At 37.3% G+C, this 72089-nt stretch overlaps 1 protein-coding gene and 2 long non-coding RNA genes across 5 annotated transcripts; 2 read left to right on the top strand and 1 right to left on the bottom strand.

Moving 5' to 3' along the window:
- Positions 1–26289: 26289 nt before the first annotated feature.
- LOC103443853 (uncharacterized) lies at positions 26290–65446 on the bottom strand. Of its 3 annotated transcripts, none has more exons than XM_070806923.1 (10): positions 65307–65446; positions 64198–64285; positions 63123–63220; positions 62706–62813; positions 54582–54639; positions 54253–54299; positions 53726–53749; positions 53432–53515; positions 41395–41468; positions 26290–26617 (listed from the first exon to the last, which is right to left on the bottom strand). In XM_070806923.1, the coding sequence occupies exons 5-10, from the start codon at positions 54627–54629 to the stop codon at positions 26580–26582; spliced, it is 315 nt and encodes a 104-aa protein (XP_070663024.1). In that variant the 5' UTR covers positions 54630–54639; positions 62706–62813; positions 63123–63220; positions 64198–64285; positions 65307–65446; the 3' UTR covers positions 26290–26579. The 3 variants fall into 3 exon arrangements, with proteins under 3 accessions (XP_070663024.1, XP_070663025.1, XP_070663023.1); XM_070806924.1 differs by having other exon boundaries at positions 65299–65438; XM_070806922.1 differs by lacking the exon at positions 65307–65446 and having other exon boundaries at positions 64198–65291.
- Positions 46622–47072, top strand: LOC139188459 (uncharacterized). Its single transcript, XR_011571884.1, has 3 exons — positions 46622–46775; positions 46887–46912; positions 46995–47072. It is a non-coding gene; the product is annotated as an uncharacterized lncRNA (long non-coding RNA).
- LOC108170654 (uncharacterized) lies at positions 65336–66671 on the top strand. Its single transcript, XR_001787085.3, has 2 exons — positions 65336–65670; positions 65780–66671. It is a non-coding gene; the product is annotated as an uncharacterized lncRNA (long non-coding RNA).
- The last annotated feature ends 5418 nt before the right edge of the window (positions 66672–72089 follow it).

The following is a 72089-nucleotide window of genomic DNA, read 5'->3' as shown; positions in this document are numbered from 1 at the left end:
AAAAAAAGATTCAAACTTTCAAAGAGATCTGACTTTTCCAAGTCCAATACTAACAACCCTAATTGGCTATCCCATTTCCCAATTCCACCCCCTTCCTCCACGACCAGGTCCATGGACAACCAGTCAGATGTTTTTTCTCCACCACCATTTAATCTCTTCATTTTTAAATTTAAGTAATTTTTTCATTTTAGTCTAAATTAATACGTAGAATGTTAAATTATAGTTATTGTTAATTTGTTATGATTTTTTGATACTGTTTGGATTATGTGTTGGTTAGTTCATTTATATTTTTTACTTCATCAATTGATATAGTTTTTTGTTTTGCTTAATTGATATGTGTTGAAATTAGGAGTATAAAACAATATTACAAGCGAAAACCATTAGAGTATAAAACCTCGTCATAGACAAATTTAGTCTTTATAACTTGTAATGGTTTTTTTTTTTTTTTTTGAGTGAAACGATAGCGTCAGTAAGTTAAATGTTAGATTAGCCACTGACGGGGTTTGAACCCATGTTGTCATGCAAAGGCACAACACATTTCCACCACTATGGTAAAGGGCCACTTACAAATGAATGAACAATTGTAATTTATCGTTTAATTTTTCAAAGTTATATTTCGTCTAATATTTTTGGGAGCTTTTTTATGGAAAAGGGGATCTTAGGGATCTTGTGATCGTGACCGTTCATTGTATATTGTGCAGTCAGAAATCATTTCAAATTTTAAAATTTAAAATTTAAAATTAAATATAAATAGTACCTAACGAAAACTGATCGCACGATGTACGATAAACGGTCACGATCACGGGATCCCAAGGATCTCTAGGGAAAGGATCGCTGGATCATTTTCCCATTTATATTGGGACCACCGAGTATTAAAATCTTGAATCCGCCACTGGGTGTAGGGTCCACTCCACATCGAATTTCAACTATCTAAACCGTCTATTTTATAAGTCTCGATTCATAGATTATCCCTACAAAAATTCAATTCAATCCGAAACCATTTGTCCATTTAATTATAAAGATCAAATTTCATTGTTTCTTATATAACAAAGTATTCGTTCATTTCTTTGAACCCAATTAGATGTCTTAAATATTTTCGATTTGGCAAATATTTTGCAAAGATGATTTATGAGATATAACTTAAAAAATAGACAGTTTGGATCGTTAAAGTTTGATATGGTGTGGACCCCATAACTAATCCTCATTTTTATAAAAAAAAATGGAGATTCCTTCCCTTAAATGCTTCCACATGTATATATATATATATAGTGAATATGATACTCAATGTGGACCTTTTTGACATTACACGGTTTAGAGAGCACATGTATATATGGAAGTGAACATGTATGAAACAGTTGTCTTACTAATTCATTGCTTGGTTGAAATTCCAAATTATTGTATGTGAAATTTGGGTTCTGCCATGCTCAAATATTGAATAATATAAGAGTGTTTGAAATAAATTGGATTAAGAATTTGATTATTGTAAGTTGAAAACATGTGTATAAACGTTTGGGTATGCCCTTAATTGAGAAAGGAAAAGAAAACATATGGAGAATTGGCCTTGGATGCTCGATTTCTGCACTAATTACCAATATGCAATGAGATTTTATTTTATACGACATATGTTATGTGCATGCACGATTTCGTTCCATAATTCATAATATATATATATTTGGCATTCATGCTGTGTTTTTTGTATTCGTGTCGTTTTCATGACATACCCGATATCTTAACTGGTTGTGTTGTGTAACACCCGTTAACGTAAACGGGTAATCCGTTAAAGTAAATGGGTAATCCGTTAATATTATCAGGTAACATGACTCGGCCCGTTACCTAGTAAAGAAAATATATTTTAAATTAATATATAATAAAAATTAAAAACATAATTTGACCAATAAAAAAAAAACATATGACTAAATCGGGTGTGCTATCTACACACCCATTTTTACTTCTCACACACCCCCTGTTAATTTCTATCTTTTGATCTTCTTCAATTCATCCAATCCGACGACCATAAATTAAAAGGGTGCGGGAGAAGTAAAAAGCGGTGTGTGGATAACATACCCCTACTAAATTAGTATTTGCATACGACATTATCACATAAATATTACTTCAAAACATAAAATTAAAAAAATTAAAAAAATATGTCTTTCAAGTTTATATACTCCAAATGCTTAAATTTTAAAATTGTCCCTGTATTTTAGTCGTTGGGTTGATTTAGTCTCTGTCATTTTCAATTTGACGAATTTGGTCCTAGTGTTTATCTTTGTTAACCAATTATGGACATTTCGATCTAGTTTCTGTAAAAAAAAAATCATAAATTATTATAAACTTCTTTATTTAATTTAAAATATATAAAATGAAATAAAAATTAAAAGAAAAATTATTCTCCTCCCATCTCTCCAACCTCCTCCTAACATTACCCTATCTATTTTCTATGTCACAACCTTAATATTTTTCAAATTGGAAGTTTTATTTCTTATATGTGTTATTTCTCAGTGATTTGCATTTTTCTGTAAAGAGAAAGGGTAATTATTTCTCATATGATTTTTCTTATTAAAAGAGATTGAATGAAATGTCCTTACTTGGCAAACATAGACAAACATGAGGACTATAAATTAGCCAAATCGGAAAACATGTGGACTAAATTGGCTATAACAAAGGGACCATTTTGACATTTAAGCCTATTCCAAAATAAGAGCCTAATGAAAAAACATTAGTACATTACTACAAAAAATATGAAGGGAGTTGCGTTTCAAGGTTGAGGAACCTTGCACATTTATATATGTGTTCACATTTTATAGACTTGTATAGTAATGATTATGAATTTTATTTATTTTGAACTCCCTTAAAAATACTATTCATGATTGTTGTATGGTTTTAAAAATTCAGACGATGATGTACCAATACTAAAAGCGTATAAAGGATGCGATCACAAGCGTTTGCATTTTTTTTTTCACATTTTTTGCACTTGTAAATTAATTATTATAATTTTTAATGTGTTTGGTATTTTTAAATTACTTGATCTTTTTTATTTTTAATGTATACTATAAAAATAAATAAATAAATTTTTAATTTTTAATTTTATATAGAATAATAATGCAATAATACATATTTAATATATAATATATACATATACACTGTGGCTATTGTATTTTATAATAAGTTTTTTTTAGTAGTTAAAAAATTAAAATCATCAAAATACCTCTTTTCTTAATGTGTTGAAAAGGGTACCCGCATGTCACGTACCTTCGTGTAAACCTGTTAAGGACTTGTTATTAACGGGTTCTTACCGTGTGATCAGATAACGGCCTGATTAGTTATTGTGTTGACTAGAAACCCGTTATTTTCGTGTCGTTTACATGTCATGTTAAGAGATTATGTAAGAAATTGCCAGATCTACATGTATATATGGAAGTGAACATGTATGGAACAATTGTCCTAATAATTCATTGCTTGGTGAAAATTTCAAATTATTGTATGTGGAATTTGGGTTCTTCCATGCTCCAATATTGAATTATATATGAATGTTTGAAATAAATTGTATTAAGAATTTGATTATTGTAAGTTGAAAACATGTGTATAAACTTTTGGTTATGTCTTGAATTGAGAAAAGAAAGGAAAAAAATATGGAGAATTGGCCTTGGATGCACGATTTCTGCACCAATAACCAATATGCAATGAGATTTTATTTTATACATATGTTATTGCATGCACGATTTCGTTCCATCATTTGTAAAATAGATGAAGCTTAATTACACACTATTTGTATGCAAATATAAAAGATTTAAAAAGAAAAAAATATTTGGAAGAGAGAATTTGGAGAGAAATGTGAAAGAGAAAAGAGAGGGAACGTGCAAGAATTTTTGTTTATATTTATTTGAAAAAAAAAAATTATGCATGAATGAGGCAATAGTATTTTTATTGATTTTTGGTTGTCAAATCCTGGTCAGTTGGTTGTTAAAAATAAATAAAAAAATCATAGTCAATTGTCCATATGGTTTTTCTTTGAGTCAAAATGAGGATTTCACGAATTGACATTTAATCACTCTGTTAATTGGGCCTAGCTATGAGTGTGGAGCAAAAAATAATTATAAAAATTATGGAGCTGACACGTGAATTATTTTTCAAGAAAGACACTACTGCCCCTATTAAATGAGTAAGGAGCAGTCTCCTTCACCATGCGCAGCTAAGGTAGAGCATGCAAAGATTAACGACTGCTCAAGGCATCCCTACCCGTAGGAAAAGTCAAAGGTATTTATAATAGAATAATCATTTTTTCTTATCATATATACATTCTTAATCAGAGAAGATCTCTTTCAAGTAAGTTATCCTAATTCCATTTATTTATGATATTTACCAAATTACTCCAAGATATTTATTTACACAAATATCTTGAAATATTCCCACTTAAGTACAAGCCTAGGGCCGGCCACCCCTAAACCCATAAGGTCAGCCCATCTCCTCATTTTCTCCTATAAATACTTCAGTTATCTCTAAAATTCAGAAAGCTTTAGCTACCCCTAAAGACGCTTTTTGCTTCCTACAAACACTCAAACACATTTTTTTACAGAATTTTAACTTTGGCATTGGATATTCTTTAGCCAAAGCCCCCCATTCATTATGGACACGTGAAGCTTTTGGCCTTAATCTTAGGTGAATATTTTGTAGGTGCAAATTTGTCAATCAAGAAAATGCGGAAATTTGCATCCACAATGAGCATTCTCTTATTCGCTAAACCCCCTAATTGATCAATGGATGTTGCTCATGGACATTTTTAAGTGTACATATTGAAGCTGCCATCTCTAGAAAGGAAAGTGATTTACACTCTTATTCTCTGTCTACACGCCTTTATTGATTTTTTTTATAGGTGAAACGATAGCAGTTTTATTAATAACTAAGAAGTACAATCTTCAAAGAGAGCATCCTGGATAATATCTGGATGATGATTGAACCAAACAAAATTAACTTCATGAATTAAAGACAACTTGGCTAGTCTGTGGGCCACAACATTGGCATTTCGACAAACATGAGTAATGCGAGAGCAAGGCAAAAAACTCAGAACACTTTTGATATCTTCAATCACTAGACTGCATGGAGAATTATGTACTGGAGGTTACCAATTGATTAGGATTTGGAGGGAAACACATTCCCAAATGATGTTGTGGAAAAGGTTAGCACGTGCTAACCTGGCCCCCTCCTTAACAACCATGATCTCTGCTAATAAAAGAGTGAATATTGGAAAGTTTACAAATAAAAGCACCAATAAACTCCCCAAAATGGTGTGGAAAACACCACCAATACCTTCCTCACAACCTGCTGCATTGAAGGCATCGTCGATACTAAGTTTTAACCATCTGAGATGAGGTTTAGACCAAATTGCAGGAGAGGAGAGAGGCTTGGGCAAGGATTTTGGCTATGTATGCAAGAACTCCTAAAGGCAGGGTGAAGCCATTTGAGCAACTTGGTTCGGGTCAGTCCACTTACCCTCCCAAAGTAAACTACTATGAGCACACCAAATACCCCCAAAAAGCATCATTAGGAGATCAAACTTCGCTTGGGACCAATCAGCCACCATACGACCAAGCCATTCACACAAGGATGTCGAAGAACTAGTAGACAACCTGAGTTTAAGAGTAGAGGAAAACAACAAAACTCTGGCAAATGAGGAGAAAATTATGAGCTAGACGCATGGAGGTCTCAGGCCGCTTTATAAGCACTTTTTACTGAAAACACACCCTTGGAATCGAGGTGCCAGATGAGACGCTCTAGTGGTAATCGAAAACTCAAAGGGATTGAGAGAGTAAGTGCTACATCCTCCGGCGGTCCAAACAAGGAATGGATAAACTCATAATTCCACCTTGCAGAGTCATAGTCAATTAGGGATGATACTATATTAGACTGAGCAAACTTTGGATAAAGGAGATAGGGTCGGAAGAGGTGAGGGTGAGGAAGCATCTGCTAGACCAAATTTGAATGGATGAACCATTACCGACAATCCATCAAGTCCCTCGTCCAAGAATTGGGCGGGCAGCAACTATACCTTTACAGCACGCTAAAGGCAATGATCCAAGTGGGGCATCTTAGAAGGAATTATGTGGAAAGTATTTCTCTTTTAAGAGCATGGACGCTAGCGAGACAATATTTTGCGAAGACAATAATAGGGGAACATGATCTAAATGCAAACACAAAGACAAGCCAAAGAGAGCCTTCCATGCAAGAGTAGCAACACATTAGTCAAGACGACACTTAATGGTAGAATTGGTCCATGTAAAAGGTTCCCCTACAAAGCCTAAGTCCATATGATTGCAGGCTGCCAGAGCATCATGGAATCCCTGCATTTGGGAAGTACCTAGTATTGGCCCTCCCTTTTTCTCATAAGACAATAGGATTTCATTAAAATCACCTTTGATTGACCAAGGAAGGTCGATAGTTTGGGAAAGGTTTCTTAGTAATGACCAAGATCAATGTCTTTCAAAGATAGCAGGGGCACTGTAGAAGCCCATAAATCATTAATGGAATTGGTCATCCATTACACCAATTTCCATATCAGTATGAGAGTTAGAATAATTGAGAATGTGGACAGTAAAATCCTCTTGCCATAAGACGCATAAACCACCAGAAACCCCTTGACTTGGAATCGAGAAGGAGTTATCAAACCCCAATTGTTGCCTAACATTATCAACTTGCTCACAATTACATTTTGTTTCACAAAAGAACACTGGATTGAGAACTTGTTGAGACATTAAGATTCTCAGAGCTTGAACTTTCCGGAGGTTCCCATGCCCCAGTATAAGATCAATATAAATAAAGTCAGCGGAATAGAATAATCACAGTACCAAAGTAACCACTAACTTCAAGAAGACATATCTTGGAAACCAGGGATCTTCTACAACTCACCTCAATTGGATGCAATCGCTCAATGAATGGGATCTGAGTATTCTTTTGTTTGCGTAATTGAGAGAGTGCAGGGACCCCTTGTTTTATATTGCATACGATGATGATTGATAAGGACTCTTCCCATTATACAATCCTAATCAATCTAACCTTATCACCGAGAAAACCTATCATTCACATTAAGTGTTTCAACACTATTGTGATTGTTTTAGCTGAAACCCCTATTATACAAATTCCTTATCAGCTTACAACCTTAGTCAAGTCCAATTTCTTGTATCCTCATATCTCCAAACTAAAGATGATCAAGTGTTCAGCTCTCATTAGAACTTACATTCTCCCACTAGAGCTAGCATTTGATTCAATAGTAGTTGGCCTTATGTGAAGCTATTCTTAAATGGCCACGAGATCAGCACCAACTTGAATCATGAATACAAGTTCAGGTCATTAATTAGTATTCATGAAGAACTAAAAGGTACCATGCTCAATTCGTCGAACAATATCCCCATAATTACATTCACAAAACTAACAAACACATTGAACTCTCACATTGAACTCCATTACGAATTAACAGATCAATTCATCTTAATGTTTCATATTGAAACTCTTGGTTGTTGTCTTACTAACAATCATAATATTGTCAAAACCATTATGCATAATAAATATACACATACTGTCATAACTAAAGTTGTGCATCTAGAGGGAAAACTTTGAAGAAAACTTTATTAATACTTATTCATAAACACCGGTCATGTGAACTAGTGACTGATAACAAAACACGTTCGAAGATTTACTTGCTCCCACTAATTAACATCATCAAAAACTAGCTAACAGACCCATCTTTGCAACATGCTTCTTGAAAACCACAACTGAAACTTCTTTGTTTAAAGGATCTGCAACCATAGAATCAATCTCCAAGTAATCAATCTTCACCAAACTAGCCATCACTTTCTCTCGAGCAATCAAATATTTGATATCTAAATTCATTGTTGCAGATGATCTTTTGTTGTTCTTGCTGAAGAAAATAGCTGCATTATTATCACAATAAATTTGAATTGGTCTCGAAATAAAATCCACTACACTAAGTCCTGCGATGAAAATTTTCAACCATATAGCTTGATTTATAGTTCACAACATGAGAGATATTCAGCCACCATGGTAGAGGTTGCCACTGTTGCCTGCTTCACACTTCTCCATGAAACTGCACCACATGCCATAGTGAAAATATAATCTGAAGTAGATTTAAGGTCATCTGGACATCTAGCAAAATCTGAATCACTATACCCTTTTAACACAAGCTCATCAGTTTTCCTGTAAATAAGCATATATTCCTTGGTTCTTTGAAGGTACCTTAATACCCTATTGACTGCATTCCAGTGAGCCTCCCCTGCGTCAGATTGAAACCTCCCAAGAACACCAATAGTGAAAGCAAAATCAGGTATTGTGCATACTTGTGCATACATCAAGCTTCCAACAAGAAAGGCATATGGTTTGCCTTCCATGTTTCTTCTTTCCAACTCACTCTTGGAACACTGCTCTTTGCTTAATTTGTCACCCTTTGAAATTGGCATTTCAGTGGTGCCACAAGAAGCCATGTTGAATCTTTTTAAAACCTTGCCGATGTAACCCTTTTGCGATAACCCCAGCAATCCATTCTTCCTATCTCTTTTAATTTCAATACCAAGAACATACGAAACTTCTCCAAGGTCTTTCATTTCAAAGTTTTCTTGCAGCAATTTCTTGGTTTCATCCAATAAGCTAGCTGTGTTCGTTGCAAATAGTATATCATCCACATAAAGGACCAATATTATAAAGCTACTCCCACTGATCCTCAAGTATATGCAGTTATCAGAAGGATTCTCAACAAAACCATTCTTTTTAACAACTCTATGAAACTTGAGATATCATTGTCTCGATGCTTGTTTTAACCCATATATTGACTTTTTCAATCTATAAACTTAATTTTCATTCCCTTATTCTATGAATCCCTTTGGTTGCTTCACGTAGATGCATTCTTCCAAGTCACCATTTAAGAATGTCGTCTTGACGTCCATTTGGTGCAAGATTAGATCAAAATGTGCAACGATAGCCATAATAACTCTAAATGCATCTTTTGTTGAAACAAGACTGAAGGTTTCTTTATAATCCACTCCCTCTCTCTAAGTAAACCTTTTTGCTAAAAGTCTCGCTTTGTGCCTCTCTATGTTTCCCTTCGAATTTCTTTTGGTCTTGAATACCCATTTGCATCCTATTGGCTTCAAATGTGGCTCCCACATTATTTCCTTGCTCATAATTCACGTTCCCTTCAACTTCATTTGTGTCATCATACATTTGCCTTGGAAATTCAATTGCCACTATTGGTGCCTTGAGAGAAGAAATCTTTGCATGTTCTATGGCAATGCCAATGTCTCTTTTCTCTTCAAACACAAAATCATTATCATTTGTCCCAAACTCATCGTCCAGACTGGGCTCCATAAATATTGCTTTCTTCGTCTCAACAATTTTAGGACCTTGATTGCTAGAACAGTAAAATCTAAACCATTTTGCTCTATCGGCATAACCATGAACTAACAACTAATTGTCTTTGGATCAAGTTTAACACTACTGGGATTGTAAATTTTGGCTTCTGCTTTACATCCCCAGATGTGTAAATGATTCAAGCTCGGTCTCTTTCCAGTCCATAATTCAAATGAAGTGTTTTCTATTGCTTTTGAAGGAACTCTATTCAACAAATAATTTGCAGTTTTTACTGCTTCTCCCCATAAATATTTAGGCAAGCGAACCCTACAAATCATGCTTCTTACCATATCCATTAGGATTCTATTCCTTCTCTCTGTGACCCCATTTTGCTTGGGTGTGCCTGGGGTGGTGTATTGAGCCACTATTCCATTGTCTTGTAAAAACAAGGCAAATGGTCCTCGATGCTTGCCATTTTGTGTATATCTACCATAATATTCTCCACCTCTATTAGACCTTAAGATTTTAATTTTCTTTTCCAATTGATTTTCAACTTCATTTTTATAATTTTTAAACACTTCCAAGGCTTTTGAATTTTCTGGGATCAAATATATGTTGCAATATCTAGAATAATCGTCAATGAAGGTAATAAAATATTTATTTCCTTCATTTGTTTGTGTAGGGAATGGACCACAAAAGTCTGTATGAATTATTTCAAGGAGCTGCTTACTCTTAGTTGAACCCTTTTTACTTTTATTAACCATTTTCCCCTTAACACATTCAATGCAAAACTCAAAATTATTGAAATTCAATGGAGGCAAGTTGTCATTTTTAACCAAAAGTTCAACTCTTTGTTTTGATATGTGGCCGAGTCTCCTATGCCAAAGATTTGAAGAAATTTTCAAATTTTTGACTTCTTTTCTAACATTAAAGACACTTTCAATCAAATTGGTTTTTGAATTTAAACATCCCATCACATAGAAATCCAGTGTCAATATGAGAACATTTATAAAAAAAAAAAAAGCATTGAAGCCAATATTATTTAAAGTAAAATAAAATCACAATAATACTAACTTAGAAACGGAAACCAATTTCCTTCTCACAAAAGGTACATAGACCACATTTTCTAGCTCCAAGCAAAAACCAAAATCTAATTTTAATCTAACAGTCCCTAGTGCCTTGACTTCAACTTTTCTTCCATTGCCAACTGAAACCTTGACTTCATCCTTATTTGGTGTTCTCTTTGTTATGAAGTCCTGCAATGAATTTGTAATGCGAATAGAAGAGCCAGAGTCAAGCCACTAAGCATTGCTAGGTATATCAATCAAATTGGACTCAAAACAAGCAAAAAATTTGAAAAATTATTTTTACCTTTCTTTGCCTCTTGTTTGGCAAGCCATGACTTGTATTTAGGACATTTTCTCTTCATACGGCCTGTCTTTTTGCAAAAATAACACTTACAAATTGATGAGTTATTAACTTTGAAGATCCTTTTAGAGGGAGGAATGTTTCTGGCAAAATTCCTTTTGGTAGTATCCGAGTTGTTGTTATTGGCATTCTTTGCATAACCCTGAAAAATAATTCACCGACTCACCCTTCCCTTTTTCAACCTTTTCCTTCTTAATCCTCACTTCTTCACCCACACATATAGATATTAATTCATTGACATCCCACTTTGCTTGCAATGCATTATAAGATACTTTCAACTGAGTATAAGAATTAGGCAAGGAATTCATGATAACATGGACCAAAAATGTTTCAGAAATGGGTACCTCGAGTGTTCTAAGCTTCCCAGCAATGTTGATAACCTTGAGAATGTATTCACAAACACTCCCTTCACCATCGTATCTAATGGTTATCAGTGAGTTCATCAAGTTCCCAATTTTTGTCTTTTCAGATTCTTTGTACTTCTCTTCGATCAGTTTCATGAACTCTTTTGCATTAGTTGCCTATGGGAAGCCTAAACGAACTACATCAGTCATGGACCTTTTGATTACCATGAGGGATATTCTGTTTGATTTCTCTCATTTTTCATGCTTGGATCTCTGGCTAGAAGTGCTTCCTTCATTTGACATTGGTGGTTCTTCAGTTCTTAGCGTCAAATCCATATCCATAACACCCAAAACTATCTCCAAATCCTGTTTCCACTTCTTATAGTTGACACCTGTGAGAGGTTCAACTATGTTGAGGTTCATGGAACTTGGGTTCATGGCTGTATTCATATAGAATGAAAATATTAATCTTTAATCCCCATCTTTATTTCACGGACTCAACAATTTTTTATTGACGAGTATGCGAGTAATTCTCTTAATCATACCACCTTCATATCCAACGCATGAGTTGTCTGTAGTCATGAATATAAACCTTTATGATTTATAAACTGACTTGATTCACACGTTGATATAGGAAGTGTTATGCCACTTCGAATCCAAGGCATAAAAAAATGAACTTCTTTAGATGATCAATGTGTATGTTTCAAATCCTAGTGCCACTACTAATGTATATATATTGGTATTGATAACACTTTTGTCAACACAAACAACTTCAGTTGTCATGTGTTTACAGACATCCTTCTATGTACAATATATATATATATATCAGTTCTTTAATCTGCAACACAAAACAATTCTTGATGCTTTCTTTTTAACGTTAATTGGTATGTGAAAGCTCTGATACCAAATGTAAGATCAATATAAATAAAGTCAGTGGAATAGAATAATCATAGTACCAAAGTAATCACTAACCTGAAGAAGACATCTCTTGGAAACTAGGGATCTTCTTCAGCTCTCCTCAACTAGATGCAATTGCTCAATGAATGGAATCTGAGTATTCTTTTGCTTGCGTAATTGACAGAGCGCATGGACTCTTTATTTTATACTGCATACGATGATGATTGATAAGGACTCTTCCCATTATACAATCCTAAGAAATCTAACCTTATCATCGAGAAAACCTATCATTCATATTCCATTATAAGTGTTTCAACACTATCGTGATTGTTTTAGCTAAAACCCCTATTATACAAATTCCTTATCATCTTACAACCTTAGTTAATTCCAATCTCTTATATCCTCACGTTTCCAAACTAAAGATGATCAAGTGTTCAGCTCTTGTTAGAACTTACATCCAATAGTTCTAGAATAAGTAATTCATTGTGAGTGGCAGGGCTGGTCCTGGCCAGCCGTTGTCGATGAGTTACAGGAAAAGAAAGATGACAAAACATGGTGAGGTCATTTCGAAATCAAACATGTCGTTACAAAGAGCATTTCTAGTGTTGGAAGGTCCCCCAGGGCAACTGCCTAGTGAATCCCCTCCATTGAATAGTAACTACTTTTAATGAACAGTAATTGTCTTTTGCATTTCCTCCCCTAGCTAAATAACCTAGAGATGGGCACTTGGAACCAAAAACCGAAATCGAAACCAAAACCAAAACACGAATTGAATCGAATCTCACCGAACAGTTTGGTTTTACAGTTTTGAAATGGTTTCAGTTTCGAAATTGAACCGCGTCAAAGAAAACGGTTTGGTTTCTGTTTTGGGTTTTCAAAACCGCACCGAAACCCAAACCGATACCACACCATATATTAAATAATAAATATTATGTTTTAAACTTTTAATTAATTAGTTCAACACTTCAACAAGTCAACTAGACAGTAGCCTTAGCCTATCATCCAATTTTGCACTTCGACTTCGAGTCCTGAAGAAAGAAACTCATCTTCATCTTCCTCTCAAAAGTCAAAACTTATCTTTAATCTCTTCCATAGTCAACATCAGTGCCCTGAACTCACTACTTGCATCTTTGCGTGTGACCTGCCTGGCTGCTTACATATCTGCGACCTCACTACTTGCATCCCCAGATCCCCTTCATTCACCTGTTCTTCGTTCCAGCTAATATGGTAAGAACTTAGAACTTGTATTAGTTAGTTTAGTTAATAATTTGTAATTAAATTAATTTTACAGTTAGGGTTCGTTTGAATCAAAGATTCAAAAGGGGAACTGGGTTAAGGTTTATAACTAATTTTAAGGATAGGGTATTAGGGTTTGTGAATCAAAAAGGGAACTAGATTAGGAGCATTGTTGCTGTGGTTGATTGTATTTGTATTGAAAGAAATTTGTTATTAGCAATTAAAAATTTGTTATTACAACAATTAGAACAAGTTGAGGATTTCGGTATTTGTTTCCAGTTAGAACAATTAGAACAATTAGAACAATTCAAGAATCTATTTTGTTTGGAAATCTTGGAGGCCACTATACCCTGCTCCAACGCAGTACCATATTGTGGACATGACAGCAACAACACATACCTGAATGGAATTTAGAACCTTAGAACTGTCCACACCACCAATGAAGATTAACAAGTAGCATTAATCAATATGTAATTAACATGGACAAAACATAAGGACAACATATATTGACCTCGTAACTGAGCAGAGCTAAGAAATTCTCACTTTTCGTGTTTCTTGAAATGTGCTCAGTTCTTAGCATATGGACACCAAAAAACACAGCATTTAAGAAGTTCAACACATCTCCAACTGGAAAAGGCTTTGTTTGTTACAATTTGACTAAGTAAACAAGTGAGAGAGATAATCAGGCCATGGAGATAGGGGAGACTTGCATTGTTTCCACACGTATAACATGCAAAAATAAAGATCTATCATCTTGCGATTTTATTCTACCTGTTTTGGTCAGGAAAGGCTCCACCTACACAAGGTGACTTTTTTGTGTGCTAAAAGCTTGTTTAAGATCAAAATAATGTTGTCTCTCTGTTTTAAATTAGTTTATTGTATCCTTAAGTGCTTGTGTTGGTGCTATTACAGTTAAGGTCAGTGCTTTAATTAATTTTTCCTCTCTTTCTTTCTTGTTTTGCTATTACTGATTTTCTGTCATAGAGGCTTTCTTTAGTGCTTGTGTTGGTGTTACTGTTGCATTTGGTCAGAGAGGCTCATCTTTTAATTTGTTTTCTTCTACAACATATGAGCATTTGATTCATTTTAATTGATTTTCTTCAGCAATATCTAAGATTTTGTGCATTCCATTCATTTAAGATCATGAGCATTCTGTATTTTATATCAATCAAGATATGAAGAATCCAGCAAGCATAGTGGGATTGGTCACTCTTCTACAGGGGACTCCCTTGAGAAGCTGGAGGACGAGGCAATACAAAGTGACTCAGAAAATGAATTAGACATTGAAGGTGACCCTGAAAATGACGGCGAAGAATCTGAGGGCGAAGATGAAAAAGTAAGTAACTTTGATTCAAGAAAACGTAACTGGGTTTGGGATCATTTTACAACATATTATGTGACAAAAAAATAGTCGAAAATCAATGAAAATGGGAGAAATATTTGGCCGAAGTAAAACTTAGGAGAGCTAAATGTAATTATTGCCCAAAACAGAGCAGTGTGGGTGACTATATAGCTGAACCGAGAGTTAATGGCACCACAAGCATGAGACACCACATTAAAAGATATTGTAAATTTTACCAAGGGAATAGAAGTAAAAAGCAAAAAGTTTTGGTTGGGGATAAAAGTAAAGGTAACAATCTGGTTGCTATTGGATTTTCACAAGATAGTGTGTTAGAAGCATGTGTCAAGATGGTAGTCATACATGAGATGCCATTTAGTACCGTTGATAAGATGGGGTTTCGGCTTTTTTGTGTTTTGGTATTCCATTGTTTAAAGTGCCTTCTAGAAGAACTCTTGTGACAACTTTTCTCAACATGTGTGATGAATCAAAGGCTTATTTGAAGAAAACCTTAAGTGCCCATAGAATTTGTCTCACTACCGATACTTAGACAAGCACACAAAACATCAATTATATGGTTCTTACTGCACATTTTATTGATCATGACTGGAATATGCACAAGAGGATCATAAACGTTTGTGTTATTCCTAACCACTATGGAACCATAATTGCAAAGTTCAATGAAAGTTGCTTGTTGGAATAGGGGATAGACAAAGTTATGACAATCACAGTGGACAATGCTTCTGCAAATAAAGTTGCTTTGGATCAACTTATGACGAAAATGAATAGGTGGGAAAATTCACAAGCTATTCTAGGTGACATGTATTTACATGTGAGATGCATCGCTCACATAACCAACATAATTGTGAGTCATGTGATGAAGAGGCTAAATAATGGTTTATTAGCTATAAGAAATTATGCGAGGTTCATTAGGAGCTCTCCACAAAGATTGGAGCTTTTTAGGCAAGCAGTGAATAGGATGAAATTGACGTGCAAAGCAATGATTTGCCTTGATTGCCCTACTCGGTGGAATTCTACATTTGTTATGTTTGATGTAGCCTTGAAATTTAAGAAGGTTTTTTCTACAATGGCGGAGGATGAAGCGAGTCCTTTATTGGCTTACTTTAAGGAAGTTGAAGATGAAAAAGATGAAGATGGTGTGATTATTGTTTGCCAAACCAAGGGGAGGAAAAGAGTTGGACCACCAACGAAAGACGATTGGTCCAATGCGAAGGTTTTTGTCAAGTTTTTACTGGTGTTCTATGATATGACTTTGAGGATGAGTGCTTTTACACATCCCACGATTCATACCGGCCTCCATGATGTCATAAAAGTGGAGACCGCCATCAATAACTTGGAATCTTGAGCCAACATGCAAGTGCGTTTACCGTCAGAGCAATTATTGAAGGCAATGGCATCCAATATGAGAACAAAATATGAAAAATATTTTGACTCATACCATGAATTAAACCCTCTTATTATGATTGGACTTGTTTTATATCCGCGGTTCAAGTTGAGGCATGTCACACAACTCTTTAGAAAGAAACTTTCCGACATTGAGGAATAATTGAAAACTGAAGAAATAAAAAATATATTGCGTGCCTTTTATGATGAATATGCTCCCAATGTTGAAGGTGGAAAATATATGAAGAAATCGGAAAATTTACAATCACAACCTTCTTCTACCTCATCTAATGTGGCTATGACGAAAGATGATCTAATTGATGAATGAATGCATTTTGTTGAAGATAGTGATGAGAAAGTGGTGGGAGATGAGGTGGATTCTTATTTGTTTGATCCCTTGGTACAAATTACAAAAGAAGAGTCCACAAAGTATTTTAACATTCTCCTATTGTGGAAGGTGAATGGTAACAAATAACCTATCTTGGCCACAATTGCAAAAGATATTCTTGTAATTCAAGTTTTGACGATGGCATCAGAAAGTGTTTTTAGCATCGATGGTCGAGTGATTTCGGATTTTAGGAGTTCTTTAACTCCTAAATCGGTGGAGGCTTTGAGAGCAAGTCCACCCCTAAGGAGTTTGTGCCAGCACCCAGCCCATTTATTCACTCCAGTTAACAGTAATATACTCCAATGAACAGTAATAGGCCAATGCATTTTCACCCCTAAAAAAATGCGCTGGCACCCAGTGAAAAAATGCGCTGGCATAAACGATCTCCACCCCTATAAAATGCGCTAGCACCCAGCCCATTTAAAATATTTTTAAATTTTTTCTAAAAGAATAAAAAAAATAAAATAGTTTTATTTTCGATAAGATTTTAAACCAATCACGTCATGCCACGTGTCATTATCCGAATGTACTATTTTGTGGATATATTTTCGATAACATCTTCAATGAGCTTCCACAAAGACATTTTTGTCTCTTACACTATGTTTGGATGAAGAAATTTAAGATTACTAAGGAATTTTAAAATGACGGAAATTGAAATGACAAGATTTTATTTTCAAGAATTTGTAAATTTTCTTGTTTGGTTAATCTAAAAGAACAATGAAATTGAATACTGAATTTGTTATTTTTAAACTCTAAATCATAGAAATTGGGAAATGACACATATTTACATGGAATTTGAACTTGGGAATTGAAGGTCCCAAATTCCAAGTTTTTTTCCCACTCGGAAATTCTAAATTTCTATGTTTATAAATCCAAACAAGAGAATTGGTACATGTTAATTTATAAATTCTGACTTTTACCAAAATTCCAAGTTTATTTCCCTCATCCAAACATAGTGTTAAAGTGTAGAAAATATTGAAATGTAGATAGTATAGAAAGTGTAGAAAATATTGAAATGTGGTGTAAGGTGGAAGATGAGTGTTAGGTATTTATAAAAAAAAATAACTTTTTAAAAATTTTACTGTATTTTTTTTATAATTTTTAATTAATTTTAATGTAGTTAATTAATCTGGACCGTTGGATTTGAAAAATATTCAAATCCAAGAGCCAAGGATCTGCCACGTGGCCAACAATCATAAATCTGACTGTTGGGTCCTTTTTTTTATATATTTTTTGGGGGAAAAAACGTGGACCGTTGATCTGTGATCGGACGGTCCAGTTTAAAAATAAAATTTAAATTTTTGTTACCGTAGGAAATCCAACGGTCTAGAAAAACTAGCCGTTGGAAATCCAACGGCTTTGAGCAAGCCACGTTGCTGCAGCACAAGTGGGCTGACAGCGCCTGCCCCTTTGTCCCCTACTCGTTGCCAAGCGCCAGTCCAGTACAAGCACCAACCAAATAGGGCGGCTCTTGGGTCTGTCAAAAAATGGGCTGGTTTGTTGCCTGGCTTGGGCTGGGTGCTAGGCAGCCCGACGGGCTGGAGTGAATTCCCTGACCCTCAGCTTGATATTTGGACTGGGTGCTGGGCAAAGTTCACTCCAGTGGACTTGCTCTGATATGCATGCAAAATTGGATGATGGGCGATAATAGTATTACTTTGGAGGATGATGCACCTTCACTTGACCACATTGAATTCTATGAAAGTATTAAATTGGGTAAGTATATCATTTGAAGTAAAAGAACTTTCTTCGTTTTCTTTTTTCAACTAAACAACAATTATATTTTTAATGTTTTGTATTGTGTAGAGTTGGCCAAATCGGCTTCAAGCATTGCCTTTCTTACCATTGATCCACAACCACAACAAGCTCCAAAGCAATCTCAAGGTTCTAATTCACAAAAACCTCCCCTTTTGCGTTTACAAGGTGCAAGGCCTTCACAAGCTCAAAGGCCTTCTAAACCTTCAAAGAATAAGTGTCCAAAAGGAAAAGGAAAGGCAAAGGTTTGAAACTTGAATGATGCAAAGTAAGTTGAAAACCAAGACTTTGTTGAATTCCATGAACCATTTTTTTTTTTTTTTGTACTAATGCCATAAGGCATTTTGACATTGAACTTTGTTTGAAACTTTGAAGTTTGAACTTTAGTTGTATTATATTATTATGGAAAACTTAACTTTTCAATTGGGTTGTAGTAACGTATTGTGATTGGTGATCAAGTTGAATTTTAGTAAATTGGATGCGTAAGGATTTAAAGTTTAAACCCACATTGATGCATTGAATGTTGTCTCAATTTTAGTAGTTGTCATTTGTTGCAGTTTTGTTACATGTTAACTACGGTTTTTTGGTGTAGTTTTTCACTGTAGTTTTGGTGCAATTTTTTCGCTGCAGTTTTGGTGCTATTTTTTGCTGCTATTTTTCTGTTGTTTTGCTGCATTTTTTATGCAGCTTTGTTGCGTTTTTTTATGCAGTTTTGCCGCTGTTTTTTCTGCATGTATTAATTCATATATGAGGAAAATAAGACTGTCTTATGCATAAATAGGTGTACATTTTAAATTGTACATTTTTTTCTCAAAAACCAAACCGAAACCGTTTGAAACCGCATCGAACCGAACCAAACGGTTTGGTTTCATTTCGGTTTTGGCTTCAAAACCACACCGCACCACAAAAGGTTTCGGTTTCTCGAAACCGCACCGAATCGCACCGCGCCCACCCCTAGAATAGCCATGGCTATAGACAATAAAATATTAGTATTTTTTATTTTATGAAATAATAAAAAAAAATTGTAATTTCGGGTAGGATTTTTAGTCAGTCTCGTTGTACCATGTGTCATTAAATAAGAAATTACAACCCAAAGTATTTAAGAAAATATAAATTGTGGTGTAAGTTGAAAGATAATGATAAGATATTTATAGAAATTTTTTTTTTTTTTAATTTTTAAAATTTTTTCATATTTTTATTTATTTTATTTATTTATTATTTATTACATTTTCATTGATTTTTTACATTTTTTTTTAATTTTATAACGTGGCTGATGTCAGTCTTGCATCAGCGGGTCTCAATCGCTCAAGCCGTGGGTTCCTGCGTCCCCTCTCTCACGGGCCCGTCCCTTAGCCCAATTGCCAGCATGGGCTGGAGCAAGGCAGGCTGGCGATTTGGGTTGCTGAGCAGCCGGTCCCCATGGCGTTTGACAACGCTGGACCTGCTGTAAGGCCTTGTACCCAGGGCTTTTGATGCCACTTGCCAGCTGACTTGCACTCACAGCAGGCCCACCAATGGTTAATGAGAGCTTGTTTTTCCTGAGCTTGCTGGATAATGGGAAGCAAATTAAAAGTAGGGGTGGAATTTTTTCCCGAAAATCCCGAACCGTCCCGATCCCGTCCCGAAATTAGCCCGAAAAATTCCCGAACCAAATTTCCCGAAACGTTCGGTACCCGAAACCGATCCCGAACCGAAAGTTTCGGTTTGGGAATTGGCCACAGATTTGAAAGCTTTCGGGAATCCCGAACCGAACCGAATATTATATATATATATATTTATTTATTTTTAATTTTTAATTAGCATTTACTTGAACCGTTGGATTTGTTAAAATCAAATCCAACCGTCCATAGTTAGGTCCTTTGTTTGTTAGGTTATTTCAGACTCTCTCAGTCGCTCTCGCTCTCTCACCTCACTGGCGCCGCTCACCTCACTCACTCTCACAGTCCCCCCGCTCCACTCCTCCGTCAAATCCACGCCGCTCCTCATCGTCCACCCCGCTTCTCTCGGATGACGATGAGAATCCACGCCGCTCCTCATCGTCATCCGCTAATCCTCATCGTCGAATCCACGCCGCTCCTCATCGTCATCCGTCCCGAAAAACCGAAAATATGGCAACCGCTCCATCTCCATCGTCATCCGCATCGTCAAAATCGTCAAAGGGATGGATAAACAGCATCTCAGCGATCGCCTCTCGTGTCTACTTCTTCCTCATCATTCTTCAGATCCCGCTTTTCAGGTACTCCAGTTCTCACTCCATTAATCCCTACACTCTCTGTATCCAAATCTGTGTACTTTTTTTCTAATTTTGATATAATCCCTAGTTGTTCAACTTGTTTGGCTATCTGGGTTTGCTTATTTTTGCTAATTTCCATGTTTTTGTATCTGGGTATTTGGTAATTTTTCGGTTTGTCGAATCTCGGTTGGTTAAAGTTTGAAACCCTCTGTGGGTTTATCTGGAATTTGGATGCACATTTTGAAGCTATTGGGACCGTATTGTTGATTTGGACTTCGATTTTACTGAAGGATTAAGTATATTATTTGTTTTAGATTGGTCGATTGAATTTTGTGATACACGGAGTTTGGCTTTTGGATCTGCAAAAAGGGATTTAGTTTAGCAGTTGAATTGATACACTTTCGGGAATCCCGAAGTTTCCCGAAAATCCCGAAACACTTTCGGGAATCCCGAATTTCGGGATTCCAATAGTTTTGGTTCGGTTTCGGGATATAAAATCCCATCCCGAAATGTTTTGGTTTGGGAATCGGGTTCGGGGTTTCGGTTCGGGATCCCGACCCGAACCAGCCCTAATTAAAAGGATCTGAGCTTGTGGTTTGTGCTTTCGCTGCAAGAAGGAATAAATTGGTTTTGGTGCAGCTCACTTGGTTGATTAAACAACTCATTAAGGTTTGGGGGTTGATCTGGCACAACCATGGTTGGTAGGCCCACTAGTAGGAACACGTGCCGCATGAAGTGGGTTAGAGGTATTTAGGTTCAAACTGCTGGGACCCAAGTCCACAGGCCCAACTTCCCCAGGTAAGTCAAATTCATTTGCCACTAAAAGGGCACAAGTCACTCCAAAAATCACCCTTCTCCACCATATTTGGCTCCAAATTCAAATATGGAATTAAAGTTTCCAGGGGCGCAACGGGATCCTCCATATTAGGGGATGCCTGAATCTCAGAGGGCGGGGATTGGGAACAACGACGAGAACTGTGCCTGAACATGCGGTTTCCTTAAATTGTCTCTCGCCAGAGTTGTTACCCGGACCGTTCGGGGTTGTCGCCGCAAAGGGTTGTTGAGCATTTGAATCATCCTCGGAGAGATTTAACTATTCGTCAGCGTTAAACCCAAACCTGCGACGTTTGGCTTTCTTTCTAGCATCATGACAAGTCTCAACCTGTAGCCACAACCCATATGGGACACGAGCACCATCAATTGATCCGTTGGAATAAAGATGGCAAACCTTCCCGGCATGAGCCACACAAGAAGCAATAGGCTGGGAGATTTTCATAAAATAGCTCAACGTCAAATCTCTTCCCATTTGGTAAACTCACTTTGAGAACACGACGGAGAGGTTGGTGGACATTGATCGAGAACCGCCCAAGCAGTCACCATTGCGGTTTCTTTCGACAGTCACTACTTCCCCTAGAATCATTGCAATGATTAAACCCATCTCCTGTTTCATGTAATAAAATAGAATGCCAAAAATCTGAATCCAAAACTTTTGATGAGTGATCTGACGTGGGACATCACCCTCGTTCACTGGTGTTAGAAGCACAAATATTTTTTTGAAGTTCCATGGCCCCCATCCACGATGCAATAGCGATCCTTCGTAGACGGGGAGACAAAGAGAAAACGATCACCACAGAGGAGTTGAATTGAGACCTGTACTTTAGGGCTCGAGAGGTCGATCTTGCGAGCATGGATGCCTCTGTTCGGGCGAAAATTGATAACTCATATATTTCATAGATTTATATCATCTATTCCTAGTCTCTTTGTGATATTTTTGAGTTAAACTGGTTGCATTTTACTTTCTTTTGTGTTAATGTGCAGATAATTGCATTTTAGAGCCATTTCAGGGTAAATAAGGCAAAATGGTTTTGAAAGAGGAGAATTGAATAAGGATTCTGATGTAGAGAGAGATTCAAAGTGTACAATTGAATATGGTGATGAATATGACCCTTTTAAGAGACCAATAAAAGCAAAAAACATCAAAAATAAATGCTCCATTACTGGGATGTCTTGGCATTCTATAACAACCTATTTAACCTTATAAAACAAAGAGTTTTAGCCACTTTTACATAAGCTTCCCCTTTGGATCACCCAGAGCTCTCTCTCTCTTCTCTTTCTTTAGCCTTTCTTCCAGAAACAAAATCCTTTCTCCATTCACCATCCGCTACCACCGAAGAAACCACGCAGCCACGCTGTTCTTGGAGAAGTTCAACATTAAAATTGCTTCAAGGGGGTTTCTTCTATGAACTTTAATTACACTCATATTGTTCTTGATATTTATATATTTTGTAATCATGTTGTGTAATTAAGTTCATAGCTGGGAATTTTGATGTAGCCTTGCAAAACTACTCTACGTTATTAAGTTAAAGTATTCAAACCACCAATCTGTGTTCTTGTTTCATTCACTAATTTTATAGTATAATTTGTTCGTTAATCTTAATGTTTGATCACCATTAGGGCTGCTTATGAATTATTTGATCAAGGTTATAGTACACATCATGCTTAATCTTGGTGGACATGTGAATGAATGAAGAAACTGCTATGCATACATCCTGTCTTGTGATTTCTTTGGTTCTTTGAAGTTTTCCTGTTCTTAATGGATTCTTATTTGGTAATCTAAAAACATCACAACTAGGTTGCAGATTAGGAGTACTTGATCACAACCACACATCAAATGGATGATCATAAATAAGTAAAATGAACCCTAGTTGCAGATTGGAGAGTTGAATACGTTTTGACTTAATTTTCATTGAATTGGCTTGTAATGGTGAAATTGATATTCCTAGTTCCATTCCCATCGTTTCTGAATCAATCTATCAGTCATATTTATCTTATCTTGCATTTTAAGTTACTTTAGCTTTCAAAACAAAAATCTAAAATCAATTTTCATTTGCATTTTCTTTAGGGTTCACATAAAACTAGTAATTGTAGAGGTCTAATTGGTCCATGTGGTTCGCCACCCTTACCTGTGCCATTATACTATCCTTATATTTGCACTTGAAAGGAACATTACAAAATTTTGGCGTCGTTGTCGAGGACTAATTTCAATCCTCTCTAATTGCTTGCTTTATAAACCCTATTTATTTTTGTTTTCTTAGTTTAGAGTTTTCATTTACAATTTAGTTTGTTTTGATTTTCAGTTTGTAACCAAGATGTATGGTGAATGTCCATTATGTGCTCAAATTGGCCATCCCCTTCAATTCTGCCCAAGGAGAGATGAGTTTCCTACATTTGTTAGAGAGCACTCACACCGCAAGTGTTTCTCTAACCTAGGGCCACTGCAACCATTGCCAAATACATACAGCCCTGCTTAGACAAACTCTCATTATGACTCTTGGAACAACATACAAGCTCCAAATCAAACATTTGCACCTCCCCCATAACAGACCCCCTTTGACACTTCATTGGAAGACACTTTGGAGCTACTTGCTCAAAGCACTTCACAATTTCAACAATCAATGAGTAGCATGATTCAAGAACACTCCATTGCACTTACCAAGTTGGAAATTCAATTGGGGCAAATTGTTCAAGCATTAAATGAACAACCATATGGTGATGGTCAAGATGTGAACGATGAACAATCATTGGAATCTAGTTGTGCCAAAAGAAGTTCTTGAATTTGAAGCTCTTTCCCAATCTTCTAATTCGCTTGAATTTTTCTCGAAAGTTATGTTGGATTCTCCCTGTTGTTTTACATCTCTACATGTGCCATCTTTGGAGTCTTTTGGAGATGATTTTCTACCATATCAAGAGAAAAACAAATTGAAGTCGGATGATGAATCATTGTTGCCCATTCATCATAAGAAAGAAGATTCAAAGCTAGACGATGAGATTGCTGCCTTGAATGAATTTTAGTCATCCATTAAAATCATTGCTCCAGCCACATCTTCAACAATTTTCGAGGATATCCTTCTTCGCAAGGAGAGACAAAAACACCATCACAATGAAGTCCTTGTGGAAATTCAACGCACTATATTGAAAGTCCCTCGAAAGAAACCACTTCTTCGGACTAAGGTTCGGAGGTACCTTGACTTCTTGCCACCTTAGGCGTTCAACTATCATGGTACCATGTCTCGCCTTGACATTAAATAAAGCGCTTGCTAGGAGGCAACCTAGCTGGGTTTGTGTTCTTTCCTTTTATTTTGTGTCTTTTAGTTTTTGTTTTATTTCATTTCATGCTTACTCTGCCTTCCTGCATTGCTGCATTCCATTCATTTTTTTTTACTCATCAAGGACAATGCTTAGTTTAGGTTTGGGGGTGTTGGATTGAAATTTTCTGTTTGTTTTTAGTTTTGGTTAAGTTTGCTTTTGCTTACTAATGTGAATGTATATGAGGGCTATGTTTACAAACAAACCTACAAAGTTGTCATGAAAAAGTTTCAAAGCTGTTACTCTTGAATTATGATAGTAAAAGTATCATGCTCAAATTATAGAAGAAGAATAGTGGAGAGTACCCTAGTGAGCTATTTGAGCCTATTTGCTTCTTTGAGAGGGTTTAAAATGTTTCTGCTCCTATCTTTTTCTTTCAAATTCACTTTAAATGATCTCATTATTTCTTGTTGATTGAATGCTAAGAATAATTCTCTGTTGCAGATACCATGTGCTTGTTATCACTTATGAATGAACCCATTGAGACAATGTTAGGCTATGCATGTTTTAACCACCAAATGGCTTTATTCTCAACCCTTTATGTGTTCCATTCACCCTTGTTGCAGCCAAACACTTTTAACATGATTCTTTTATCACCTACAACAAACTCTACCCATCTTAGCCCATTACAGCCATACCTTATAGTTTGGAGAATACCAAAGTGATGAAGACAAAGATAGATTGAGCTCTATATTAAGAATGTGGCATGTAGCGAGGTAACATGTGCTGGAATTGCAAACCAAGAAAAAAAAAATGTTTCAAAAAAAAAAAAGAAAGGAAAAAAAAATGAATAAAGAAGATGCAATTTCCAAATCCTTCATTATCGCACGTGTGTCCTGGATGCCAAGAACAAACAACGAAGATCAATTCAAGAGGAGAGCTTGATGGTTTCACAACACAGACACTTTGGTATGTCCCAGGCTCTAGTATTTCCTATCCATTCTTTCGTAGCCCCTAGCCTAAGCCTTACATTACAACCTTGTGAAAGACCTGGCTGATCTTTGGGTATATATTCATGGGTGCTGGTAAGTATGTGTGCTAACAATATTCTTAGTGTTTGATTCCCTTCATGATATATATTCAGAAATTGTGCTTTTATTTGATATTTCATATGTGAGAATTTTGATTCCCTTTTACATAACTTCACTAACATATGTTTGATGAGAGACAAAACCTTAGGATCTAAGTGAAAATTTGAGTGACAATTTGTGCGAATTAAAGTTGAGGTGAATTCTATCTTCAATCTTTGAGTATGGTGCTTTTGAAGTCATGAGTCATGGATCAATATTTTTACACTACATACATGATATCATTCTTTGAAGTGGCAGACTTTTGGTTTGAATGTATAACTAAGCTTTCATTGGTTCTTAGTAGTTTGTTTCAAGTATACTTCAACTAATTTATTTGTCGAGTTTGTAGATGTTTGTGGGCGTCATTGCTTTAAACCCTCAGGAGACACAACTCCTCCTACTAAGGACACCTAGAGGTTTAAAGGCTTGTTGCACATGCTCAGTGCAATCGTTTAGCCAACGAAAGTGGTCTAGTTAGATTTTTCTTTGTTTTGTTTGCTTTAGCTTTAATTTTGCTCGAGGACTAGCAAAAACCAGGTTTGGGGGTATTTGATAACTCATATATTTCATAGATTTATACCATCCATTCCTAGTCCCTTTGTGATATTTTTGAGTTAAACTGGTTGCATTTTACTTTCTTTAGTGTTAATGTGCAGTTAATTGAATTTTAAAGCCATTTGAGGGTAAATAAGGCAAAATGGTGCTAAAAGAGGAGAATTGAATAAGGATTCTAATGTAGAGAGAGATTCAAATGTACAATTGAATAAGGTGATGAATATGGCCCTTTTAAGAGACCAATAACAGCAAAGAAAATGTCAGAAATAAATGCTCCATTACAGGGATGTCTTGGCATTCTATAACATCATCTTTAACCTTATAAAACAAAGAGTTTCAGCCACTTATATATAAGCTTCCCATTGGGGTCACCCAGAGCTCTCTCTCTTCTCTTTCTTTAGCGTTTCTTCCATAAACAAAATTCTTTCTCCATTCACCATCCGCTGCCACCGAAGAAACCACGCAACCGCGCTGTATTTGGAGGAGTTCAACATCATAATTGCTTCAAGGGGGTTTCTTCTATGAACTTTAATAACACTCATGTTGTTCTTGATATTTATATATTATGTAATCATGTTGTGTAATTAAGTTCATGGATGGGAATTTCGATGTAGCCTTGCAAAACTACTTTATGTTATTAAGTTAAAGTATTCAAACTACCAATCTGTGTTCTTGTTTCATTCACTAATTTTATAGTATAATTTGTTTGTTAATCTTAATGTTTCATCACCATTAGGGCTGCTTATGAATGATTTGATCAAGGTTATAGTACACATCATGCTTAATCTTGGTGGACATGTGAATGAATGAAGAAACTGCTATGCATACATCTTGCCATGTGATTTCTTTGGTTATTTGAAGTTTTTTTGTTCTTAATGGATTCTTGTTTGGTAATCTAAGTTAAATATCACAACTAGGTTGCAGATTAGGAGTACTTGATCACAACCACACATCAAATGGATGATCATAAATAAGTAAAATGAACCCTAGTTGCAGATTGGAGAGTCGAATACGTTTTGACTTAATTTTCATTGAATTGGCTTGTAATGGTGAAATCGATATTCCTAGTTCCATCCCATCATTTCTGAATCAATTTATCATTCATATTTATCTTGTCTTGCATTTTAAGTTACTTTAGCTTTCAAAACAAAAATCTAAATTCAGATTTCATTTGCATTTTCTCTAGGGTCCACATAAAGCTAGTAATTGTAGAGGTCTAATTAGTCCATGTGGTTCGACACCCTTACTTGTGCCATTATACTATCCTTATATTTGCACTTGAAATGAACATAACAAAGATATCTCGGGAGAGGGCTCCTTAGCTCTCAGCACAGCTCCCCAAGGGATTAGCATTTTGGACATGTAGTCGGGCTCTTACCTGCTGATATGCTGCAAGAAGAGGATAGAGTTAGTTTTGAAAGGTGCCTTGTGGGTCCTTAGGTGTAGACCTTGAGGCTCGCAATCAAAACTAACCAAGTGCTCGGCATGCCACTGTTATCTCAGTATAGCAGATGTAGAACAAGATTGTGTTTAGTCGATTACTTGCGCCCCAAGTTACTCGGACTTCTTGTTATTAAAGGACTATCGTGGATGGGTTAAGTCCACATTAAGTTCTTTTTCTTACCTTGCAAACAAGGACTTTCAGTTCATAGTCTTGTATGTTCAAATGGAGGGAATCCAAATCCCCTTAAGTCATTTACTTGGTACTTGATTGATTTTAATGATAGCATGTCCATTAAACTAATCAGATCCAGATGCAAATAAAACTCTTATAATGGGAAAACTAATGGAAATGACTTGAATACATGCTGGAGAAGACATTAAGAAGTAGATATATTAACTTATAAAACAAAAAAAGAGCTTTGAGCAAGATTTCACCTTGTTGGGCAAGGTTGAACTTCTCGCAATCACTTCTCTTTTAAGTTTACAGGGTTTATTCGCTAAAAAGGGATGGATGGTAAACAAGTTTACATAAGGTAATCAATAATACGCCACTAGGGGTGATAGAAAAGCTTTAAACTAGACAAAAGATGGCTTTTGTAGGGAATGGTCCTAAAAAGAACTGAGATATGGGCTGATTACAGCTTTTAGATGCAAATCTGGCTTGAGAGTAGAGTTTGTATATTTGTTTGTTTGATTGGTTGAGTGTCCTTGTCTCGATGGCTCTTCCTCCTTTTATAAGCAAATTAGCCTGATTGCAATGACTTTGCTCTTGCCCGAAAGAATTTGGAGGGTAGTGAGTCATCAGCTTTTTATTTGTATTGCCACTGAAAAGTACTTTTTGGCTAATTGTAAGTTAGTCCCCATCACTTGACATTTTAAATCATAGGCACATGGCCTATGCATTAATGGGAAGGTGCTAACTTGTCTTTAGGCTTGATGTTAGGCTTCGGGCAAGTCTTCTTTTAATCGGCATCTTTGGGCTTCCACATACTTGCAGCCCAAGATTCAAATATTAACCCAAACAGCCTCACTATAATCTTTGTCCTTCATCACCTTGCCTACCAGAAGGAAATCAGAGATATGAAGGTGAGATGATTCATGAACCACCACCTTGCAATCCTCTGCCTCAGTAAGATAGAATTGGGACATAAATCGCTAAGTGACTTCATCCATAACTCACACAGCAACATTCACACTTTGTCAACAGAGAGAAACAAATTGCACAACTCGATACCACCAAGCAAACTTCATACACACAGGAAGCTTAAAGAAATCCAAGCACCCATTGAGACACGGGGGACTCAAAAACCTCACTAAGAGGGAACTCGCCTTACATCAATTATATATTAGACCTACTTTTGATATATTTAGGATCAAGATCCTTTCCTGAGCTTAGGAAACTAAGCCTCCTAAGCAAACCCATCGGACGTTGAAATTTGATCCAACGGCTACAATTATTATAACTTTTAGAGATGTCCTCTGTTTGTAGCCGTTGGATTAAATTTCAACGGTTCGATGGGTTAGCTTAACCTCCTAAGCTTAAGAGATGATCCTGATCCATATCTTTTATCGCTTTTAATCATTGAATAATATAAATTAAAAGAATCAAAGAATAAGAATAAGCAAGGGTGTGTAGAAGGCTAAAAATAGCGTATTAAAAGCATTTCTCCATATGAATGAGCATAAATTGACATACCTCGACCCGGAATGTCCATTAGGACTCCGGATCGAGTTGTACTGGCCGACACCTGGAAGGTGACGAAGCCATAAAGTGTAGTGATGTGGAAAATGGGAATAAATTTAAACCTAAAAGTGCCTAAATATAAGAGTACGCTATGAGCGGGAATGAACCCATTTCACACGTGATATCAGAATATAAGCAAAGTACAGTAGAGTAGATTAAGTATTATACCATCGATGGTAATCATCAATGTCCAGATTGCCAAGAATCCTTCTCGATATGAAAGCCCAGCTACTAAAATCTAGAGGGGCGAAAAATAAGGGAGAGTGGGCCTGAAAATAAAGTTTTAATAAAAACCTTTGAAAATGTTATAACCCCTCGCCGGAAAACATGTATAGTTTTCAAAATATACATACTACGTATAGTATGAAAATACTTACTGTAGCCTGTAAAACTTAAATAAGGCATGACATCCCAAAATCTCAACAGTAATATAAGTAAAATCAGGTGATCAACAACCTATGTTAGCACACCAATCAGAGTCACCTAATGCGACATGTACGACTGTACCTATTTCTCATCAATCTAACTAGCACACAAGTCAAAGCCACCTAATATGACCTGTACGATAAAACTAGGTGTAATAACATACGTTGTAGTGCTACAATCACGTGAAGACTAGCACTATTCGCTGTCACATACAAGTCGAAATTGCCTATTGCAATCTGTACAACAGGACTAGCACCTACTTGGATCCAAGGTGAGCGTGCGGTGCTGATGTGAACAACACGTGAAAGACTAGCCTGGCCCTGGGCTGAGCACTAACACCTGGGTGTAGCAATGATGAGCAAACTATATGAATGTAAGCATGCCATAATGATTCAACAATTCTAATCAACATAATAACCTTACCTATCAATAAACTTACCTGCACTTGAGCATTTCACCATAGTACAACATTTCTAATAACAATATTTAATCATGGCATGATATGCATAAATCAATTCAAAAGCATTTGGGGAAACTATCAATTATATATATACACACACACACACACTGTAAACTATAAAAAGGAAAAGACCTACTCACCTGAAGTCCGCGCTACAACTTCCTAGCACGAATATCGAAGCATCACAAATGATCATCGTCTAGAACCAATATCAAATCACGTCTCAGAATTCTTATAAATAGAACACGTAGTATTCCATACTAGGTTCAATCTACTCTACTATACTTTGCTTATGCTCTGCAATCACGTGTGAAATGGGTTCATTCCCGCTCACAACGCACTCTTATGTTTAGGCATTTTAGGTTTAAATTTATTCGCATTTTCCACATCACTACACTTTATGGCTTCGTCACCTTCCAGGTGTTGGCCAACATAGCTGGATTCGGAGTCCTAATAGACATTCCGGGTTGGGGTGTGTCATAAATTATCTTATATAAATATCAAGGTTAATTTCAGTTTAATACTCTAAACTTTTTTGTATAGAGTTGTAGTCTGAACCTTACCTGTGTTTTCTGCATTTTGAACTTTAACAGTTATTGCCCATACGTTGCAAAATTTTAACGCATTAGTTATGTCATTAAATTGACCATAAAAATTTATGTTAAGTGATAGACATGTCAATCGGTTTGTCAAAACTGTTTAATTGATTTGTTCTTCCAATTAGATTACTATAGAAACCTAATTCATGTAACATTGTCAACATATAAGGGAAGTGATGGTGAGTTCATAGAATACTCGCTAGTGAGTACCTAAGTACTTGTTAGCGAATACCCTTTCAACAATCCGTACTTTTGTGGTATTTTTTTTCCCTTTATGTTAGATAAAAATAAGGCTTTTTAGCCAAAATGGACCCACTCCTCACTTTGGTCCTTGAAATTAGAAATTTATAGAAGTGGTTCTTGAGATTGTCCACCATCAATCATTTTGGTCCTTGGGTGAAAAATTATGTTAAATAATGATCAAAATGACAAAATTACCCTCAATTTAATAAAAATAGATCAAAATGATTTGACCAAAATTAAGGGTATTTTTGTCATTTTATCCTTATTTTGTGGAGATTTTTCATGAAATGACCAAAATGATTAATTGTGGACAAACTCAAGAACCAATTCTCTTGATTTCAAATCTCATGAACCAAAATGAGGAGTTATGCAAATCTTAAATAACATTTTGTCTAAAAAGCCTAAAATAAAATGCGACTCAAAATGTATGTGGAAAATTAGTATGATACTATAAATTATTCCCCACGTTGCTGCAGGTTAGAAATTGTATAGATAAATATGTTTATAAAGATTACAATGCATTCAATCACACTCACAACCACAATGCACTAATTAAAGATGAATTAAAATCTCTAAATAAATGTAAGTTCTCATATTTAAATTATGTCTCCAAGATAAAAAAACCACTTTAACAAACCAAATACAATATACAAACACAGCCATTCAATTTACCTTGATTTACATCATAAAAAGTTCATTCAAACAACTAAAAAGGCACAAGTAAAAAAATTGAAAAATCAACCTTTTTCAAACACCACTGGTTTCACTCTTTTAACATTCGATTTGTTTAACAGAAGCCAAATTAATCTGAAATTAAAACAATCTCATTAACTAAATCAACCTAGAATAAAAATATATTGAGAATGTGACCTTACCCCTTCAAACTCAATTTTTTTTTACATAAAACCCATAATAATATATTTTTCTAACAAAAACCCGATGACTAGGCTCCACTTAAGCAAGTTACATAATCAAGATTGTGCGCCATTTAATATTATTCTAATTTCCCAAATTACCCTCAATTTAGTCATTATAGCATTTTATATTGATATCAAAATTAAAATGGAAAGCTTTTTTATTTTATTGTCTCCAACTTTGAAATTTTAATTGACGTAGGAATAAAAATTCAAAACGTTTTGAATTCAACAATAAATTTTCAGATTAATGTACCGTAGTGATTTAATAAAAACCATGCTTTTGTTTTCTTTAAAACAAAAAGCGTGAAAAATGATGTGTCTAGTATGTTTTGTTTTATTTTTCAAATATCAATGTACCTTTTTTTTTTTTTTACTTAGTACTAATAGAACTCCGCCTGTGTAAGTTTATCTTACATTGCCGGTCCCAAGCCCGGGTAAAGGAGGAGGGGGAGGGCGTCAGGTAGTCGACAGCCAGCACTCCTCAGTTACGTCAAATCCTTATGAAAATGAATCCAGAACGAAATCGCGCTAAAGCTAGGGCGTCACCCGTAAGTGGCGCACTGTGTGGCCCGAGCACAGTGATAAGTGAGCAAGGGTCGCTGTATCTCCATCGGCACCCAGATGCAGTGTTAAATGAGCAAGGGGGCCATAGAAACTTCTTTTCGAACGACTCCACTCAAAGTTGTTTGGGAGCATATGCTCCTATCAACTTTACACAGGACACACAAAAGAAGTACTTTGATCCTATTGGACGGAGAAGGGTGAAGAAGCTAGGACAGAAGGGTAGAGTTCAAGAGAGTAGAATGCGTTTAGGAACGTGGAATATATGAACCTTAACGGGAAAATCTATGGAAGTAGTGGAAGTTATGGTGAGGAGAAGGATAAATATTATGTGCCTATAAGAAACTAAGAGGCAAAGGATCTAGAAAACTCAGGGTTTAAACTTTGGTATTCGGGCACAAATAGAACGAGAAACGGTATTGGCATCATCGTGGACAAGACCTTGACACAAGATGTTGTAGATGTCAAGAGGGGAGGAGATAGAATCATGGCAATCAAGATTGTAATAGGACAAGAACTCATCAATGTGATTAGTGCATACGCACCTCAAGTAGGGTTGGATACGAGTTCGAAGGAGAAATTTTGGGAAGACCTTGGAGACTTGGTGCAAGGAATTGCCCAGACGGAGAAGTTATTTATAGGATGAGATTTAAATGGACACGTGGGCAGGGAGACAGGCAACTATGGAGGTTTTCATGGTGGCCATGGTTTTGGGGAGAGAAACGAGGATGTGGAATCTATCTTGGATTTTGCAATGGCATATGATCTCTTCTTAGCCAACACCTTCTTTAAGAAAAGAGAAGAACATGTGATCACCTACAAGAGTATGTCGTCAAAAACACAAATAGATTTTCTTCTAATGAGGAAAGGGGATCGTATAACTTGTAAGGATTGCAAAGTTATACCGGGAGAGAGCTTGGCTAATCAACATCGTTTGTTGGTGATGGATGTACATATCAAAAGAGTGAGAAAAAAGAACAAGACTTGGAAGTGCCCAAAGATTAGATGGTGGAATCTTAAAAGGAGAAAAACAAGCCATTTTCAAAGAGAAAGTAATCACCCAGTGTGTGTGGGATAGAGAGGGGGAAGCTAGCCAAAGGTGGGATTCCATGGCTAGTTGTATCTGAAAAGTAGTAAAAGAGGTATTAGGAGAGTCCAAGGGCTTTGCTCCACACCAAAAGGAATCTTGGTGGTGGAATGAGGAGGTATAAGCAAAGGTGAAGGCTAAGAAGGAATGTTGTAAAGCCTTATACAAGGACATGACCGATGAAAATGGTGAAAGGTATAGAAGAGCGAAGCAAGAGGCGTAGAAAGTTGTGAGAGAAGCTAAGTTAGTGGCTTATGACGATATGTATAAGCGACTAGATACCAAAGAATGAGAGTTGGATATCTATAAACTAGCTAGAGCAAGGGAAAAGAAGACAAGGGACCTAAACCAAGTGAAGTGCATCAAGGATGAGGATGGAAAGGTTCTTGCTACAGAGAACGCGGTCAAAGACAAATGGAGAGGTTATTTTCATAATATTTTCAATGAAGGACATGAAAGGAGTACTTCTTTAGGTGAGTTGAGTAACTCAGAAGAGTGTAGAAACTACTCCTTTTATCGTCGAATTAGGAAGGAAGAAGTGGTTGGAGCTTTGAAGAAGATGAAGCATAGAAAAGTAGTGGGCCTTGACGATATACCGATCGAAGTGTGGTAAGTCTTGGGAGAGACAGGTATAGCATGGCTCACTGACCTTTTCAATAGGATTTTGAAAACGAAGAAGATGCCAAATGAGTGTCGAAAGAGCACTTTGGTGCCTATCTACAAGAATAAGGGCGACGTACAAAATTGCATGAACTATAGGGGTATTAAGCTAATGAGTCATACAATGAAGCTCTGGGAGAGAGTCATTGAGCATAGATTGAAGCAAGAGACACGGGTTTCGGACAACCAATTCGGGTTCATGCCAGGGCGCTCAACCATGAAGGCAATCTATCTCTTATGAAGATTGATGGAAAGATATAGAGATGGGAAAAAGGATTTACACATGGTCTTTATAGATTTGGAAAAAGCGTATGATAGGGTCCCAAGAGACATTCTTTGGAGGATTTTAGAGAAGAAAGGAGTACGAGTAACATATATCCAAGCTATAAAGGATATGTATGAATGAGCAAAGACTGCCGTAAGAACTCATGAAGGACAAACCGAAAGCTTCCCCATAACGGTAGGATTACATCAAGGCTCATCCTTAAGTCCTTACCTTTTTGCGTTGGTAATGGATGAGTTAATATGACATATTCAAGATAATATTCCTTGGTGTATGCTTTTCACAGACGATATAGTGTTGATAGATGAAACTCAGGAAGGGGTAAATGCGAAGCTTAACCTTTGGAGAGAAGTGTTGGAATCTAAAGGTCTTCGCCTAAGCCGATCAAAGACAGAATATATAGAGTGCAAGTTCAGTGCAAATGGAGGCCAAAATGAGTTAGGAGTGAGGATTGGAGATCAGGAAACACCAAAGAGCGATCGTTTTCACTACTTAGGATCTATCTTGCAAAAGAACGGAGAATTAGATGGAGATCTCAACCATAGAATACAAGTTGGATGGATGAAGTGGAAGAGTGCATCCGGCGTGTTGTGTGACCACCATATGCCACTGAAGCTCAAGGGAAAATTTTGTAGGACGGCAATAAGGCTAGCGATGCTGTATGACACAGAATGTTGGGCGGTGAAGTATCAACACGTACACAAAATGGGTGTAGCGGAGATGAGGATGCTTTGTTGGATGTGTGAGCACACAAGAAAGGATAAGATTAGGAATGAGGATATCCGAGGTAAAGTAAGAGTAGCCGAAATTGTACGAAAGCTGAGAGAAAATCAGTTACGGTGGTTTAGACATGTGCAAAGAAGGCCTACTGACGTTCCGGTTAGAAGATGCGACTATGGGACAGAGGTTCAGGGCCGAAAGGGTAGAGGAAGACCTAGGAAAACTTTGGAATAGACTCTAAGAAAAGACTTAGAGTACTTGGATCTAACGGAGGACATGACACAGGACCGAGTATAATGGCGTTCTAAGATTCATATAGCTGACCCCACTCAGTGAAGAAGGCTTTGGTATTTAACACAATACGTTGAAATGAAGCAAAGCTTATTTATTGATATCTCCGATAAGTTACAAATATGTACATATACATGAGTCAAAATAAACAAACAAGAGGGAGCCTTCACAAAGGTTGCTTAGGAGAAGTCTCAGCAGTCGGTAGAGCCCCAGAAAGAGAAGGCACCAGAGGGGGATCATTCGGAGCCTCAGTACTAGAAAGAACCCTAAAAGGAGGAGGCATTAGAGGTTGATCATTTGGAGCTTTATTACGCGGTACAGCCCCAGAAGACGAAGGCAATAAATGCCTTTAGAACAAACCCACAAACCGTTGATGATCAAGTAAAACCTAACCATCAGATTCCTTCATCTGGTCAAGCTTCATCTTCATGTTTGTAGCATAGTCATGTGCGAGTCGGTGCAACTGTTTATTCTCATGCTTGAGCCCTCTAATCTCCTGTTTGAGACTCATCACTTCAGCCGCCAATGATTCAACTTGGCAGGTTCGAGCAAATAGGCGTTGGGCCATATTAGACACAGAATTTGCACACTGAATACTCAGAGCCAGAGAATCCTTAACAGCCAACTCATCAGACCGTTTGGAAAGTAGTCTGTTATCTTTGGGAGTGAGAAAGTTCCTGGCCACCACCGTAGCGGTCATATCATTCTTCATCACAGAATCCCCAATGGTAAGAGGACCAATAGGGGATAAGAAGGATGGGCGCCATATGTTGTCTGGAGAAGGCGTGGCTGCCTCTTTAACAAGGTTCAAGTCAAAATGACGATCGGAGGGGCCAGACATTTTCAAAGGTGTTGAAGAGAGAAGAGGTCAGACAAATCAAGATCTTAGAAGTGCAAGAAGAGAGCTTCTACTGGTGGAGATTCAAGTGTTCTTTGGAACTTAATGCGAGCCTCTATAAAAATCTGCACTCGACGGAGCTTCAGAAATCGAAGAGGCGTCTGCCCAGAAATCGAAGAGGCGTTTGCTTTCTCAAAAGCTGGGCTGCTCAGAGACCACGAGGGCCGATCTCAGAAATCGAAGAGGCGTTTGCTTTCTCAAAAGCTGGGCTGCAAAGACCATGAAGGTCGATCTCAGAAATCGAAGAGGCGCTTGCTTTCTCAAAAGTTGGGCTGCTCAGAGACCACCAGGGTCGATCTTAGAAATCGAAGAGACACTGCTCTTTTTAGCCTTGTCAGCACCTATCATATGCACACTCAGCTTTGCTGAAATTACGGGCATTCTGTTGAAGTAGAAAACACGTGAATCTTATTGTTCAATCATCCACTTTCCACACGCACCATCAGCTCATGGGTACCACAGATAACTTTGCCAAAGATCTCTGACAAAGTTTAGACATGTGAAGCTTGCAGCTCCCACTACATCACTATGACCAAGAAGGGTAAAAGAATAGCAAAGAAACAGCAATAACAAAGTTTAGACACATAAATTTTGAAGGTTTAGCTACCATATTATTACCCACAAGGGTAAAGGAACAGCACCACTGCTGGATAATTGGAAAGTCTCTGTGAGTCAACCTCTGTGCTCTGTGGCAAGGTAGACTAGCAAACATGCCCAACCTTTACTCACATTCGAGAAAACACTCCTAACAAGATTGCTTGCTCCAAAATCGAAGAGGTACCGCCCTCCGAATCTCGAGAGCCAGACTCCCAACATGATTACTTTCTCAAAAATCGAAGAGACACCGCTATCTAAATCTCGAGAGCCAGACTCCTAGTAGGATTGCTTTCTCAAAAAACGAAGACGCACCGCTTTCTCAACTTCGAGAGCCAGATCTCCTTGGATAAAGCTTGTCTGTAATCTTCACACGCAACATCAGCTTTCCAGATACCACAGACCACTTTTTCAAAGTGTTCTGACACACGTGAAGCTGGCAGCTCCCACTACCGTGTTATGACCAAGCAGGGTAAAGGAATAGCATTACTACTTGTTATTAGGGAGACTCCTATATATGTCGACCTCCATCCTCAACGGATAGGCAGACCTGCAAAAATGCTCAACCCTTCCTCATATCTGAGAAGGCACTCCCAATGAAGCCTCTCGAAATACTCAGCTTTCTTTCCCCCCGATAATACCTTTGCAAAAAAGCTACACCAGAGCAAGAATATCTCATATCATCAGGGTTAAAAGCAAGAGTATCCCATATCATGCTTTTTCCCTGTCATTTCCTTTGGCCTTGTTCTTACCTGCAAGACAATGAGAAAGAGAGCAATCAATCAGCACTTAGAATCAAGCTTCCAGTCAGGAACTGACTGCCTGGAACCCCTTACGTGATTACTTACCTGGCATTGCTCTCGAGTACTCATCTTCAACATCTTATGCTTTCAGAGAAGATACCACATCTGCCTGAGGAACAGATAGGGAAAGTGAGAAGGATACAAGGAAGCATGTGGAGACAAGCGTAACAGAACACGTGCCGATACATCCACTACTTTGTCAATAGAAAAAGTATCTCATATCAGCAGGGTCAAACGTACTCTAAATTTGATGGACTTGTTTTGACCCTCAAATTCTTCAATTGGCCTTATACTCTGGAAGAAACCAGAAAACCTTCCAGCCCAGTTCAAGAATAAGCTTGTGGAAAGTTACTTCTTCAAAAGCAAAAGTATCTCATATCATCTATTCTCCTTTTTCTTCTCTTTATCCTTCATGCTGCCTGCAAGATAGGGAGAATGAGAACAATCAGCCGGAACTCAAAATCAAACTTCTGATCTGGGACTGATTGCTTGGAGCTCTGATTGCTTACCTTGTCTGTCACCTCTTTCAGCAGATCCCCTAGCTCGGCGACTTGGGGGACTCTTACTACATGGTTTGTATCGCGCTTGACCAAGCCTGAAACTACAAGTAAGCTTCAAGTGAAATTGATACATTACCTTGTGCATCTCCACCAGTTAACGATACTACCCCTGGATGGAGGAAGAGTACTTCTAGAGAAGATGCCACATCTACCTATGAGACAAATAAGGCAAGTGAAGACGATACCACACTTCGGTACTTAGAAGTTTCGTGATTACGAGATCATTCTCCCACACTATTTCCTAATGTCATTTGTACTAAATCATTCACTTGTACTCACTAAAGGAGAGCTTGAACCTATGTATTGTGTAAACCCTTCACAATTAATGAGAACTCTTCTACTCCATAGACGTAGCCAATTTGGGTAAACCACGTGCATCTTGTGTTTGCTTTCCTGTCTCTATCCATTTACATACTTAACCACACTAATGACCAGAGAAATCTAGCAAAGATTACAAACTTATTACTTTCTGTTGTACTAAAGTCCTCACTGATTTTGTGCATCAACAATCTTTAAGTCCTTACCTTTTTGCGTTGGTAATGGATGAGTTAACAGGACATATTCAAGATGATATTCCTTGATGTATGCTTTTCACAAACGATATAGTGTTGATAGATGAAACTCAAGAGGGGTAAATGCGAAGCTTAACCTTTGGAGAGAAGTGTTGGAATCTAAAGGTCTTCGCCAAAGCTGATCAAAGACAGAATATATGGAGTGCAAGTTCAGTGCAAATGGAGGCCAAAATGAGTTTGGGGTGAGGATCGGAGATCAGGAAATACCAAAGAGCGACCGTTTTCGCTACCTAGGATCTATCTTGCAAAAGGACGGAGAATTAGATGGAGATCTCAACCATGGAATACAAGCTGGATGGATGAAGTGGAAAAGTGCATCCGGCGTGTTGTGTGACCGTCGTAGGCCACTGAAGCTCAAGGGAAAATTTTATAGGACGGCAATAAGGTCGGCGATGCTGTATGGCACAAAATGTTGGGCGGTGAAGCATCAACATGTACACAAAATGGGGTTGGACATGTGCAAAGAAGGCCTCCTGATGCTCCAGTTCGAAGATGTGACTACGTGATAGAGGTTTAGGGCCGAAGGGGTAGAGGAAGACCTAGGAAAACTTGGGAAGAGACCCTAAGAAAAGACTTAGAGTACTTGGATCTAATGGAGGACATGACACAAAACCGAGCGCAATGGCGTTCTAAGATTCATATAGCCGACACAAAACGTCGTTGTTGTTGTTGTTGTACTTAGTACTAATAGTTTTGGTCATTTTGAAAAATAATGCACCTGTTATCAAATTTTTGAATCTGGAAAATATAGGTAAATTAGTATAAAATTTCATACATGTTTATCATGGATCATGAGCCTCTATTAGGTGGCATATTGTTAATATTTCTCATATAAAATATATTTATCATTTAAATTAGTGAATCTACAAAATATAAGTAAATTAATTTGTATAGGTAAATTAGTATAATATTTCATACATGTTTATCATGCACCGAGAGCCTCTATTAGTAGGCATATTATTGATATTTCTAATATAAATATACTTATTAGGCATACTATTGATGTTTCTCATAGAAAATATATTTTATTATTTACATTAGTGAATCTACATAATATAGGTAAATTAGTATAATATTTCATACATGTTTATCATGCATTCCGAGCCTCTATTAGTAGGCATATTATCAATATTTCTCATATAAATATACTTATTAGGCATACTATTGATATTTCTCAGATGAATATACTTATTATTGAATCTACAAAATATAGGTAAATTTGTTGGTATAATATATTAATAGTATAGGGGCTTGTTGCTCATCATAATTAGGGTGAGTTATGATCAATGACTAAAATATCGATAATTTCGCCGATATTATCGTTTTTCAGAGAGACCGATATTTTCCCACATATCCCCCTAATTATCGTCAAAATATCGCGATATTATCGATAATATCGATAATATCTCAATATATTCGATATTATCGAAACAATCGGCGTGGCTCCGTCGTCGGAAAGGCAACCGAGGCTGCGTCGTCGTAGCTGCCCAGATCTCTTTCTGCAATCCAGGCTCTTACCCAAGATAAACACCTCAACGACGCCGATTCCGCCGCCGTTGTCGAAGTTACGGCGAAAGTGCTCGTGGAACGGATCGCAGTTGTAGATCTTGAACCCATGGTCTTGGTTGAAGCAGACGTGGAACAGAGACAGAGGCGAGCGCGGCGCCGACGGGGCAGGCTCCGGGGGGAGGAGGAGAATGGGTGGTTATTGTGGAGGTTGAGGTTAGGGTTTGGGGGCGATTAGGGGTCGTGGTGGTCGTCGCTAAAGTCAACGACAGATGTGGGGTTGTCATCGGTGGGATTGTTGAGGAAGGCGGAGGCGAAGTTGGGGTCGAGCCAAGAAGAAGGCGAGAAGGCGGAGAGGGTGGCCATCGGAGGAGGAAGGTGAAAAGATGAAGAAGAAGATGGAGCGGAGAGATAAAAGAGAAACGTTTGAAAAGATGAAGAAGAAGATGTAAAAGAAGAAAAGTCTGAAAATATGAAAAGATGTGAACGGGAACTTGGGAAAATAAAAAAGTCTCTGCCTTATCACAAAATAAAGGGATAAACAATAATATCCCGATATTTCCATCGAAATTTTTGTGTTTTTGAACTACCAATATTTCCGATATCATCGATATTTTGTACCTTGGTTATGATAACCTTTATTGACTTAATTAGGGAGTTGTGGCATAAGTTGTAAATATATTGTAATAATAGGTCACTTATTTGCCTACATGTCAGTTTATTTGAAAATTGGATTTTATGTAGAGATTCAAATTTCTGTGGGTTTTTGTTTATGAAATGCAACTTGTCCAGGCTTATATCTAAAGAACCCTAAAATATATTAACACTCACACATGTATAACGCAATACACACATGTACAATATATACTTAAATGACATACCTTGATGCCTTGTTGATCTGCAACCATGCTTCGAAAAGAACAGCAAAAAAATGATTTTAATGATGAGGAAGTGTCTGGATCCAAATTACTTTAGTCTAAAGAAAGCATTGCAATTGGCACTGTTCTTTACTGTTCATTGTACCTGAATTTCTTGTACCTGAATTTCAGTTTAATTACAACCATACCATTGGTTTAATGAGTGGGCTTTGTGGAAGTTTTGGGTTCGGCCTGGGGGATTTTTTTTGGATTTGGGCATATGGGCTTTTGCTGGTTTGACCTGTGGCTGGGTTTTATTTGGTTGGTTTCGGTAGGGATAGGAATGCACTGAGGTGAATGCCATGAGTCATACACAGTGCAGCTTGCAAAATGGCAGAGAGTAGAGTAGAGATGGAAGAGTCGTGGGTGAGAGAAGAGGAGAGAGGGAAGAGTCGTGCGTTGCAAACGGGATGTGAGGAAAGACGGAAGGAGAGAGAGAGGGGTAGGATAAGCGAATCAAGGGTAGGGGTGCCCGAGAGTTTGGTTTTAAGGGTTGACAACAAAGGGTGCACAGAGAGACGGCGAGGCAAGTTGGGAGGGCTAGGGGTAGGGTTCCTTTCGGGATTTTGGTTCCAGCTGGATGCCATTTCCGCAACAATTAATGGGGAAGGCATGGTTGCGTGCAATTTGTAGGGTTGTGGGAGAGATTTATAGATTTTGTCAAATTTTTTAAAGAAGGATGGAGAGTGAGAGAGAGAGGGCAGAAAGCATGGTTTGACTGAGTGGCAGGGATTTTTAGAGGTTTTGTCCTCTGATTCAACAGGTAAAATAGTGTTTTTAAATCATTGTTTATTGTTTAGTTTGCCATTTGCTTTGTTAAAACTGTGATTAACATTTTGTTGTTTCAATAAAATTGTAAAGGAATTTTATAGCCCGTTTAGTTGGGTGTTAGGAAGATCAATCTGTTTAGTGCACTGTTAGAGTCAGGTTTGTGTCTTTATAACTTTGGGAGTTACACTGTGCTCATTTATGTGTTTCTTCATGCTTTGCTCCTATTTCCTTCTCAACAAACCAAATTGAGGTTCCTTTTCTGCTTTACATCCTTTGAATATCTCTCTGTTACTAGGTTGTTTCTCCATACTTTCTTGCTTCTGTATTTTTGTGATAAAGGTGTTAGAAGGCTATTTTAGTTGTTGTTTTGCTCCTCTGTTGATAGATTGTTTTTGCAAATCTTGGTTGCTTATGTATTTCTGTTACTAGATTGTTTCTCCATACTTTGTTGCTTCTGTATTTATGTGATAAGGGTGTTATAAGGCTCTTTTAGTTATTGTTTTGCTCATCTATTGATATATTGCTTTTTTAAATCTTGGTTTTGAACACCCACTTGCCGTTCTCAATACTGCACTCCTCAGGGTCGAACTCAAACCTATCATCTAATAGGGAAGCTCATGGCTGTGGAGAGGGTAGAGTGGTAGAGTAAGGTTTTGAAGGGAGGATAATATGAAAGGGTGTGTGGAAACAGTATGATGAAGACTTAGTGAGAGATGTGTTTTATTTTTGGGGAAACATCTTTTGGGGTTTTTGAGTACGAGTGAAGCCAAAGGAATGTATTTAAAGGAGCAGGTTTATGGGTGAGTTGCAAGGCTAACATCTTAGGCTCATTTTCTGTCCTCTGCATATACATATAGTGGGCAGCTAGCCATGGCCCTATATGATGATCATCCAACAACTGTTTTATTGCTTTCATATGCAAAAATAGTTTAGAATCTTTCATTAGGTGAGAAAAAAGCTGATGCTACTTTTATAGATAAGCTAACAAAGAAGGGAGTCTCCCTCTCTCTCTTTTGACTTCTTTGGCTATCTGATAGGTTCATCCATCATATATATATATATATGTGTGTGTGTGTGTGTGTGTGTGTATCATATATGTGTGTACGTGTTCGAATAGACAGATGTCTGTTTCATAATTATTTACACAATTCAGTAGGGTCTGCAATGTGCTCGATTACCTCGAGTAAAATCATTAATTTACAACCAAATTAGAATATACCAGAGCAGTTTGTAAACACTGAAGTCAGATAATCATATAAGCAGTTTGTAAACTCTTAAGACCATGCCTCCAAACTAAACACACACTCTCAATCTGATATGGAAACAATGTTCATATCTGATTAATAGTATTTTTCATAAACCCACTTAGAATTTGATTTCGGATTTGTTACGTGTTATTTGGGTTTTAGTAAATTTTTCATGCTTTCGTAGAATTATGTTTATAGTTATGAGTTTTGGAGAATTCTTCATTAAATTGGTGGGCTCTTTTTTTATGTTGTTTTATTTCCTGGTTGCTTCTATATTTTGAGTGTAGTTGTCATGTGTTTGCCACTTTACCTCTTTTCATTGTGTTGCAATTGTAGTATTCTCTCAACTGAGTTTCTACATGCATGAGAACATATGTTTTTCTTACTAATTTGATTAGATTATATACTGCTGCAATAATGGCAGTTCCATACACTATATTTGGGCCAGCCATCAGCTGTTTGATGGGCTTTGGTCCATTTTCAATGAGGCTTGCCCTTTGGGTGTCGAAAGTTGGAAATCCCATCTCAAGGCTGGGATTAAAATCTAGAGATAAGGCGATGGGAGCCATGCACATTGCAGATAGGGAGAGAGGGGTTTAGGAATGTAAATTTTTATTTATGAATGGGTTTTCTGTTTAAATTTTGTTATCATGATTTTGGGGATTTTGTTTGTAGCTACGAATTTCCTGTCGTCGTGTTTAATTTTGTTTTGTTTTTTGCTTTAGGAAATCGTGGTTGTTCAGATTGGGGCCTTTTGTTTGTCTTTCTATTTGGAGATTCTTATTTTGTTCCTACCATAATTAAAATGGTTTCTTTCATTACAATTCAGGTGTCAAACTTAGTGATGCTTCAAAGAAATTGGGGAAAAAGTTTGCTACCGGAGCCTCTGTTGTTAAGGTATGATGGATATTATATTGTTTTGTCTGTATGCGATGAAAAGAAATTTCCTCAAAAAATCTTCATTGGAATTTTCTCCGCCATCATATATATTGCAGCATTAATACATTTGATAAGAAATTTTCAGTTTCTGGTCACTTAAGATGGCAGGAAAATGGACATAATAAATTATCCATGGTCTTTATCATACTAGCTGAGAATTGGAAAGTGTCTGAAGTTATTAGTTATTAAACTCTTCCTTTTTGTTTGCAATGCGGGTGGTGTTGGACAAATGGGATAAAATAAATGGTTGTTGCCCTGTGTTTTACTCTGTTGGTTGGCAAGAAGCATGTTCAACTGATTCAATTTATTCTTTACTTTCTATGACAAAGCAATCCTTTGCAGTCCTTTGTTATCAAGGTGTTTTTTTTTTAAAAAAAAAAATTACATATGTGTGAGAGACTTTTTAAATTAGACGCACTATGCGCTTCTTACGGATTTTATAATGTCAGATTCTCATTCGTTTGTTGTTTTAAATTTGGGTTTTCATTTGGTTGAGCATCCTTCTCTCCAAAAGGTAACATTGTTTCTAATGCCTAATCAAATTTTGATTTCTTAGGTCATTACAATTTATGTAGTTTTGTAAAGAGAAATTGTTTACAAGCGCAAACAACTGCCAGATTTTATTTTGAAGTCTGAATATGCCAATAGAACCATATAATTATGGGAGCGAACCAGTGCGAAAGACGTTAAGGTTGCTCTCATTGATAGCAATTGGGACATTGGTCAGAACCCCTTTCTTCCCATTTTTGTTTATGCTAATTTGAATCGGTTATGTGTGTGTGTATATATTTTTTGAATCCTTATCAAAGTCGGTTTCTTTAATGAAATGCAGAGGCTGCTCAGAAGGAATTGAGGAGGAGAGAGGAGGTTTTGGCGTCGAAAAAGTCATCTTGGATGGCTGCTGAGGGCTTGCTAGCTCTAGCTCAGAATTAGAATAGGGCTGCTATTATTGAACTTAACTGTGAGACTGACTTTGTTGCTCGAAATGATATCTTTTCAATACTTGGTAAGTGTGACTGATATGATTCCTCCATATTTTTTTAGTTCTATTTGATTAGTTGTTATTATAAGTATATGGTTGCGTACTTAATGTCAGTTGTCCTTTTTTTCCCTTATTTCTTTCTTCCTCTGCTTCGCTTCTTCTTCCCCCTTTTGGTTCCCCATCTCTTGCTTTATTTCTTCTGATATTTTCTCTCTCTCTCTCTCTCTTGCTCTCTTCAAAATCCCACAACAATCTTTGGAGTTGGAGGCTTTTGCTCTGTTGGGGTTTTTTCCAATAACTCAAGGGGCTGAAAGGTATTCCTTTTTCATATTCTTCTCTCCTAATTTTATTAGGGTTAATTTCAATTTTCTTATCCTATTTGCAGTGGTGCTTTTTAGGGCTTAACTATTTGACAATTTATGTAATTTATTTTTTGCTTTCCAGGTACAATCATATCTCACTCCCTCTAGTACTCTCTCTCTCTCTCTCTCTCTCTCTCTCTCTCTCTCTCTCTCTCTCTCTCTCTCTCTCTCTCTCTCTCTCTCTCTCTAAAATCTCTGTTGGGTTTCTTCTATTATGTCAATTTGTATAATTTATTTTTTGATGTGAGATTTGGTGCATTTGATTTGCGTTATGGTTTGAGATGTTATTTGGAAGATTTCATTTTGAGATGTCAATTTCCTCAACCAATCTTCACTGGAATTTTCTCTGTTATCCTATATATTGCAGCATTATCACATTTGATAAGAAAATTTCAGTTTTTGGTCACTTAAGATGGCAGGAAAATGAACACAATAAATTATCCATGGTCCTTATCATGCTAGCTAACAATTAGAAAGTGCCTCAAGTTATTAGTTATTAAACTCTTCCATATTGTTTGAAATGCAGGTTGGTGTTGGACAAATGGGATAAAAGAAATAGTTGTTGCCCTGTGTTTTACTTTGTTGGTTGGCAAGAAGCATGTTCAGCTAATTCAATTTATTCTTTTACTTTCTATGACAAAGCAATCCTTTGCAGTCCTTTGGTATCAAGGTTTTTTTTTTTTTTAACCAGCATTCGTGGTATTTTATTGATTCATTATCCGATTAATAAAACTCATATTTTAAGTTTATGGATTTTTGGCGTCTGATTTTGGTTTTTGATGTTTTCTCAGTGATTGACTTCTTTGGTGTTCATTTTTTTTTATGTTTTCTCAGTCGTACAGTGACTGCCAGAATTACTGGGTTTTTGATTTTATTAGAATTGATTTTTAAGTCGCCGGGTCTGTATCCTTTTTGGTCAGTTTTGTTTTAATCTCATAATCTTTGTTTCTTTCATCGCTAAATTTTGAACTTAAAACATGCAGATTCTAAGGGACACCATCCATCAAGAGTATCATGATGTTGTCGAGAGGCGAGTTTTTACAGGTTTGAACCCTTCACTTGCCACTCATCAGTGGTTGCTATTTCTAGAGCTTCTACTTGAATTTCCATGATCTGATTTTATAGTTTATTTCTCTTGCATTTTGTGAATGTCAGTGACGGGAGCAAGAGCTGATGAAGAGGTAAAACTTATTGCACCGTTGAAATTACGGTATATCTATACCACTGTGAAAGCTCATTTTCTATTTGTTTAACATTGTACAGACAATTGAAAGATTAATCGAGACAGAAGGCAGTGAACAAAATTTTCCAGAAGGCAATCCAAGAACAAGGGGGAGGCCAAGTTTGTCAAATTTCCTTTTTTATTCTCTGCCCCCAAATAAGCACGTTTTACTATCTAAATTGTGCTTTCTCTCACAAACTTGACACATTTTTTGACATCTTGAATAATTAATTTTAAGCTCCTAACTCTTCTAACTTGGGTTGGTGAAACACTTAATTTTCTGATTAAGATTGATCATTTCCAAAATTGTGTATCAAATTGTAGATAATGAACACTCTGGCCGAAATTCAAGAGCGACGTGATGCTATTAGAGATCTTGAGAGGAAGCTTCTCGATTTACTACAGGTATCTTCTTAGTTTGTTCAATGATGTGTACTCTCTGATGGAAATGAAGTTGCTATATAATACAGATGTCTAGCATAGGCCTTACTTTTTAGATTTCACTTTACAATTTGGTATTTGCCGTATTGAATATAATAACATTTTAGATTACATTGATTTGTATTATTTTAAAGTATATATAAAGATTAGTTTATAGGTGTATGCACTTAATATTGGATATATGATATATTTCAGGTTTAGTTTGATTCCAACTCCTTTTTTTAGTTTATTTGAATAAAAATTGGTAAGTTCGAGTCCAATTTGATTATTTCTTGCTTTTTTGCTTAATTTATGCTTCTTTTTTTCCTGCTTTTCTGCTGTTTTTCTGCAGCTTATCTGCTTCCTGTCTGCTCTCCCCCTTTCCTGCTGCCATCCATTGCCTTAAACAAAAAAAAAACCCATTTGCCAAAGCCGCCAAAGCCGCAATAAAAGACAAGTAGAATTTTATATTCTCTACCCACTTTTATTGATGATTGCTGTTGGCTTCCTTATTTTAGAAAGGAAAAGTCCCGCTCTTCTTGGACAATACCATCTTTCTCAAAACTTGGATCCGGAAAGACATCTGATAGAATTTATTTTGAGTCTAAATTATTAAATTAGGAGAGCTAAGAAGATATTTTGTGCTAATTGCTATTTGATAACTCTGGTTTTCTCTTTTGGCGACCACCTTGCTCTCCATTTCTCTTTTTCCTCCTGCTCTGCTGCTTTTTCAGTGTTACAACCTCTCTGCAAAAAAACACTGTATGTGTTTTGCATGTTTTTTTTCATGCTTCTATTCTTTGTTGCTGTGGTGGTGACTCTGAGAATGGAATTCTCAGTTATCTATTCCTCTACAATACATGATGCATCTGATTTTTGTTCATTGATAGATGATGCCACATGCTTGAGATTTTTATGCCATCACTCTATTGGTTCTTTTGTGATTGTTATTGTTTGTTTTAAAATGTGTATGATGTGTGTCATGCACAGATTACAGCATAGATCCATGATTTACATTCAACATAATCCTCACATCAAACTTAGTTAAGTTCAATGTTGTTTTTTGAAACTTAGTATGCTGTTACCAATAACGTTAAGTTTAAATCATTTTATCATAACATTATATATTTAAATTTAACTAATAATGTTAAGTAATAAAATGACATAACAAAACAATATTCATTGACCCACGCCAAAAACAATAATCTTCATTAACGTTATTAATAAACCAATAACATTATTAGAATAAAAATTAACGTTAAGATTATTAAAATCATTGTACAGAGCATACTAAGTATAACGTTACGATCATTTTACTGATCATATATCCTTAACGTTATTAGTAATAATTTTATTTAATGTTATTAGACACTCCTTAATTAGGTTTATATTGAAATTCGGACCGTTACAAAGCATACTAAGTATAACGTTAAGGTTATTAGAATAAGTTATGATCATTTTACAAATTAACTAAATATAACGTTATCGTATACGTTAAGATTCTTTGATGTCAAGCATCATATCGATCTACAGTGTTGTAATTTGATGTTAACATTGTTAATGTGGTTTTAAATTGAGCACAGGCCATAATTGTTTTTTTATCAGAGAAGGAATCATTGGGGTCACTTTAGAAATGGATGGGTGTCTGGTTATTAATCTTTGTCATTTGAGTGGTGTAGCTTTCTTCACTAATGAATGTAACCATTTAAGACCTGGAATGTCTTTGGGGGGTAAGAAATAACATTGCTAATTTCAGATTTATGGGTTCGAATTTTTGTCGAGTATGTGATTTTTGTCGAGTATATTCTACAATAACATGTTAAAGCAAATTAAAAAAGTAATGATCAACTGACATATTAATAAAATTATAAATTTAAAGAACATAAATTAACCACCACTGCCTGCTTAGTTTAACACAGATTTCCTCCACTTGATTACTAAGAAAATGTTCAGAAACAAAACAACTTAATTTTAGTGGTATTGTCGTGATGAATGCTATTTTGACTAGCTTATTAAGTTTTGGATAATTTATGAATTTAAAGGTCTTCAGTTTTAATATTTAAACAGCAATGTGTGTTTATTTTTCAGTGCAGTGGTTAAAGAAGAGTACAAGAAAAGTTCTGTTTATTTCTTCAGAAAAGATTAAGAAAGGTGAGTTGGACATAGAAGATGGAATTTCAACTTTGAGTTTTAACTCTTTACTGTTTATTTTTTTATTCAGTCTTTGGCAAGCCATCATACATAATAACATAACTTGGCATTTACCAAACAATTAAACATGTAACATAACTTAACATTTACATTTTTCATTTACAGTTGGTAGCCACGAATCAACTCACTATCAACTTTATATCAACAATGGAGTGTGCCTTAAAAGTGTAAGTCATGTTTTTTTATTCTATTTTATAAAATGAATGAAGTTCTGAAGTTTTTGTCTTATGAAACTTAGGTAATATATATCATTTCATAAAATAATACATGCAAATACAAAAAATTGTAAGCTGTATTGATGAAACATTTTTTATGTAAAATTTTTCGAACATTTTAGGTTTAAGAAATATTGATGCCTAAAAATCCTGTCATCAGTTTTTTCCATCAAAAAATTTCAATCGGTTCAGTTCTTTTCAAATATGTATAATTTCTTTGTGCAACGTCTCTTTTAGTTTCTTGGTCAAGCATTTTAAATCATTACCAACTATTTAGTAAAAGTAGTTTTATAGAAAATGCTTGAGCTTCTTGGAATATCTTTGGTTTGCAAACGTTTTCCAACTTATTTGTTACCAATATTGTTCCTATTTTCGAAAACCTTTTTTCAAGTCTGCTTGAATCAGGACTTATCGAATCAAGGCAGCTACAAGGAAATTTGAACTTTGGCATGTACAGATACGATTTTGCAACAAAGCTAGGTACCTTCTAGACTTATTGGATGTGGAGATTTGTATGATCGAATTTGTGATTAATATACTTGGATTTTATTAAATTTTTCATGATTTTATAGAGTTTTTCATTTAAATTTGTGGGTTTTTGTTTAAATTGTGGGTTTTGGAGATTGAATATGTAAAGGCTGCTTGAGAAACTAACAGTATACAAAATTTCAATGACTCTGTTTGTTCAATTGACTGCAACTCATGCCACAGTTTGCTTCACAAACCTCTACGGTTAGCTTCCATATAGTATGTTACAAGTTTAAGGATATCTGTACATCTTAATTTCTGCTCTCTGGTTGCTTCAAGTTTGTAATTTTACGTTCTACACTGCCACTTGATTTGATTATAAAAATGTAAAACAAAATCCGTCAATGAGTCGATTTTTGATGTTTTTCCAGTGTAGGGCATATGTTGCACAAGCATGTAAATGGTACCAATTATTTGGTTTTGGACAGTAAGCTTTGAGTTTTACAAGAAAAATCAAGAAAATATTTCGCTCATCTATGCCTCTGTTCATTCAGGATTATGTTTAATTTATTCAGGTTAAATGTGTCTTATTCATGCAGTTAAGGCTGGTGCATTTAAGGTCCCGTAGCAAAGCGCGGGCATATGTTCTAGTGAGAGCTAAAATTAGAAAAACTAAATTTCAATTTGTGTACAAATCTCAAATCACAAAAGCCACAAATTTGACGAAAACAAAACCATCTAGAATAAACAATCCAAAAAACTAATAAGAAAACCATAACTTTTTTGCGTAAGAAATTCCTTTAAATCAAAATTCAAAAAAATTGAAAATGATTATCTGAATTCAAAAAAAAAATTAAAACATAATCAATTTACTCTTATCCAAATAGACTTCATCTTCCCCTAATACAGTAATGCCCCAAAATAAGATACAATATTTACATCAATAAAATTCCATAAAAAATTTCAATATCTTGGGCCAAAAGAAAAAACAATGTGATCTATGAATACTGTCACAGCCTGTCCTGGGATAATTTTATAGATGGTGTGAAATGATGGTTTTACCCTTAAACGTGGGTAGTGGTGTGCGTACATGACTTAGGTTTAGGTCCAAGTTATTTTCCTATGTATTTGGAACTAATTGGAATTAAGTTGTTTTGGTTAGTTGGAGTGGACAATTTTGGACCACACACACACTCCAACTCCCTCTCTCTCTCCTTCCCGTGCACTCTTTCTCTCATCCCTCTCGATTTTCTTCTGTTTCTGTCAACTTTGTACGGACGAACGCCAAACTCACATTTTACGCATGGATCAACGTCAAGAAGGGGATTTTAAGCTCATAGGAAGCTTGAGGACGTTCCTACGAAGATCGGAGGACAAAAACCAAGTAAATTGGACGTCGGGAACCTGAGATTGGTGAGTTTTAAGTTTGGCCGGATTATCATGGATTTTTTCGGCAAGATCCCGGGAATTTTAGGTCCTAAAACTGTTGTTTCGCATATAGGGAGGACTTATCCCAAGGACGAGCGCAGTCAAGGGCGACTCGGGGCTACAACCCTTCGACATACCAGTAAGTGGGCTTTTGATTTTAAGTATATACGTATATGCTTGATATTTTCCCAGAAAATGCATTTAAATGAATTATGCTTTAAAAATGTCATGCCTATTGATTTATGCTTAAACCATGAGTTAGAATTGTATGCATAAATGTGATTTGGTGTTGTGGGCGCTCAGGTAAGTTCCAGGTGAGTTTATGAATTGTGAATGTGTATTGAATGGTTGTGATTAATTGAGAAACATTGAGCTCATAAACCTGCACCCCGGTGTTAGTGATTAGCCAGAGATATGACACAGACCTATATGTAATGTCACCTCCTGCACCATATGCTCACATTGGATCTAATTTAGGTGCACAATCTTGTCGTACAGACCATCATAGGTGGTTCCGACTCGTAGGTGACTAGCGATTTATCGCCCAGCTATCATGAGAGTGTAGTATTAAGCATAATTATATTACACCCAGTCTTGTCGTACAGACTCTTTTAGTGGTTCCGACTTGTGTGCAGTGTGATGCCATATAGGTCATTTGTAGTGACTCCGGCTAGATGGACTAATGAGTTATGATTTCAGCCGTACAGACTTCTGCAGGGGTTTCGGCTAATATGTTATTTTCCATGAATTTATTCTCACCTGGGTTACTTATTCTATTTTATGTTTTGGCATGGCATACTTATGAATATGGTTATGTGAAGCATGATTTGAATTGAGATATATATATATATATATATATATATATATATATATTTATGCATATGTTTATATTCTATTTCTAGGAAAATTATCATATTTTACGGCGAGGGGTTAGAGTGTTTGATAAATGAAATGATTTTGAAAAACTTTGTTTTTGCACACTCACATTTTCTGTTTTGCGCCCCTCCAGGTTTTAGGTAGACTTGCTGTTGGTGGCGTACGAGGATCTCAGCGGTTCTAACAGAATAAAATATTTGTAGGACATCTTCTGGTACTGTATAACTAATACTTGTCCTACTAGACTGCACCTAGACTTTCTATGCTCTGATTAGGAGTATTTACACTTGTATCTCACTCCTAACACTTCCTGTTTATTAGTGCACATTAGTAGCTTTCGGTTTTTATTTATTCGTATATTTCTTATCTTTATTATTTCCGCACTGTGCACATGGCTACGTCACCCTCACGTGACGGCCAGTATGCCTCGATCTCGATCGGGGTGTGTCAAATACTATGCATCCAAGAAAAAGGATAATAGGAGTGAATGTGGGTGCAAAGTTGTGCGAATGTGTGCACGAATGAGGTAGGTTTATGGGCTTCCAATCAGAACTGCGACATTGAGAATGAGAAACATCTATAACATAGTCTACATTAACTGAACATTTAGCTTAAAACAATGAGGTCCAGAAAAATTATCGGAAGTGCAAACTTACATGTACCAAATATAGAAAACTAATTACAAATTACTTATAGGATTCAACATAGAAAGAATAAGAGTGTCTAAGATGCAGGATGATAAAGGAAGTGTATTCTACTCCAACTTCATGTGGTATACATAAGCTTATCACAACTCTATGTTCTAGTTCTAAATGGATTTTTCAATAGCCAGAAATTCTAGAGAAAATTAGTAGACATACCGAGGTGGTAATGCCACATAGGCACATAAATAGGAAGATTTGTAGTAGCCCTCCTCGAATAGCAACCGCTTGAACAACTCGAAGCTACAATAATGAAAGGGTGAATTTGACTATTTTTACTCAGTTATAAGCATATCAAAATTACACAGGGAGGGAGGGAGGGAGGGAGGGAGGGAGGGAGAGAGGGAGAGAGAGAGAGAGAGAGAGAGAGAGAGAGAGAGAGAGAGAGAGAGAGAGAGAGAGAGAGAGAGAGAGAGAGTAACTTTGTTGTGGAGAACAAAGAAGAAAGATTACCCCAAACTGAGCCACAGTTTCAACCTGCACCCGTAAACCAGTGCGAAAACAGATATGAGACATAAAACTATGTTTCCATATACATGTTAAAGAAATCAAGAAAAATAAAACCAAAATCAATGCATTTTCACTTAATTCTTTTCTATCCAAAGCGAAACGGAGAATCGTCATTTAGCAACTACTTCCTAATTCTTAGAACAAAATGCTTTCATCTTTTGAACCACACAACTTTCATACAATCAGAAATCATCAAACCCTTTCATACCATCAAGTTTGTGCAAAAATATAAATATTAAAAACCAAATCCCAAACTTAAAAGCTAAAATTAAAATTAGTAAATAAATTGGGAATGCTTTGACAATAGATGATTACGTTATTAGGAGCGTCGTAATTAGGTGAAATATGTGTGGTTTGCTCTAATTGACTGAAAAAAATGAGAATACCATTGGGGATGGAGGGAGGGGCACACTGACTGGACCCAAAGAATTGCAAAACAGTATTGACAATTCGCAAAAGAAAGAACTCACTTGCTTAATAGGCTCAAGCACACAAAAATTGCCTGCAACTCTTTTGCCTGAAAAATTAAGAACTCAAATCATGAGTATGCTGGAATACATAAAAACACAGCTAATTCAAGCATAAACTATCTCTGAAAAATTAACACCTTAAGTTTGTTTTCCCAATCTACACCATAAATATAACTCAAAATTGAACCAGCCTTGATAACAAACTGAGAAAACTCCTTGAAAAAATCTACAATACTGTAAAACACCCTAATAAGAAGAAAATAAGATGCCAAGAATTCATGAGCAGATAATTATAAGCTAAAGGAAAGAAAGGAGATTGGGAAACATACTTCAGTTTTGCAGCTTTCAAATTTGGAAGAGAGAAAATCCATTATCATCAGAACTCTTCTGTGAATTATCTGAATTCTTGTCACTCAAAGTTTTTACAGAGTACAAAACAAAAGCAAACCAGAATCATTTTGCTTTTTCAAGCAGTACATAGAAATGCATTTAAGTTAGACCAAATCCAGATTAAAGCAAGTGTTCTAGCAAAAGGATTCTAAAAGATCACCTTAAGCCTAATTTAATCATAACATTATTAATATGACTATACAACAACAACAACAACAAAGCCTTTTCCCACTAAGTGGGGTCGGCTATATGAATCCTAGAACGCCATTGCGCTCGGTTTTGTGTCATGTCATTCGTTAGATCCAAGTACTCAAGTCTTTTCCTAGGGTCTCTTCCAAAGTTTTCCTAGGTCTTCCTCTACCCCTTCGGCCCTGAACCTCTGTCCCGTAGTCACATTTTCGAACCGGAGCGTCAGTAGGCCTTCTTTGCACATGTCCAGACCACCGGAACCGATTTTCTCTCATATTTCCTTCAATTTTGGCTACTCCTACTTTACCTCGGATATCCTCATTCCCAATCTTATCCTTTCTCGTGTGCCCATACATCCCACGAAGCATCCTCATCTCCGCTACACCCATTTTGTGTACGTGTTGATGCTTCACCGCCCAACATTCTGTGCCATACAACATCGCGGCCTTATTGTCGTCCTATAAAATTTTCCCTTGAGCTTCAGTGGCCTACGACGGTCACACAACACGCCAGATGCACTCTTACACTTCATCCATCCAGCTTGTATTCTATGGTTGAGATCTCCATCTAAGTCTCCGTTCTCTTGCAAGATAGATTCTAGGTAGCGAAAACGGTCACTTTTTGTGATCTTTGCTAGATTGCTCCGGTCATTAGTGTGGATAAGTATATAAATGGATAGAGATAGGAAAGCAAACACAAGATGTACGTGGTTCACCCAGATTGGCTACGTCCACGGAATAGAGGAGTTCTCATTAATTGTGAAGGGTTTACACAAGTACATAGGTTCAAGCTCTCCTTTAGTGAGTACAAGTGAATGATTTAGTACAAATGACATTAGGAAATATTGTGGGAGAATGATCTCGTAACCACAAAACTTCTAAGTACCGGAGTGTGGTATCGTCTTGACTTGCCTTATCTGTCTCATAGGTAGATGTGGCATCTTCTCTGGAAGTACTCTTCCTCCATCCAGGGGTGGTATCTGTAACTGGTGGAGATGCACAAGGTACTGTATCAATTTCACTTGAAGCTTACTTGTAGTTTCAGGCTTGGTCAAGCACGATACAAACCATGTAGTAGGAGTCCCCCAAGTCGCCGAGCTAGAGGATCTACTGAAAGAGGTGACAGACAAGGTAAGCAATCAGAGCTCCGGCTGATTGTTCACATTCTCCCTATCTTGCAGGCAGCATGAAGGATAAAGAGAAGAAAAATGAGAAGAGATGATATGGGATACTTTTGCTTTTGAAGAAGTAACTTTCCACAGGCTTATTCTTGAACTGGGCTGGAGGGTTTTCTGGTTTCCTCCAAAGTATAAGGCCGACTGAAGAATTTGAGGGTCAAAACAAGTCCATCAAATCTAGAGTACGTTCGACCCTGCTGATATGGGATACTTTTGCTTTTGACAGAGTAGTGGATGTATCGGCACGTGTGCTGTTACGCTTATCTCCACATGCTTCCTTGTATCCTTCTCACTTGCCCTATCTGTTCCTCAGGCAGATGCGGTATCTTCCCTGGAAGCATAAGATGTTGAAGATGAGTACTCGAGAGCAATGCCAGGTAAGTAATCAGGTAAGGGGTTCCAGGCAGTCAGTTCCTGGCTGGAAGCTTGATTCCAAGTGTTGACTGATTGCTCTCTTTCTCCTTGTCTTGCAGGTAAGAACAAGGCCAAAGGAAAAGATAGGGAAAAAGCATGATATGGGATACTCTTGCTTTTAACCCTGATGATATGAGATATTCTTGCTCTAGTATAGCTTGTTTACAGAGGTGTTATCGGGGGGAAAGAAAGCTGAATATTTCGAAAGGCTTCGTTGGGAGTGCCCTCTCAGATAAGAGGAAGGGTTGAGCATTTTTGCAGGTCTGCCTGTCCGTTGGGGATGGAGGTCGACATATATAGGAGTCTCCCTAACATCAAGTAATAATGTTATTCCTTTACCCTGCTTGGTCATAGCACGGTAGTGGGAGCTGCCAGCTTCACATGTTTTAACTCTGTTAGAGCACTTTGAAAAAGTGGTCTGTGGTATCTGGAAAGCTGATGTTGCGTGTGAAGATTACAGACAAGCTTTATCCAAGGAGATCCAGCTCTTGAAGTTGGGAAAGTGGTGCCTCTTCGGTTTTTGAACAAGCAATCCTGTCGGGGATCTGGCTCTCGAGATTCGAAGAACGATGCCTCTTCGATTTTTGACAAAGCAATCTTGCTGGGGGTCTGGCTCTCGAGATTCGGAGAGCGGTGTCTCTTCGATTTTTTAGAAAGTAATCATGTTGGGAGTCTGGCTCTCGAGATTCGGAGGGCGGTGCCTCTTCGATTTTGGAGCAAGCAATCTTGTTGGGAGTGTTTTCTCGAATGTGAGTAAAGGTTGGGCATGTTTGCTAGTCTACCTTGCCACGAAGCACAGAGGTTGACACACAGGGACTTTCCAATTATCCAGCAGTGGTACTGTTCATTTACCCTCTCTTCGATTTTTGAGAAAGTAATCATGTTAGGTGTCTGGCTCTCGAGATTCGGAGGGCGGTGCCTCTTCGATTTTGGAGCAAGCAATCTTGTTGGAAGTGTTTTCTCGAATGTGAGTAAAGGTTGGGCATGTTTGCTAGTCTACCTTGCCACGAAGCACAGAGGTTGACACACAGGGACTTTCCAATTATCCAGCAGTGGTACTGTTCCTTTACCCTCTCTTCGATTTTTAAGAAAGTAATCATGTTAGGTGTCTGGCTCTCGAGATTCGGAGGGTGGTGCCTCTTCGATTTTGGAGCAAGCAATCTTGTTGGGAGTGTTTTCTCGAATGTGAGTAAAGGTTGGGCATGTTTGCTAGTCTACCTTGCCACGAAGCACAGAGGTTGACACACCGGGACTTTCCAATTATCCAGCAGTGGTACTGTTCCTTGACCCTTGTGGGTAATAATATGGTAGCTAGACCTTCAAAATTTATGTGTCTAAACTTTGTTAATGTTGTTTCTTTGCTATTCTTTTACCCTTCTTGGTCAGAGCGATGTAGTGGGAGCTGCAAGCTTCACGTGTCTCAACTTTGTCAGAGAACTTTGGCAAAGTTATCTGTGGTACCCATGAGCTACTGTTGCGTGTGGGAATGGGTGATTGAACAGTACGATTCATGTGCTTTCTACTTCGCCAGAAATCTTCGACAGAATGCCCATAATTTCCGCAAAGCTGAGTGTGCGTGTGACAGGTGCTGACAAGGCTGGAAAAGTAGGTGCCTCTTCGATTTCTGAGATCGGCCCTCGTGGTCTCTGAGCAGCCCAGCTTTTGAGAAAGGAAGCCTCTTCGATTTCTGAGATCGGCCTTCGTGGTCTTTGAGCAGCCCAGCTTTTGAGAAAGCAAACGCCTCTTCGATTTCTGAGATCGACCCTCATGGTCTCTGAGCAGCCCAGCTTTTGAGAAAGCAAACGCCTCTTCGATTTCTGAGCAGGCGCCTCTTCGATTTCTGAAGCTTCGTCGAGTGCAGATTTTTATAGGGGCTGACATTAAGTTCCAAAGCACACTTGAATATCCACTAGTAGAAGCTCCATTCTTGTATTTCTAAGATCTTGATTTGTCCGACCTCTTCTCTCTTCAACGCCTTTGAAAATGTCTGGCCTCTCCGACCGTCGTTTTGACTTGAACCTTGTTGAAGAGGCAGCCCCGCCTTCTCCAGACAACATATGGCGCTCATCCTTCGTCTCCCCTACTGGTCCTCTTACCGTTAGGGATTCCGTGATGAAGAATGATATGACCGTTGCGGTAGTGGCCAGGAACCTTCTCACTCCCAAAGATAACAGACTACTTTCCAAACGGTCTGATGAGTTGGCTGTTAAGGATTCTCTGGCTCTCAGTGTTCAGTGTGCAGGTTCTGTGTCTAATATGGCCCAACGCCTATTTGCTCGAACCCGCCAAGTTGAATCATTGGCGGCTGAAGTGATGAGTCTCAAACAGGAGATTAGAGGGCTCAAGCATGAGAATAAACAGTTGCACCGGCTCGCACATGACTATGCTACAAACATGAAAATGAAGCTTGACCAGATGAAGGAATCTGATGGTCAGGTTTTACTTGATCATCAGAGATTTGTGGGTTTGTTCCAAAGGCATTTATTGCCTTCGTCTTCTGGGGCTGTACCGCATAATGAAGCTCCAAATGATCAACCTCTGATGCCTCCTCCTTCTAGGGTTCTGTCCAGTACTGAGGCTCCGAATGATCCCCCTCCGGTGCCTTCTCTTTCTGGGGCTCTACCGACTGCTGAGACTTCTCATAAGCAACCTTTGTGAAGGCTCCCTCTTGTTTGTTTATTTTGACTCAAGTATATGTATATATTTGTAACTTATCGGGGATATCAATAAATAAGCTTTCCTTCATTTCAACGTATTGTGTTAAATACATCAAAGCCTTCTTCGCTAAGTTCTTTGAATTTTCTTTTGTTGAAGCTTGTATGTTGAAGCTTTGTGAGTGGAGCATGTAGGTTGAGGTAGTGTTCCCTTAATTTCCCGAGTGAGGAAAACTTCTCGGTTGGAGACTTGGAAAATCCAAGTCACTGAGTGGGATCGGCTATATGAATCTTAGAACGCCATTGTGTTCTGTCCTGTGTCATGTCCTCCGTTAGATCCAAGTACTCTAAGTCTTTTCTTAGGGTCTCTTCCAAAGTTTTCCTAGGTTTTCCTCTACCCCTTCGGCCCTGAACCTCTGTTCCATAGTCGCATCTTCTAATCGGAGCGTCAGTAGGCCTTCTTTGCACATGTCCAAACCACCGTAACCTCATCTTTCCTTCAATTTCGGCTACTCCTACTTTACCCCGAATATCCTCATTTCTAATCTTATCCTTTCTCGTGTGCCCACACATCCAACGAAGCATCCTCATCTCCGCTACACCCATTTTATGTACGTTTTGATGCTTCACCGCCCAACATTCTGTGCCATACAGCATCGCCGGCCTTATTGTTGTCCTATAAAATTTTCCCTTGAGCTTCAGTGGCATACGGCGGTCACACAACACGCCGGATGCACTCTTCCACTTCATCCATCCAGCTTGTATTCTATGGTTGAGATCTCCATCTAAGTCTCCGTTCTCTTGCAAGATAGATCCTAGGTAGCGAAAATGGTCACTTTTTGTGATCTTCGCTAGATTGCTCCGGTCATTAGTGTGGATAAGTATATAAATGGATAGAGATAGGAAAGCAAACACAAGATGTACGTGGTTCACCCAGATTGGCTACGTCCACGGAATAGAGGAGTTCTCATTAATTGTGAAGGGTTTACACAAGTACGTAGGTTCAAGCGAAGACCTTTAGATTCCAACACTTCTCTCCAAAGGTTAAGCTTTGCATTTACCCCTTCCTGAGTTTCATCTATCAACACTATATCGTCTGCGAAAAGCATACACCAAGGAATATCATCTTGAATATGTCCTGTTAACTCATCCATTACCAACGCAAAAAGGTAAGGACTTAACCTTGATGTAATCTTACAGTTATGGGAAAGCTTTCGGTTTGTCCTTCATGAGTTCTTACGGCAGTTTTTGCTCCTTTATACATATCCTGTATAGCTTGGATATATGCTACTCGTACTCCTTTCTTCTCTAAAATCCTCCAAAGAATGTCTCTTGGGACCCTATCATACGCTTTTTCCAAATCTATAAAGACCATGTGTAAATCCTTTTTCCCATCTCTATATCTTTCCATCAATTTTCTTAAGAGATAGATTGCCTCCATGGTTGAGCGCCCTGGCATGAACCCGAATTGGTTGTCCGAAACCCGTGTCTCTTGCCTCAATCTATGCTCAATGACTCTCTCCCAGAGCTTCATTGTATGACTCATTAGCTTAATACCCCTATAGTTCATGCAATTTTGTACATCGCCCTTATTCTTGTAGATAGGCACCAAAGTACTCGTTTGCCACTCATTTGGCATCTTCTTCGTTTTCAAAATCCTATTGAAAAGGTCAGTGAGCCATGTTATACCTGTCTCTCCCAAAACTTTCCACACTTCGATTGGTATATCGTCTGGGCCTACTGCTTTTCTATGCTTCATCTTCTTCAAAGCTACAACCACTTCTTCCTTCCGGATTCTACGATAAAAAGAGTAGTTTCTACACTCTTCTGAGTTACTCAACTCCCCTAAAGAAGCACTCCTTTCATGTCCTTCGTTGAAAAGATTATGAAAATAACATTTCCATTTGTCTTTAACCGCGTTCTCTGTAGCAAGAACCTTTCCATCCTCATCCTTGATGCACCTCACTTGGTTTAGGTCTCTTATCTTCTTTTCCCTTGCTCTAGCTAGTTTATAGATATCCAACTCTCCTTCTTTGGTATCTAGTCGCTTATACATATCGTCATAAGCCGCTAACTTAGCTTCTCTCACAACTTTCTTCGCCTCTTGCTTCGCTTTTCTATACCTTTCACCATTTTCATCGGTCGTATCCTTGTATAAGGCTTTACAACATTCCTTCTTAGCCTTCACCTTTGTTTGTACCTCCTCATTCCACCACCAAGATTCCTTTTGGTGTGGGGCAAAGCCCTTGGACTCTCCTAATACCTCTTTTGCTACTTTTCGGATATAACTAGCCATGGAATCCCACATTTGGTTAGCTTCCCCCTCTCTATCTCACACACACTGGGTGATTACTTTCTCTTTGAAAATGGCTTGTTTTTCTTCTTTTAGATTCCACCATCTAGTCCTTGGGCACTTCCAAGTCTTGTTCTTTTTTCTCACTCTTTTGATATGTACATCCGTCACCAACAAGCGATGTTGATTAGCCACGCTCTCTCCTGGTATAACTTTGCAATCCTTACAAGTTATACGATCCCCTTTCCTCATTAAAAGAAAATCTATTTGTGTTTTTGACGACCCACTCTTGTAGGTGATCACATGTTCTTCTCTCTTCTTAAAGAAGGTGTTGGTTAAGAAGAGATCATATGCCATTGCAAAATCCAAGATAGCTTCCCCATCCTCGTTTCTCTCCCCAAAACCATGGCCACCATGAAAACCTCCATAGTTGCCTGTCTCCCTGCCCACGTGTCCATTTAAATCTCCTCCTATAAATAACTTCTCCGTCTGAGCAATTCTTTGCACCAAGTCTCCAAGGTCTTCCCAAAATTTCTCCTTCAAACTCGTATCCAACCCTACTTGAGGTGCGTATGCACTAATCACATTGATAAGTTCTTGTCCTATTACAATCTTGATTGCCATGATTCTATCTCCTACCCTCTTGACATCTACAACATCTTGTGTCAAGGTCTTGTCCACGATGATGCCAACACCATTTCTCGTTCTATTTGTGCCCGAATACCATAGTTTAAACCCTGAGTTTTCTAGATCTTTTGCCTTACGACCAACCCACTTAGTTTCTTGTAGGCACATAATATTTATCCTTCTCCTCACCATAACTTCTACTACTTCCATAGATTTTCTCGTCAAGGTTCCTATATTCCACGTTCCTAAACGCATTTTGCTCTCTTGAACTCTACCCTTCTGTCCTAGCTTTTTCACCCTTCCCCGTCTAATAGGATCAAAGTACTTCTTTTGTGTGTCCCGTATTTGTAAAGTTGATAGGAGCATATGCTCCCAAACAACTTTGAGTGGAGTCGTTCGAAAAGAAGTTTTTATAGCCCCCTTGCTCATTTAACACTGCATCCGGGTGCCGATGGAGATACAGCGACCCTTGCTCACTTATCACTGTGCTCGAGCCACACAGCGCGCCACTTACGGGTGACGCCCTAGCTTTAGCGCGATTTCGTTCTGGATTCATTTTCATAAGGATTCGACGTAATCATGGAGTGCCGGCTGTCGACTACCTGACGCCCTCCCCCTCCTCCTTTATCCGGGCTTGGGACCGGCAATGTAAGATAAACTTACACGGCGGAGTTATTAATATGACTATGGAATGGAGAAATAACAATACATAATATTCTATTGCCAATGGCTGACACATTTGATATTAACAGATCTTGGTTTCCTTGAACAGATTTGCAGGTTGCTTGTAAGAGTTCTCGTCCAATGACAATACTTTCTGTAATAAAAAACCATATAAATCCACAGAAACTAAAATCAAGAAACGACAACATAAACAAAAAAGAAATTCAAAAAGTACATAGAAGTACAGTTTATAAACTAAACTTTACAAACAAAATGACATTTACAATAAGAATGAACAAAACAATAAATTCAATCACAATCGAAAGAGGGTAAAGAGTGGCAACCTTGCACAAATCATTTTTTGACAAAACCAACACCAAACAACAATCAAAATTACAAATTTCCATTGGTGAATACATACACACACATATACTGGATTCCGAAAGCGATGAGATAAATATACCTTTGGGGCGTCAATGTCAGAAGAGTAAGTGAGGCCGAGATTAGCCCGAGAGACAGCGTGAGCCATGAGCTTCCCTCTATGAGAGCATATGGGTGTAACTACAAAAGAAAGTTAGAGACTGAGGGTAGATTGTAATTTCATCAAAAAAGAGGAAGAGTACAAAGGAGAAGTGACAGCTGTGGAGCCAAAAATATTCACAAGGCGACACGTGGATTTTTTGACAAAAAGGACAAAAATACCCTTGCAGTACAACGAGGTTCCTACGCGCAAGTAGCAGGCAACCCTCTTTCAACCAAGACAGAAGTGCCCAAAATAGGTAACAATTCAAAGTCCATCTCATCAAATCCTTTCTACAAGGTAATTTCCAAACACATTCCCTTTAAATTATGTTAATTGGCTAATTAATGGGTTTATTGCCTAATTAACCCATTAATTGTCAATTAAACCATCCATTATATCCAAATAACCACAAAATACATCCAATTCAACCCTAAAACGCCACATGGCCGGCTATCCCCATTCAAAACCTAATTCATCACTTTTTCTACCTTTTTTCACCATTTCTTCCTTTTTATTAGCCAATTAATTTCATAACCACAAAAATATTTCCTTTTATGTTTAATTAGCCAATTAATTGGCTAATTAAACCAAAATAAAACATAAACCAACCTAGCCCTATAAATAGGCTCATATTTTCACCAAATATTCATGCCAACACTTTGGCAAAAATCCCAAAATTCTCTAAACACTCTTTCTCTGTAAATTCTAACTTTGGCATAGGAGGTTCTTCGGCCAAAGCCCCCCCCCATTCATCGTGGGCGCGTGAGGCTCTTGGCCTTAACCTAAGGTGTTAATTGTTTTGTAGGTGCAAAATTGTCCAAGATCAATGAGGAAGAAATTTGCATCCACAACAGCAATAAGCGTAGACGCCAAGGATAAAGTAAATATGTATTTGTGAATGGGGTTAGGCTGCTGCTAGCTTTGTATAGTGTAATAATGCAACTGCAAATAGACCAAGCTTATGCTACTAAAAGCTTTTACAAAATCATAGAACTCTTAACAGTTTGAACCCTACCGAAAAGTTTATATGAGATAAAGAACGACCGTACTTAAGTGCAACAAGATCATAAGCTCTTGCAGCTTCTCCTCCATAGCAGAACCACCTGCAGTCCAAATTAACCAAGATCCAATCCAAATCAAGAACAAATTAGTGAAAATTTAAACTAAAGTCCCTAATATTGTTGTAGAGAGAATTCAGATCAAGATTAACTACATTATTTGATTCGAATGGAATCCAAAAGCAGCATAAACATGAAAGGTAAAAAATTAATAGCAAAAGTCACATTTTAGCAGCAACTAATAGCAGAAATCAGATTTTAGTGGTAGACCAAAATAATTCAGTAAAAAATAAACAATCCCAAACAAATAGAAAAAACTGGAGAAACAATTCCAAACAAATCTTAGGAAAGCAACCACATCCCTCCCTCACCCTCTCTCTCTCTCTCTCTCTCTCTCTCTCTCTCTCTCTCTCTCTCTCTCTCTCTCTCTCTCTCTCTCTCTCTCTCTCTCTCTCTCTCTCTCTCTCTCTCTCCCCCCAATTCCAACTTCTCCCTACGTCTATCTCTCTCTATAATAGACGTGCAGTTTTATTAATCCTTGTTGCCGAAGCATGCAAGATAGTGAAAAGGTTGTTTATCTAAGAAAACTAGGGCATATTGTCCTTCATATAAAGCAAGCGCGGAAGGAGAAGAAAAATTAATCATATTCCAAAAACCAAATATTCACATAACCTTAGAAACAGCCACAGCAGTCGACCCCATAAAAAGTTGCTCTTCTGAAATTTACAATCAAAGAAACAAACCATCATCAGTTGTACCGTAACAAGCAGGAGCAAAAAATGAAGTGATTGAGTTTAATAAACCCTAGTTCATTTACACAAAAGCACAAAACATAAACGAATCTGAAACTATAGATTGCCAAAAACATCTCAATAAAAAATTTACAGAAAACCAATCTCCCTATAGACACCACAAAAAATGAATACTAAGTTTACCCAAATGAAAACGGTTTCACGAATCTCACTGTTGAGCTATATATTTTCACAAACAAAATATATTAGCAAGTCTTATTAAAAACCGGGAGACTTAAAAAAAATTTAAAAATTTAAAAAAAAAACCTCTACACCTGCACACTCGTGGACCTCAATGTATGACAAGTTTGATGGAGTTTGTCATCTACATGGCAACCAAATATAGAGGTCATGTGTGTCTAGAACTCTCAAAAACTCCCATGTTCTCCTCTCAAGTGATGGCTTTCTCTCAGCAACTCCACACCGCAGGAAAATAGCATCCCACTAACTTCAACTGCCATGTCCACCATTCGCCTATAAAAGGGCATCAAACCAAAGGAAACGGGATAGAGAGAAAAAAGAAGAGAGACTCTACAGAAATTGAGAGAGAAAAGAAGCAACGAAGTACTGATCTCATTGCCGACGATTCCAAATTGAGTCTTGAGGGAAGGGGAAAAAACCACAAACAACAATCAGAAGGTATAATACCTACGTTTCTTTTCTCTTCAATTTCTTTCCAGTAATTTTGTTTTGCAGGCAGGTGTTTTCTTGGGTAAACTTTGGTCAGCAAAGAACCTATACATTGCAGGCCTTCCTTCCTCGCATAGCGCTGCAACAACCGCCGACATCATACGGAAGTCCAACGAAGGTAGCAGCCGTACCATGTTTCCAGCCGTGGTCTCCGGTTGTCTTCTAGAAGGAGCCCATGCACTCTGTGACTTGAATGAGATGGATTTGTTAATGCAGTGTCGCACAAAGCTAGAAGAGACCGAAAAGGTCACGACAACAGAGGAGAGAAACAACAACCTCTGCTCGACGACAGAGGAAGCTACAAGAAGTAATGATCTTGTCGAGCCATTACTAGCCCAGCACGGAAGCCATTGAAGACCCGGTCCCTATAGAAAGGCTACCGGGAAGAAGATCGTCGAGTCGTTGTCCGCGTTGCCCAATAGTGCATGTCGTATCCTGTAAAAAGTAACCAATGAACAACCTCAAAATATTGTGCACCAAGTTGTAAAAGATGGTTCTCTACAAGCAATAAGGCAATGGTGCAGAAATGGTGTTTCCATCGTTTTGTTACTCCCACAAACATGTTGAAATGTAATCTTGTCTTGGCCCAAGACAATTGATCCGGCCCATACACAAAGAAAGATACATGCACATGCTAGAGAATTCTAGCAAAGTTCAAGTTGATGTAAGAGTCTAGAAGAATGGTGAGGATTCCACCAACATACAAGATTAACGTAGATAATTCTAGCTTAGGAAGGTAGTGGAATTATCTAGATATCTCTAACATGATGCTTCCATGCTTCTCCAAGGTTTCATCCATGCCTATAAAAGGAGAAGGCATCCACACCATTTGAAACAACCAAGAGAGCAAGAGGTGAGAAAAGAGTGAAGAAGTGTAAGAGTGTTTGAGTGTTTCCTCTTGTAATAGTTTGTGAGTGAATAAAAATTTTGTGTAAAAACTTTGAGTATTCTTTCTTTCTCTTGCTTATCAATTTCACTGCATTATATTCTTCTCTGTGAGATAAACATCTCCAAAAAGAAACTCATCCCCGCTGTCTGTACTCGCACACGCAGCAGCCCCTCAACTGATGCTCTCCAAAATCAGATCATCACGGTCTCTCCCGGTGATTGTAGCGGCCTAGAGTGGAAGAACAAGAAAGTGGCCCCTGCCTATTAAGGAGATACCAAAGATGTTTGGAGAGTTTGCATCAAAATAAACGAAGGAAGATGGTGTATCAGAAGCAAAATCGAACACCTGCAAAGCAAGGACTTGAAGTAAACCACAAAGACTTCCACTTGTAAGCCATTCACCTTTTGTCAAAGAAAGTAACTATAAGCTTCAAGTATGGAAGAATAAGGTTGCAGAGAATAAAGACAACAACCAACCCGTCTCCGTTGTTTATGTTGCTCAATTCACTTGCCGCTAAAACTCTACAAAGGAGCAACCCGACCGCTGCCATCACTGTCTTGAAGTCAAAAAGAAAAAGCTACCTTAGAAGTGTAGGCTATGTTGCCCGCATAAAGCACCCAAAATGGTGCTGGCTGCTATCTAAGTTGCTAGGGAAAAAAGACGATGCATGTGTTATCTGTGGTCGTGCTATAAAAGTATGAGTTACTAAAAAGAAGAAAAGTCAAAGTAGAACGTCAAAAACTTTTGCAACATCAAGAAGGCCCTCTAGATTACCCCTTCGCCTTTTTCCTAACGAGCTACTGCTGATTCTGGTCATGGGGTTGCTGTTTTCTTTTAAGTGGTTATATTGTAACTCCTAGTTGAATTCATAGAAGACAAAGCATCCAGCAAAGAAAAGAAAGGATGGAGTTCTGCTACAGATAAAATACTCCCCAGATAAAATGGGAATGTTGCTCCACATGGAGATTAAATGAAAAAGAAGAAAATCAATAGCTTTTCCATTTTTTATTCATATAGGAGTTTATCAATTTTGGCTCTGAGAACAAGAAGTATGGAGACCATGTCCTTGGAAAACTGTCCTTCATTAAATCACCAACTATGCATAAATTTGTTGGCAAAAGTTGAACATGACTCAAAGAATTTGGCACGTTGTTGCTGCTCCATTCTTCGAATGATGTTCCAGGAAAAAGAGGAAGAAATAGTCTTGCTCATCACATGGGTTATCACCAAGGAAGAAAATATCGGTAATATCGGAAATATCGGTAGTCTGAAAACACGGAAATATCGATGGAAATATCGGGATAATATCGATATCGATAAAAATTACATGGAAACCACGGAAATTGTAAGAAAAACTTGGAAATTTTTAATGAAACTTTGTATGATGTTTATTTAGTCAATTATCTATTAGTTTATCACAAAAAATTGGAAGGAAATGCATTGCATGATGGATTTAACTGATTTAAGTTGATTATATAGCGAGCTGACAAACATTGTGAGTGTAGAAAATATGTAGTAATTAATGAAAGAAGTTTAAACACACCATAATCATTTATATATAATTAATTAGTACAATATTTGGAGGTTTTATTTAGGATATTAAAAAAAAAAAAAAGGAAGTGAATAAAATGATGAAGAATAATGTGCCGAATTTGACAATTTAAATTTCTTACACATAAGCATGCGTCTAGGCGTTAAAGTTCCAAATTATAGTATATCAATTAACGATTGAAAATCAATACATTGAATAAGATTAAACTTTAATTTGGATGCCGATTATGTTTTTTCAACTTGATATAAAGTAAAAGTATTGAATTTTGGAAGCTAGGAGTGTGTCAATTGAATTTTGGCTGACGTGCAAGGTATCAATCTCTTCGTCTCTTCGAGGGTTACAACTTTCCTTTTTGTTTCACTCAATTTCGTTGCGTATTGAAAAAGTTATACGCATTTGAATCTTACCCAGTTTCCGGCGACCTCAGTATATTTCGAGGCAATTTCCGGCCAAACCACAACGAGTCAGACGTCGTGTGAGGTACCATTCTCTTCGTCTCTTCGAGGGCTACAACTTTTCTTTTTGTTTCACTCAATTTCGTTGCGTATTGAAAAAGTTATACTCATTTGAATCTTACCCAGTTTCCGACGACCTCAGCGACCTCAGTGACTTTCGAGGAATTTTCCGGCCAAACCACTACGATTCAGACATCGTGTGAGGTACCATTCTCTTCGTCTCTTCGAGGGCTACAACTTTTCTTTTTATTTCACTCAATTTCGTTGCGTATTGAAAAAGTTATACTCATTTGAATCTTACCCAGTTTCCGACGACCTCAGCGACCTCAGTGACTTTCGAGGCATTTTCCGGCCAAACCACTACGATTCAGACATAGTGTGAGGTACCATTCTCTTCGTCTCTTCGAGGGCTACAACTTTCGTTTTTGTCTTGCTTGATTTCGTTGAGTTTTGACAAAGTTATGGCCGTTTAAAGTGGGTGTAAAATTTCGGCCGAAATTTTGATTTTTTCCCCCATTGGGCGAGTCCCACATCGCCCATGCAAGGAAGTGATCAATGAATTTTTCCTATAAAACTCACACTCCCCTGGTGAGATAACCAAAACTTGTTTGGCCTTTGGGCCATGATCAAGTTAACTATGTGTTGAATTTTCTCAACATATATAAGTATTTTTTTAATAAAATATCGTGATATTGTCGATAATTTTGAAAATATCGCGATATTATCGATAATATCGTGATATTTTGACTAAAATAGGTTGGATAGTTAAAAAAAATTTGGAACTTCAAAAAAAACGATAATATCGGCGATATTTCGCCGATATTATCGATTTTTTCCTCCTTGGTTATCACAGAGCGTGGCCCCCACTAAGAAGTATTTAGGCCAAAGTACAGAGCACGTCAAAATGGCTTGTTCCATGAAAGTCTGCACCTTACGTGGGAATGTTGCTCACGTGGAGAACAAAGGGAAGCCACGGCTCCCCATCTAAATTCATATGGGCTTTGTAAATTTAGAAATCAAAAGCATGGAGACAAAAGCTACAAGCCAAAAACAGAGGAAGGGGAAGCAAAGTCCTATTTGAAATTGAAAAGCTTAAATTCACAAAGAAAAGGAGAAAATAAAGCTTGGTGACAACTTCCCTTAGGAAAGGCACTCACGTGAAAATCAAAAGGGAAAAGCCATCTCAAGAATTTTTTTTTTTTTTTTTTACAAGTTGTTGTGCGCTCTATTACACTAGGAACTCAACAATGTCATATTATTTCACAAAGAAATAATGTGGAGGGAGGATGCCTCACGTCATTGGTATGTGAAGAGGAGATTATGATAATCTCACAAGAAGACAAACATAAGCAACATCCCTCATTGACCACAAAGAAGAATAATTAGGAGGAAACTATTTCCTATAAAGACAAGTTCTTTTCCAAACTTGTTGAAAGAAGAAATGTGCAACTCAATGATGACACTTTATCTTTGGTTGATGCTCCATTCTTCAAGTAATGCTAAAGAAAATGAGGAAGAAGAAAGGTCTTTTGAAGAAAAAATGACATGAGAGCCTGCGATCTCTATCCTGTCGAATATTGAGTTTTGGTGCACAAATGAAGCTAAGGATTTATTGTAATCCAATGAAGCTCATCACAACTTATCTCTAAACAAGTAGAATGCGATTTTGCCAGACGTTTCTGCAAATATAAAAGGAGAAAGAGAAGTGTTCGGTAAAGCAAACAAATGAGTTTTAAAGCAAGGGACACCAACATGAAGTTAAGCTTGGATCTTGTTGTCAAGGCATGCTCGAGATCGTTTGCATGAAATGAAGCAATCACATGATGATTCAAAAATGAAAAATCCCACCAATTAATAGGGTGCCATCTGCCTAAAAAAAAAAAAAAAAAAAAACCAAAAGACCAAAGTGGGCAAGAACTCAATGGCATGGGGGAGGCATACAGAATCCAAATGGTTTAAAACAAAAGTGGTGGGGACAATGTCAACATCAAACTCGTGGATGCAAAATACCGTGAACATGAACCACCTCAAAGCACCAAGCTCAATAGATTTATGCTATGTCAAATTTAATTTCAAATTCCCGAAGTGGTCAAATGGCACGAAGCCAGGACAAGTCTTAAATGGTACAAAGCCATTCTAAATTCAAATGGCACAAAGCCGCTCCAAATCTCAAATGGCATGAAGCCGTATCAATGCTCCAATGGCTTAAAGTTCTGCCTGCAAGAGCCTAAACTACATAAGGCATCAAATGCTCCTCGCCCGTACGAATTGAAGCTACACAAGGCATCAAATCTCAACAAATTTGCGAATTATGCTGTTTTAATTCCGCAATAATACGTAGGCAGTCTAGTACCATATTCTAGACGCAACTGCAAAACCCAAACATTAAACAGAATCCCTAGTTCATTTTCAACCAAATTCACATCAAATAAAAAGCCAAATTCTTGGTTCATTCAAACCAAATTCACCCAAATAAACCAAACACCAATTCCTTTAGTGGGTCATTCACTCACTAAAAATCTAAATATCAAAATCAAAAGAACTACAAGTGACTTGATCCCTTAAAAGGGTACGTAGGCAATCTAGGGCTCGACCTAGGTGCAATCGCAAAATCAAATAAACACCCAAATTACAATTTATTCAAATTGGAATCAAAGGGTATTCCTTTCCCGAAAGAAGGGTTGTAATTAATAGGCGCATAGCCTAGAATGGGTTGAACTCGAATTAATAAAAACCCTCTTCGAAAAAATGAATAAGGGTGAAATTGTGCCGAGTGAATTATTTGTTTACATATTGTGTACAATTTTTGCTCAACACTCACATCTCACATTTTTTCCAAATGAGATACACTTAATGCAAAACCATGGCAGAACCCATACTCGAATCAAATATATAGACAATCAAATAAACCTCTGGATTTCAACGCAACTTAAAAAATTAGACAAACATAGATTCCAATTTCATCTTTCCTCTGTTGGGTACCAAACACCACCAAAACTGAAGTCACTAGCACACAAATAAGCACAGTGACAATGTGTGGGACATATATAGAGCTCCAGAAATCGATTCAATCTACTACTCTTACGGACACTCAAACAACCGAATTCAATATATCTCAACAAATTAAACGCAAATAAAATACAAAAAATTATAAAAATCAAATGAAAATAATAAAGCTACAAAATTGAACATAAGAAGTTCAAGATCCGATTGAAAAAAAGTAGCAAGAGTATTGATGCAAAAATTAACTTAACACACAAATTTAACCCTCTTTTAACAACTGTAGTATAAATATAAGTAGGGATCGTTCTAGACCGGGGATTAGGAGGGCTTGCTAATAACCTCTAAACTGACTCAAACACCTAAAACTAAACTTAAAAATACTTAACAAGACTCACAAGACTCAAAGCAAACTTAAAATACTCAAAACAGCTTAAAACAACTAAATAAACTTAAACTAGACACTAGAAAT

Source organism: Malus domestica, chromosome 10 (assembly GCF_042453785.1).
Source record: "Malus domestica chromosome 10, GDT2T_hap1".
Classification (NCBI taxonomy): Eukaryota; Viridiplantae; Streptophyta; class Magnoliopsida; order Rosales; family Rosaceae; genus Malus; species Malus domestica.
Note: the sequence above shows the minus strand (reverse complement) of the source record. Positions and strands in the feature narration are given on the sequence as shown.

Coding starts and splice junctions, on each gene's coding strand:
- LOC103443853 (XM_070806923.1), bottom strand. CDS start 54,629: ATGATAATGGATTTTCTCTCTTCCAAATTTGAAAGCTGCAAAACTGAA. Junction 41,469..53,431: donor TATGTGGCATTACCACCTCG/GTATGTCTACTA, acceptor ATTTGGATCCAG/ACACTTCCTCATCATTAAAA. Junction 26,618..41,394: donor CAGATCAACAAGGCATCAAG/GTATGTCATTTA, acceptor CTCCAAATACAG/CGCGGTTGCGTGGTTTCTTC.